The sequence below is a fragment of the Amborella trichopoda genome, chromosome 13 (assembly GCF_054954075.1).
Source record: "Amborella trichopoda isolate Santa Cruz 75 chromosome 13, AtrichopodaSantaCruz75HAP2 v2.0, whole genome shotgun sequence".
Taxonomy (NCBI): Eukaryota; Viridiplantae; Streptophyta; class Magnoliopsida; order Amborellales; family Amborellaceae; genus Amborella; species Amborella trichopoda.
This window is the reverse complement of record NC_142348.1, coordinates 14,668,331-14,740,419: the sequence shown is the minus strand read 5'-3', so window position 1 is coordinate 14,740,419 and position 72,089 is coordinate 14,668,331. Positions and strand designations below refer to the sequence as shown.

Genomic DNA, 72,089 nt, shown 5'->3' with positions numbered 1-72,089 from the left:
CATCAACCTTCGTAATGAATTTTGTAAGACATGTTTGATTCGTGAGTTCTTTAGTGGTGGTTTCTATGGGAGGTCATGGAAGCCAACACATCCATCACTTGATTCTGTTTTGGAAGTTGTGGCTACCAAAAAAGCATCGAACTACCATTTTTCACAGATGGAAAGTAGTATAGTTGACAGGGCGTTATAATGTAACGTCTTGAGTTTCATTCTTACTATAGATAAATAACTTTACTTTTCATCAAATCATCATTTTCGGAAAAAAGAAAAGAAAAAACAAAAAAAAAGAAACTTCTGCTGTTAAAGCCTCAACGTCCACTGCTCGGATGGGACTCTGATATAAAATAGACACATGGGAATGATCCGGTGTATTGAAAGTACATGATATTACGGTGTATAAGAGTTTTTCATTCTTTGTTTCTTTCAAAATTCCTTTTTACCCCTTTTTTCTCTCACCCTCTTGTATCTTCAGAGTACATCTAAATAACAAATCTCGTGCTCTCTCTCTCTCTCTCTCTTTTTTCTCGTAAAAACCCATATACCTCTCATCTCTCTTCTTTCTTTCTTTCTTTCTCATCAGATCTCTCTCGCCCCGCTGAATCTCTTGGATTCTCTTTTCCTGAAAACCCATGTCCCTTTCATCTTTACTCTTTCTCCCTCTCCTTCTTATCAGATCTATCTCTCCCCGCTGGTCCTCTCTCTCTCTAGAAAGCCAAATTCTCCTTCTTTATCTCGCACTACCCATAAAAACCTGTAAGTCCCACTCTTATCTCTTTCTTTCTGTCTCTATCATCAAACCTCTTTAGAAAGCCAAATTAAAGAAATTTAAACCATTGTTGTACTCTTTGAGAAGAGCCATGAATCATGTAAAAACCCAAGGAAACAATCACATAAAAGAATAAATTGTGTTTGAAACCCAAATTGGTAACAGATACATAAGTATCCGCTTCATCCTCTGGTATTTGCAGAGAATGAAACTACAGAGAGATTAGGCAATAAGATATGTATGGAACCCGTCCTTTTGTGGTGGTGACACATGATTCAAGACTTTGAAGTTCCAGTATGAGAGAGAGTAGTAAGAGAGAGAGTAGGTTGATGGAATGGCAAAATATAGAAAGAGAAGATATGAGATAGATGGAGAGAAGTGATGATGGAAAAGTGAAGAGTGAGGAATAGTGACATTTCAAAGAGAGGGGTTTGTGCTGCTGTCTTTTGTGTTATCCTTTGGGTTCTTCCACCATATTGGAGGGACTAACGAAAAGGACAGTGGGAGGTGAAAATTGACCGGGGAGATTTGAAAATACAAATGATCATTCCCTTGACCTATTTGGTATTTCTAGACTTGAATAGCAAGATTTAAGGAAAGTTAATAGGGAAAATTGTATAAACTTCAAAAATAGATTTTCTAGGCATTTTACCTATCTTAATTTTTCTGAACATATTTCTCAAAAATTAAGTTTTATAGCAAATGTCCCCAATACAAAAAGTTCATTTTTTTTTACGAAAATATCCTTCCCGTACGTAACAAATCATTTTCGGATCACAATAAAAGGGAATGTCGGACTGCAGTTGTATTATGCTGGACCAATCCATTCTGCCGGACCGGAACCGTACACTGTCGCGCCACCTATTCCAGACACAATTTTCAATTTTGCCGGACCGTAGCTTACAAATGCTGGACCGTATCTTCCAAACTCTAGACCGCCATGGTCAATGTGTGAGGTAAGGGAGGGGTATTTAGTCTGGTTTTTTTTTTTTTTTTTTGAATTGGGGGAAATATGGTTTTGGGTAAAAAGTTGCTAGAAAAAGTTAGGTCGAGGGTAAATTGCTTAGAAAGTCCATTTTTTTTTTTTTAGAGGTTTTATGCAATTTTCCCAAGTTAATATATTTGTAGAGATGCTTGTGATATATATAAGAACACAATGGTTGTGGGGTTTTGGCTACAAAAGCCGCCAAGATTCCAGCTCATTAATCACATTCCTATCATTTTCCCATTTTTTTGTGGTTACACGAATTAGGGTGAGGTTTATATAAGGCGTTCATGTTAAATAATTAAAATAAGGTGAACCTTTAAGCTGTCTGATGATGCAATTTTAGTGTAAAAAACATCATAATAACCGGCTTTAGTTATAAATTTAAATTTCTAAAAATGGTGCAAATCAACTTGAAAATGGATGGTCTAAATAATGTGTTACAATATTAACTATTTTTGAGACTTAAAACTTACGTTTTTCATATTCATATTCTCAACGTCAAGTTGATCAACTAGAGGGCCTTCCAGTGTTGAGGACCTTTTCTAGTGAATTTTTGTTTTTTGTTTTTTATCAAATTAAGGCCCCATTTGAATGTTGTCTCTGAGTGCCACCTTCGTTGTCTAATGCGTGGAAACTTTTATGAATTGTTTGATGTTGTGATTCTTGGAGCTTGGTGAATGAAAGAGCAACATGGGAAATCATTAACGATGGTCTAGATAATTTTGAAAATGGATGATTTAGACAATCTAAAAAATGGATGGTCTAAATAATATATTACAAGATGTATTATTTTTAGGACTTAAAATATTTGAAGGTGCAACTTCAGCATTGACAACTTATGTGAACCTCTTTTTTAAAATTAAGGCCCAATGGATTTAATTTTGATTAGGATTTCTTAAGACACAAGTTAGGTCTGAAGGTTATTGACAAAGTATAAGTGCCATGAGATAACCCTTATGATAAATGTCTTATGCTAGGAAGCATAGTGTACACGTTAGTTATATAGTTCTGTATGAGACATCAAACTTTAGCAATGAGACCAGCATTGTCTGCCATGGAGTATTGACTGAATGTGAGTAAAGAATGATACTCAAATGTTGTTCTGATACCGTTATACTGACCACTACGCAATGGGTCACCCATTGGTAGTGGATATTGATTTGTTCTGATATTGCTATACTGACCACTACGCAATGGGCCACCCATTAGTAGTGGGTACTATTCTGTTATGATACTGTGATACTGAGTACTGTGCAATGGGACACCTATTGGTAGTGCGACTGAAGTGATAGATGCTATGCGAATTCTTTGGCATGCTTTGTGCATATCGCATGGCCAAGATTGAGATTGAGGGACGCCTGCTTTGAGAGTATTACAGGGCCTGCTTGGGTTTCTATATATATATAACTATTGGACTATAAGAAAAACAGATAGAGAAGAGAAGAATTTATTTGAGTCTAGGATCTTTTTTGGGGTGGCTCACTTGCAAAGTGTGTACAATATCTAAGCCCTTTATTTTTATTTGTAGTTTCTTGATTTATTTGTTTTCTTTCATTTCTTCTCCCTACATCTTGTATCAAAGCCTTGAGGTGCATGTACCATGATTTAAGCGCAAACATCTACCACTAATATTCTAGAGCTTGTGGATCAAATAATTGAGGGAGTCAAAAAAGACTTGATAGAATGGCTTGATAAACTAATACAAACTAGTGCTACAAGATCTACTTAGTGGATTGCAACATGAAGAGCGAGAATATAAAAAACTGAAAGATAAAAAATCAACCACCAATCCAAACAGTAATCACACGCCATAGCTTATTTTAGAAGTTAATTTCATTGTAAGGCATAAATACAAGTTGTATGAGAAACCAACACCATATCCTAGAGACAAAAGGGCAATGCAAAAATAAATAAGTACTGGTTTCATTATCTTCCTTATACATAATGCATAAGTTTGGGAGAAAATTTTTTTTTTTGATCAAATTGTCAATAGTAAGGACTTTATTTTGCACCACCAACCAAATGAATACTTGAACTTTGTGAGGAATCGGTCATTTTCCAAGTTTTACTTAAAAAGTAGTAAGTAGTACTATACTAACCAAAACCTATTGAATTTGTATGGGATCCTTATAAGGTACGTAGTGTTTCGAAATCAAAAGGAATTCCAACAGGAAATTTACAAACTGGGACAAGCCATAAAAGTAGAGATTAGAGGAGAAAGAGTCCTCACCTACATGTGCTTGAGAAACATGTACTTAGGTTTTCCATCGTAGGTGAGATTTTGGGACTTGGTTTAATACCCGACTAACAAACTGCGCAATTGGAGTCGGTCACAATGTTGTTAGATTCGCTTTTGGAGGCGATTCAAGGGAAGATTTCGAAGTTCGAACTTTTTATTTTTTTAGTTTAATATAAATAAATTAGATATTTATATATAAAATATATACAAATAATAGAAAAATAAAAAATAAAAAAATAAATTTTTTTTGTGCTGGCCGAAGCAGATCCCAAAGCATACCTGAAGCATACCCAAATCTAACCGAAGTAAAATCTAACTGAAGTAAAGGGCGAATAGTTTTAGTGGCCCTTTACTTCCTTCGTATTTGATCTTCGATGCATGTCTTTATGTCCAGCTCTTACGTTTTTTTATTGTATATAGTATTTCTCTAGAACTTCTTGGTTTTGGTTTTGTTTTCAAAACTGTTGCTTGGGTTTTTTACCTTTTATTTTTCCTCGTTTTAATGGTTTTTCTCTTTTTTCATAGAATCAGCCAGTTTTGCATATTTGCCAATTCAAATTGGATTATTCAAATTGGATTGACGTGATAAACTGCTTCATCAGCTGATCTGGTGCTAATATCATTGAGTTTTCTCTATTGATCAAGATAAAGACCATCATTGGGTATTCTGGATGCTGGACCTACTCTACCTTCCATTAGCATAGTAAATGATTTATTTACAAGATTACTATTTTAAGGCCCAAGAAGTTGATATATTGATTTGTGATGAGTATCACTTATTTTTTTATTTTTTATGCTGTTAACTGATGAGTATCACTTATTAGCCTTTAGCAAGGCTGCTTGCAATTCTCTTTAACAATCTTTTGCAGTCAATAGAAACCATTATCTCTGCTAGAATTGCCCAGACTTATTTTCTCCTAGTCTATCTACAGTAGCTGAGGAGAGGCATCTCCTTGTCTAACTTAATTTATCAACCGAGTCTTGAAAATATTTTTACAAAACCCACACTTCGGGCAAAGTTCATAGCCTATTAAATACATAGTTTTGCATGGTTTCTCTTGTATGCCACAATGAGAATTTTGAGCCAATTTTCTGATCACCAATGTATCGGAATATTACTCTGGAAAGCAACAGTTCAAGAAGGTTTACCCCTTTTAGCTACGCCCAGTCAATCAGCATGCGACATTGTCTGCTGCTCTTGTACAGTCTTTGCAAGAGGGATAATTCATTTCTTATACCAACTAAAACTAAGTTGCTGGAAACATTATATTATGATTTTGTTTAAGAGTCCTTACCTTCTTTCATTTTAGTGGAGTCAACAATTTAGATCAAGCTGATAGCGAACAAAAAGGAAACTTTCAACTGAGCATAGAAGAAATATGGTTTTCTACACCTGAAATCAATTAATAAATTATATTCAACCCCAAATAGTTGGAAAAAGGCTCCGAGGATGATGATGATATGAAAGGTTACATTCGTCAGAAGCAACCTAGAATAATTAAAGGAGCTGAAATTTCTCTAAAATATACTTGTTGATATGTGAAGATGAATCTGACTTTGTAACTAAATCTAGAGTAGTCATAACAATTGATTAGGTAAATTTAAAACAAAAATAAAAAATTGATTAGGTAAAATGCTCTAAACTATGTGGCTATGTGCAATAGATATCTGGAATCTAGAATTCTTATATGAACGAGCCAACAAAGATATGGCATGTAGGATTTGTTGGAATGAGACAGTTAACTGATCCAAAATATCTTGAAGATGAGAATTACAAGTGAGAGCTTCAGGAACAAGACAAATGAAAAAGCAACTAGGAAGTTAAAGAGCTAGAAACATGACAGAAATTAAAGAAACAATAACTTGAGGAACAAGACAGGCATTAAAGAAGCAAGCTCATGTCCTAGAGCAACTAGAAGTTATCTTTAAGCTATTCATTTTTCTTTTCTTATGAAATTGTTATCTTTATGCTCTTTGTATTACAGTTGTTGGACATGTAAATTTTGTGTGCTTTGCCATAACAACCTAACCCGAGATATATTTGAAGCTGCATTAAGTATAGAAAACACCAAAAGGATTTTTGGTAAGTGAAGAACGATGAAATCTTCCTGAAGTTGCAATAATATGTTGTCGCAAAGAAAGAAATGGGACGTTCTTTGTGTCTCCCTCAACTAGAAACCAAATACCGTGAAGTTTTTAGGAAGAGTATTAATGAAAGAAAAAAAAATAGAGTTCCCAGGGCTTGTATTGGATTTGTATATTTAGGGTCTACCAGTTTCTAGTTTGCCTGCCGAAATGATGGATTAGGGTTTTCCAAAATAAAGGATTTTGTTTAGTCATGGCTTCCATTCTATGTCAGACTTGAGTGAGACAAGGAATAAGGACTTGAATAACAGAAAGAATATTTCTTTCTGGTAGGACAGCTAATCGAAAATAACTCTCCAGTGTTTTAAAACCTTGATTAGAAGGTTGGATAGATCACTCAGGACCAATCCAAGTTGCCGATCCGGGCTGGATCGGGCTGATTCTTTGGCGTGAGATTCGGTTCTCCAAAAAAAACATGATAAAACAAATTTTAAATTTAAAAAAACTTGAAATTGAAAAAATTAAAAAAATGAAATGGGTGTGAACCGGGCAATTTGGCCAATCTGAATCACCTGGTTCCCTTACAGACTTGCCCGGTTCCTTGATAGAACCAAGTGATTCTATCAAATTCGAACCAATTCTTGGTTCCAACTAGGAACCAGGTCGGACCCTACAGATTCCCAATCCGGATCAGTGATTCCCCGACTAGATCGATGATTTTTAAAACACCCGAATACTATTACGACACATTGACAGTCTCTCATGCACTCCAATTGGTTTGTATTTGCAGCTGGTAATAACACCTTTTTTATTCTATACTTTTCTCTTAGTTGATGGTTTGGTTACTATATTTAGATGAGAAGGGGATATGGCCCGCTTTTTTTTTGGTAGTCTTCCCCCCCTCCTTCCCCAAATATGTGATCCGTTATTTCCATCTTTCTAGAAGTCTCTCTTCCATTATGTGCTCACCTTTCTTCCCTGTTAGGAGATTTGGAACTTTTAGGCCCTTGGGTATGGCATAAAAGATTTCTCCAAATGAAAAATTTTGACAATTATTTCTGCAAGTTAAATGTTATTAATTTTAGATAAATATGATAATTGTTTGGGTAAATATAATGTGTATAATTTTTAGTCATGGAATTTTTATACTTTATATTTAATGTATAAAAGATCAGGAGCTTTATTCAACTGGAAGCCATCATTATCGTCCCTGTCTCTAATCATAAAAGGGATCTTTGCATTTCAAGATGTCAATGGTGCTTTTGAATCCATACTACATTTCACATAAAAGTAGAAGTTTGGCAGTTAATGCCTACCGATTCAAATCACAGGTTATGCACTTGCCTTGGACGTGACTGCAAGAGAAATCCAATCTTCTGCTAATGTATACATCTGAGCTCTTGCATTTTAAATGTTGATAATTTTTTTAAAGACGAAATATGTAAGTTAAGTTGCTACATTTAGCTTTTGTCTATGGAAGCTAACTTTCTTCAATCTTGTCGCATCATTTGAACTTCACTACTTAAGGGATGTGCACTAGATTTTGCTCCATTTCGCAGTCCGACTTAGATGGTTTTGTGATATCAACTGCTCAATCGACCTATGGAACATTGCTTTTTGTGATGTTGTTTTCATAATCAATGGAGTCCTTCCCTTTTAATGGAAGGACGTGGCTGGATCCCTATGCCTTTATATTAGGAAGATGAAGCTAATACAATAAGTATACTTAGGCCTTCATGAAGGTACGACAATTTTCTCCATACACACAAACAGGAGCATGTGTTTGTGTTCGTGTATGTGTGTGTGTGCGAGTGTGTGCATGTGCTTCTCAAAGATGATAATGGTCATATATTGCCTATTATGTACTCTCAACCTTTCACAGTCATTCATCTGCACTAGTAATTGTTGTCCTCTTGTGTACAGTACAATTCAATCAGTGGTCAGATCTTTGTGGAGGAAAATCGGTTTGTGCTTGTGTTCTATGCACTCCACAATCAGTAGTTTCAAACTTGGGTTAACCTATTCTAAGTTTCGATCTCTTCTTCACTTGAACTGAGAATTGTAGTAAGAATTGCAAAGATTAGATTGTCCGGCAACATTGGTGCAGAGAGGTGGCACAGACTAGGTTTATGAACCTATATTTTCTCAATAATTACTTTCTGTTGTCTACTGTTGAGAGAGATTCTTAGCATGTCTACTGGTTTCTCACACATTTTTCTATCTCTAGGGACAGTCACCAAAGGCCAAGACACCTTCACCCGTATTGGTTCAGTTGTAAGATCTTATAAACCATGGGGGCGCTTCTGCAACTGGATAACCAGCACCGAAAACCGTCAGTGTTTTGATGATCCCTACCTTATTGCCCGCAACTTCTGTATTTATTACCACCTTCGTTATGTCTATTTTGGCATTGGATTCTCCATTAAGCAGCATTGTACCTTGGTTTGAAATCTATGTGTGCTCAAGATGCAGCGAACTTGTAATATAATCACACACACAAACACATGAGAGTTTCCATAGAGATTATACTCTATTTTCTCATAGGTTGCATTGACAACCCTTAGCACCGTATTTTTACATAAATTTCTGTACACTCCCTTCTTTAAATTTTCTTTTAAGACTCTCGCAAGATGGCATCATGGCTTCAAAAGCACAACATTTGAAAATTTCTGTCCTATACTGAAGTAGGTGCCGAATCGCATTGAATCTTCTATTCCAAAGGAACAAATGTTTAGTGACTTGGATTTGAGTTGGTCAAAGTCTCTAAATTTGGAGTTTGTTCAGCTCATATCTATGGAATTTTTTTTTCAAATTTCAATTTTTAGATCATGATGCTTATTAAGTTTTACCTTCCTGAGATGAAGTTAAAAGAATACGTTCTATCTGCATATATGTAAAACATGGATCATTGGAGGGTTCTCATTATAACTTATAAGAAAACTGGGCATGTTGCCTATAAGAGACACAACCGCCACCCCAACCCTTGAAAACTACCATCCCCCCACCCCCAACGCACATATGTATAGAAAAGGATCTTGTTAGCCTCTGGGCTGATGGAATAGTGTAAGCCTAATAGCCCAGATTGAATCTGGGCCGATCTAATGGTTATGATTATATATCGTATTTGAATTTTAATAGTTTTATAAAAAATAAATTATATGAAATTTATATCATCCACTCTTCTTATTAGGGTGCACCTAATAAAACTATTAAAACAATAATTCGTAAAAAATAAATTGACCAAAATACCCCTGAAAGGTTTTAGAGGTATTTTGGACAATTTATTTTTTATGAATTATTTTTTAATATTTTATTAGATTCGCCTAATTTTTAGGAATAGATGCTCAAAATTTCAAGTAATTTAGATTTGTAAAAACAATATTAAAATTCAAATACGAAATTCAATCGTAACAATTAGATTAGCCCCGATTCAATCTGGGCCATTGAGCCTTTACTGTAGCTGTCAGCTAGTGGACTGACCTCATATTCTTTGAGAAATATTATTTTTTGGAACTTTGTATCTATTCAATGACACTCCTACAACCACCATTTTGAAATTTAAGGACAAGAGTGATTGTAACCTCTATGTATAAAGATAAATGGTCTCTTTGTGGAGTCCACATACAAGTTCTTAAAGCACAAGGTGTATGCTCTGCTTGAAGGGGAGTTAGAGACTGAGATTGCTTTTAGTAATACTGTGTAGGACATTCTTTCATTCTTTACCTTCAATTGTAATTTTGTTAACTGATATATATATATATATATATATATCATAGGAAAATACTGATATTAGCCCACTAGCTCATATAAACATATGAGCCCAACGGCATATTGAATCTGGGCCGAACCGACGGTCATGAACTCATTCTGGATTTGAATTTTAATTTTTTTTTCTACGAATCCAAATAACTTGAAAGTTTAGGTGTGTGTTTTTCAAAAATAGGAGAATCTAATAAAAACATCAAAACAATAATTTGCAAGAAAGAAATTGACCAAAATACATCTGAGACGTTTTGGAGCTAGTTTGGTAAATTTATTTTTTACAAATTATTTTGTAAATATTTTTATTAGGTGAGCTTCGATGAGAAGAATGGATGATTAAATTTTTAAGTTATTTGGATTTGTAGAAAAAAAATTAAAAAACACGAAATGAAGTCATGACCGTCAGATCGACTCAAATTCAATCTGGGCTGTTGGGCTCATTTGTTCATATGAGCTAGTGGGCTAATCTATCTCAGTATTTTTCATATATATATATATATATATATATATATATATATATACTTCATTATGTTTCTTTCTTAGTCTCTCTTTGACTTTTTCTGCAAATAAGTATGGTAGACCAGCAATAAATTTTTCTTTCCAATGGTCTAACTGACAATCTTCTCGTATTAGTAATCTTGAGAAAAAAACATCCTTATACCATTTATAATGGGATAATGTAGGACAGCGAAGGTTGGACAGCAGATCTTCAGATCTTGCTGCTAATAGGGTTGTACTTCCTACAAAATGTAATGTAATAGTATATATTAAGGTGTTTACTGCATCACTTTCAGTATAAATTATTTCTTGATTTTGTTCATTTCTGACGGTCTATTGTCTTGTATTGGTGAGGATTTTGTTTTTGGTTTCATCATCAACATAGAAATCTCACCAGCCTCTTAACCAGCCAGTAAATCCATTTACTATTGCTTTGGCAACCTCTTGGTCTGGATTGCCTGCCATTTTGTTTGCTGAAGCAAACATTGTCATGCGCCTCATGACATCTAATGTTTTTAATTCAGATAAACCATCTATTGTCCAGTTAACTATTGATCTTCCTGAATAGGAAACAACTTGTTGTATGGCATCTTCTTCAAGTTGTACATCAACAGGTGTAGGTCTCTTATAGTATGGTAAAGCTGTGATTGGTTTCCATGTTTTACCGTAAGCTATTCTATTTAAATCAATAAGTGAAGTATCCATAAAAGCAGATTCTTGGTTTTGGATAGTATCTTCTATAGCTGGTTCCTCTTCTTGGAGCATCATAGTTTCATGCTCCGGTATTTTTGTTTTCCCCCTATCTGAAGATTCTGGGATAGTTGGTAAAGGTACATGAATACTGGGTATTGGTATAGGAATACTGAGTTTAGGAGAAGGGATTCCTTTTATATCTAACTGGGCTAATTTAGATATTAACTGGCCCATTAGTGTTTTATTATTTTCTCCGATATGGAATTTATTTTTATTGAGTTCTGGAGGAGGTTTAAACAAAATTGCTTTAGGGATAGAAGAAGTTATTCCCTTCGTTTGAGGAGTAACTAATCTTTCTATACGTTCTGCTTATTTTCCTAAAGATTGCATATATAAATTGGTATAATTATTTTGTTCCACTATATGAGGTATTAGTTCTTGTTTTTTACCTATTCCTTTTGGTAGAACTTTATATGGTGTTGCAATAATATCATATAGGGATTGTGGTGGTTCTCCTTTACTTAACGGGGTTATTGCACCTTTTAGTATTATACTTTTTTCAGGTGGGTGTGTACTAGCAGTAGTAGTACCATCCGTACTAATGTATATTTTTTCTTCTATGGTTTGAAGAGTATTAAATTGAAGAATGTTTATTTTATATTGAGTACATATTTCTTGTAACCATATAAAAACTCCTTTTGTTTCTCTTTCTTTTTTCAAGAATTTATTATATTTTTTATGGAATAATTTTATTAACCTTGGTTGGAAGGTTTTAAGATACCATTCCCTAATACCCTGATTTTCTGGAGCAAGATAATCTTGTTTGATATAATTAATATCTATTTTTCTCTTTTTTCTTTCTAATTTAGCAGCTAAGTATGCTTCTAGATATGCATCATCACTATTTATATCATCTAGATATGCATTATCATCATCTTCTACTTGTAATGTAAGTATTTGAAATTCAGCTATGTAAGGTTCCGATGTATATGTGGGAATGACTACATGATCAACTATTCTTTTAACTCCTTGTAATTGGAAGTCTGAAGATGTTGTAGGTATTGATGGAGAAGAAACGCCCTTTGACAATAATACCATTTGAAGGTGAGAACCCGCCTTTAGCAACCCTTTCACCTTCCATCTCTTATGTTCACCAAATAACTTATCCAGACACTAATACATCCACTCCCGCCTATACTCCAGCTCAATCAAAACCAAACCAAAGGCCTAATGTTCCTCGCTCTGCATACATTGAACGAGCCTATCTTATGGATATTACAATAGATGACCACCATACTAGTATGGACCCCATCAAACTTGCTCCATTATATCTGATAAACCATTTGAATCCAACCAATAGAGTCAAAACTCGTGAGTATTATGAAGCCATGCTTATGGAAACAGGATCCATCTCTGTTGTCCATTACTACCAGCAAAATACCAGAGTAATTGCATAGTAAAAAATCTAGATAAAAAAATTGCTTTCTTATGATGAGTGGGGTTGCAATCCTGCTCAAGGCAAAAAATTACATAATCTTGATTTTTCGTACAAATATTACAAGTATGCCGAGTACATAGAAGCATGGCATAAAATGTTTTATTACCAAAATCCAAACAACACTCATAGTTGGTATATTCAGTTTCGTTTACCCATTTTCGAAAGATTCCTCAACTGGTTTAAAAATTGGTTTTTAGTTTGGGGATCAACTAATTTTACCTCCTGCTTTCCAAAAAGTGCAGGAACAATTCGTTATATTCAATAATAGTGATGATAATACAGACAATCACCTATACTTTGCTGCACTATACCAACTCTCATGGATTATGAAATGGGAATACTCAATCTCTGTCAATAATACAGCCGACCATACTTATATCCCACGCCTGGGAAAAACCATTTCAGTAAAATTGTAGGACATCTTCAATATGGATCCCACAACCACAGTTCCGAAATGCATACCTCCACAAAAACCTATATATAACCCCAGTCCAAATGGACATAATACAGCCAATACTTCCTTTGATTTCCCCACATATTTGAGAAATATGGTACAATTAAACCTTAATGCTTCCAAAGAAACTTTGGAATAACAAATGAAGGAAATCGTTGCAGAAGTAAGAAGAAAGCCGGTCTCATCAGATGAGACAGTACAATCATCACCAACTCACAACAATAGATACTTTCTCCTAGAAGAAACAGACCTTGAAGAAAAAGATGATCCAGATGAATTCAGTCAAAGACCATGACTCATTGCTACCACTCACTCAAATCACCATGTCAAAATACTCTCCTCCGACATACGACAAACCACAACTGTGTCAAGATACTCTCCACCAATATACGACGAACCAAGACTGTGCAAAGATGTTCTCCACCTACATAAAAAGACAAAATGACGACTATTCAAGGATACCATCACTGTAGCACCGACATAAGAGACAAAGTTGCGTACTATTCACTGATGCCTTTTTGTCCACAAGCGCCGACAAAGACAAAAGACTTTTTACTTTTTGCTTTTCCATTTTGTTTTCTTCCGCCGACAGCATCTTCTTTATGTCACATCCCTTTTGCTTTATGTTTTCCTTCGCAACGAAGGCACCCCTTTTTCCTCTATATAAGGGCCTCTCATTCCTCAGAAGAGGCAGGTCACTCAAGAGCCCTTCCTCAGACGCTCTTCTCTCCTCTCTCTCTGCACTTCTCCCATCTCTTCTCTGCACTTCTCTCTTCTTTGCATTTCTCTCATTTCTCTCTCTCTCAGAAGATACTCTTCTGCCCTCTACCTGCTCCATCTCCTGCAACAGCTATCTTGACCTCATAGCTCATGAATACCACGTCACATAATTCACCTTAATTTTTCAGGTTCTATCTTTTTCTCCTTTTCATATTCTTAGCATGTGTGATTGTAATCTTCGTTCTCTCCCTTCCTATTGCCCTCAACATTGGAAACTCTTTTCCAGTTATTGCATATGTAAACAAGAAGTTTTTTTTACAATTTGTTTACAGTTAGTTTGATTTTTAGTTTGTAACATTTTGTATACAATTTGTTATAGTTTACAGTTTGTTTTCCTTTTCGATGTATCTATACAAATTTTTATATAAGAATGTAATGTAATGTTATGCAATTCAAAATAGTGTTTAGTATCAAAATAGGTAATCTCAACCACACATAGTGGTTAGTCATAGATATATCAATCATACCTTTTATTTGCATAATTCTATTATGTCTAAACTTTTATAGAATTTTACAAGAAATACTACAATATACAGCTTAATATTCACATACTTATTGTAAACAATATAAAATGTTTTTACGTTTTGGTATCAGAGCCAAATAGTAAAAACAGTGAACTGTTAAGAGTTAAAAGTTACAATATTACTGAAGAAACCTATTTAAATTTACATCTAAAAAAGTTGGTCTGAGAGTTAAGGTAAGAGACGAAAGGACAAGTCTAGGCAAAGTACTTGCCAAGGCCAGAAAGAGCCGCTTAGAGGAACACGCTGGACCCTTGATGGTCCAGATTGTCATTCTCCGCAACCTACAGATGGCAAATTTAATTAGGAATCTTAAAGGTAATACTGCAACTCAATATCAAACTTTAAGAGTTAAAAATAAAGAAGAGATCATCATCAATGATATTGAACATCATATCCAAAATTGGAATATTATTAAAGTACCAATAAAAGATATTTATCAAAAAGGATCATTCAATTTCAAATTAGGTTATGCTATAAAAACAGTAGAGAAAAATCTATCAGTAACTCAAAACCAGGAAGACTTTCAACTATTATCAAGAAAAATTATTGAAAACATAAAGAAAATAATTATAAATATTTACACATTGGATTAATACAAATAGCCATTAAACCTTTAACCCGTCTAGAGTTAAACACTTCAGTGCTTGTATGCCTAAGAGATACAAGACACAATAAGTTCTCAGATTCACTCCTAGGCATGGTGGAATCCAGCCTATGTAGTGGACCCATATATTTTAATTGTTTTTTAAATTTTTCTGTTTCATTAACAGACCCAATTATATTAGATATATTAACCATAAATTTAAAAACTCATAGATTTAATATGACACATGGTTCTCAGAATTTAGCAATAGTATACAGAATTTATTATAAAGTAATGAATACTCTTTGTCCTAATATTATGCAAGTTGATAAGATGGATCAAACTATATTATTTCAAACTAATATAGAAAAATCAAATACGATTATCCCAAAAACCATTACAAACAGAGGCATTGGATAATTTATAATTAATAAGGAGTCTACTGCCATTTGCAGTATTTAGGATTTGAGTTGTTTGTCAAAATATTTTGTTGGTACTAATCCTTCATTGATGCAATTAAGGTCAACACCTGAGTCTATCTTTCTCTAGAAAATCAGGGTATTAGGGAATGGTATCTTAAAACCTTCCAACCTAGGTTTGGAGTCCCATTCCTTACATTACTCTATCCCTTATCAATAGATCAAACACGAATATCTTCTAATTATCAAAATGTACCAATGCATTTTGATTTTATTCATAAACCAAAATTAAAAGAAATCAATAATGTCAAAAGTCAATTACAAAATAAAGAAAAATTTCTTTGTACTTTAAAACAAGAAATTAAATATAAATATGTGGAAGAACAAATACAGAATCCTTTGATCCAACAAAAGATTCACTCCATTAAAAAACAAATAGAAAACTCTATATGTAGTGAGCATCCCAATGCTTTTTGGGAAAAAAAAAAACATAGTATTAGTCTACCATATGAACCTGGATTTGATGAAAAACAAATCCCTACTAAAGCTAGACCAATACAAATGAATACCACTTTATTAGACATGTGTAGAAAAGAAATTACTGACCTCCAAATAAAAAAGTTAATAAGATCAAGCGCATCACCATGGAGTTGTGCAGCTTTCTATGTCAATAAAAATGCTGAAAAGGAACGAGGAGTTCCAAGATTAGTCATTAATTATAAACCTCTAAATAAAGTGTTACAATGGATTAGATATCCTATTTCCAATAAAAATGATTTACTAGATAGAGTAGCCAATGCTTGTATCTTTTCCAAATTCGATGTGAAATCAGGATATTGGCAAATACAAATTCAAGAAAAAGATAAATATAAAACAACATTTAATGTACCTTTTGGACAATACGAATGGAATGTAATGCCATTTGGCCTAAAAAATGCTTCATCAGAATTTCAGAAAATAATGAATGATGTATTCAATGCTTACTATCAATTCATGATAGTCTACATCGATGACGTCTTGATCTTTTCTGAATCAATAGATGAACATATTAAACATATTAATACTTTTATTCATGCAGTCCAGAATGCTGGTTTAGTTGTATCTGCAAGAAAGATTACTTTATTCAAAACAAATATTAGATTTATAGGACATAATATCCATCATGGCACTATTATTTCTATAGATCGATCCATACAATTTGTTGATATATTATTATTAGCTGCAAAGAGCTGTAGTGCTAGTGATAGTGGTGAATCGTCGTTGGCGTCAGCGAGCAAATATTTGTTTAGCAACAAGGTTTTGAACATCTTTTTGCAGAATATCTTTGGCGGCTTTGCAATCAATTCGAATAAGAAACTGTTGATTGAGAATATCACTTTGAAATTTGGTAACGCAATGGACTATTGCAAGTAATTCTTCTTTGACCATAGAATAGTTTTGTTGGGTTGGATTCCAAGCTTTAGAGGTATACCTGGTAGTTGTTCATGACCATCGATGCATTGTTTGAGGATACCCCCTAATCCCAACTCTGAGGCGCCACATTCAATTATTTTGAAAGCAGTAGAATGAGGAAGAGAAAGGCAAACAAGGGTTTTGACTATTTGTTTGATGAGTTGGACTGCTTTAGTATGAATATCCGTCCAAGGTGGAGGATTCTTTTTTAATCTATTATTAAAAGGCTTAGCATCTATAGCAAGATTGGGATAAAAATCACTTACATAATTTAAACATCCTAAGAATTGTGCCAAGATACTCTCCACCAATATACGACAAACCAAGACTGTGCAAAGATGCTCTCCACCGACATAAAAAGACAAAATGACGACTATTCAAGGATACTTGTACATGGATACTATTCAAGGATACTATTCAAGGACACAATTCACCTTAATTTCCAAGTCACATAATTATTTATAATTATTTTCTAATATTTATAATTACTTTCTTTATGTTTTTCAATAATTTTTCTTGATAATAGTTGAAAGTCTTCTTGGTTTTGAGTTACTGATAGACTTTCCTCTACTGTTTTTATAGCATAACCTAATTTGAATTTGAATGATTCTTTTTGATAAATATCTTTTATTGGTACTTTAGGAATATTCCAATTTTGGATATGATGTTCATTATCATTGATGATGATCTCTTCTTTATTTTTGACTCTTAAAGTTTGAGATTGAGTTGCATTATTACCTTTAAGATTCCTAATTAAATTTGCCATCTTTAGGTTGCGGATAATGACAATCTGGACCATCAAGGGTCCAGCGTGTTCCTCTAAGCGGCTCTTCCTGGCCTTGGCGGGTACTTTGCCTAGACTTGTCCTTTCGTCTCTTGCCTTAACTCGGACCAACTTTCTTAGATGTAAATTTAAATAGGTTTCTTCAGTAATATTATAACTTTTAACTCTTAACAGTTCACTGTTTTTACTGTTTGGCTTTGATACCAAAACGCGCCGGGATCTACAGTAAAAACATTTTATATTGTTTACAATAAGTATGTGAATATTACGCTGTTATATTGTAGTATTTCTTGTAAAATTCTATAAAAGTTTAGACAGAATAGAATTATGCAAATAAAATGTATGATTGATATATCTTCTAATTATCAAAATGTACCAACACATTTTGATTTTATTCATAAACCAAAATTAAAAGAAATCAATAATGTCAAAAGTCAATTACAAAATAAAGAAAAATTCCTTTGTACTTTAAAACAGTATGAATATCCGTCCAAGGTGGAGGATTCTTTTTTAATCTATTATGTACAACAAAAAGTCAAAACCCTTGTTTGCCTTTCTCTTCCTCATCCTACTGCTTTCAAAATAATTGAATGTGGCGCCTTAGAATTGGGATTAGGGCGTATCCTCAAACAACGCATTGATGGTCATGAACAACTACTCAGGTATACCTCTAAAGCTTGAAATCCAACCCAACAAAACTATTCTATGGTCAAAAAAGAATTACTTGCAATAGTCCATTGCGTTACCAAATTGCAAAGTGATATTCTCAATCAACAGTTTCTTATTCGAACTGATTGCAAAGCCGCTAAAGATAGATATATATATATATATATATATATATATATATATATATATATATATATGGTGCGGTTTCTATAAGGATGCAACCTTAAACAATCCAATCAAGGCGCACCTTAAAATTTTATCATAACATGTAATTTTGTTATAAAAAATTATTAATATTATCTTAAAATCTATTTCATAGCTAATTAGAAAATTTAAATTCCAAAAATGGTTAAAATCAAGTAGATCTATAAATATTTGAAAATCTTGAAAATGGACGGTCTAGATAATTTGTTGCAAGATGCATTATTTTTGGGACACAAACTTTTTTTTTTTCATATTCATACATCTCAATGTCGAGATGATCGATTAGAAGGTTTTTTCAACATTAAAACAACATTTTCGATAGGTTTTTGAGGTGCATCTTTGATTGCAATATATATATATATATAAATATATATATATATATATATATCAATTTTATATACGTTCGAACCACTGTTGGTCATATTTCTTTTTATAGAGAAATAGAATAAGCTCTGTACAAGGGTTTTGTCAGACGTATTGATCTGGTGCCTGAGTAATTATGTGATACTCGTGAGATTACAGATATCTCTGGTTCAACATGTATCGCACTTCCAAAATTTGTACGTGAATCAAGATCGAGGAAAAAGAAATAAATCTTCAAATCACTGACTGAAACTCGTTGTCGAATTTTACTCACGGGAATATGGAGGTACTTGTGGCAGAACATGCTAATCTGGTCTTTCACAATAAAGCGATAGATGGAACTGCCATGAAACAACTTATTAGTAGATTAATAAATCATTTTGGAATGGCATATACATCACACATTCTGGATCAGGTAAAGACTCTTGGTTTCTGGCAAGCCACTTTGACGTCAATTTCATTATGAATTGATGATCTTCTAATGATGCCTTCTAAGGGATGGTTAGTACAAGATGTGGAACAACAAAGTTTGATTTTGGAAAAGCACCATCATTATGAAAATGTACATGTAGTAGAAAAATTACTCCAATCAATTGAGCTATGGTATGCTACAAGTGAATATTTGAGACAAGAAATGAACCCAAATTTCAGGATGATTGATCCTTTTAATCTAGTCTATATAAAGTCCTTTTCGAAAGTTAGAGGAAATGCATCTCAGGTCCACCAATTAGTAGGTATGAGAGGATTAATGTTGGATCCCCAAGGACAAATGATTGATTTGCCCATTCAAAGCAATTTATGTGAAGGGTTTTCTTTAACGGAATATACTATTTCCTGTTACAGAGCCCGCAAAGGAGTTGTGGATACTGCTGTATGAACATCAGATGCTGGATACCTCATGTGTAGACTTGTTGAAGTAGTTCAACACATTGTTGTACGTAGAACGGACTGTGGCACTATCCGAGGTACTTTCGTGAGTCCTCAAAATGGGGTTGGGGTGACGGAAAGGATTTTTATTCAAACACTAATTAGTCTTGTATTAGCGAACGATGTATATATGGGTTTGCGATGCATTGCGACTCGAAATCAAGATATTGTGATTGGACTCAATTCATAACCTCTCGGGCCCAACCAATATATATTTGAAGCCCCTTCACTTGCAGGAGTACATCTTGGATCTGTCAATTATGTTATGGTCAGAGGACCACTCACAGTAACCTGGTCGAATTAGGAGAAGCTGTAGGTATTATTGCGGTTCAATCAATTGGAGAACCGGGAACTCAATTAACATTAAGAACTTTTTATATCGGTGGAGTATTCACAGGCGATATCGCAGAACATGTATGAGCTCCTTCTAATGGAACAATCAAATTCAATGAGGATTTGGTTCATCCCACACATATACATCATGGACATCCCACTTTTCAATGCCATATAGACCTGCATGTAACTATTGAGAGTCAGGATATTATGCATAAAGTGAATATTCCACCAAAAATTTTTCTTTTAATTCAAAATGATCAATATGTAGAATCAGAACAAGTGATTGCTGAGATTCGCGCTAGAACATCCACTTTAAAGGAGAGGGTTCAAAAACATATTTATTCTGACTCAGAGCGAGAGATGCATTGGAGTACCGATGTGTACCATACACCCAAATATACACATGGTAATGTTCATCTCTTACCCAAAACAAGTCATTTATGGGTATTATTAGGAAGTCCATGCAGATCCAATATAGTACCATTTCCACTCCACAAGGATCAAGATCAAATGAATGTTCAATCTCTTTATGTCGAAGAGAGCTATATTTCTGACCTCTCGATGAAAAATGATCAAGTGAGACACAAATTGTTTGGGTGGGATCAAAAAAGGGGGAGGGTTTCTTATTATTTAGGTCTGATCGAATAATATCCAACAGGAATTGAGATTCCATGTATCCTCTTATTCTCCATGAGAATTCCGATTTATTGGCCAAGAGGCGAATAAATAGATTCATCATCCCATTCCAATATGATCAAGAACAGGCGAAGGAACTAAGGCCTCCTGGTATCGTGCTCGAAATGGCCATAAAAGGTATTTTATGTAGAAATAGTATTCTTGCCCATTTCGACAATCTCTGATACAGAAGAAGCAGTTCAGGAATTACCAAATATGGGATTATAGAAGTCGATTCAATAATAAAAAAAGAAAATTTAATTGACTATCAAAAGACAAGAGAGTTTGGACCAAAATACCAAATCCAAATCAAAGTAAATCGATTTTTTTTTCATTCCTGAAGAAGTACATGTCTTACCTAGAGATCTTCGTCCATAATGTTGCGGAATAATAGTATCATTAGCGTAGATACACGAGTCACTTTGAATATAAGAAGTCAAGTAGGCGGCTTGGTTCGAGTGGAGAAAAAAAAAGGATTGAATTGAAAAATATCTTTTGAAGATATCCATTTTCCTGGAGAGACGGATAATATATCCCAATACAGTGGCATCTTGATACCACCTGGAAGGGTAAAAAACGCGGAATCAAAATTCAAATATTGGATCTATGTCCAACGGATCACATCTATCAAGAAAAAGTATTTTGTTTCAGTCAGACACATAGTGACTTGAAATCGTCGATGGGATAAATCTAGCAACGTTTTTTTCCCTAGTATATGTTGCAGGAAAAGAATAATTTGCAACTACGAGTTATCAATTATATTCTTTATGGAGATGGAAAACCAATTCGAGGATTTTTCACACAAGCATTCAATTAGTTCGGACTTGTTTAGTATTGAATTGGGATCAAGACTGGGATGGTTCTATAGAAGAAGGAGAGGCTTATACTTCCCTCGTTGAAGTAAGGGTAAACGATCTAATTCGAAATTTTATAAGAATTGATTTGGTGAAGTCTCCTACTTCGTCTATTGGCAAAGATAATGATATGGCGGGTTCAGGATTGATTCCTAATAATGGATCAAATCGCATCTATACCAATCCTTTTTTTTCCAAGGCAAAGACTCAATCACTTAGCCAACATCAATGAACTATTCATACATTGCTGAATAGAAATAAGGAAGGCTAGGGCAAATCTCTTATGGTTTTGTCATCATCCATTTGTTCTCGAATTGGTCCATTGAGTGCTTTGAAATATCACATTGTGACAAAAGAATCAATTCAAGACGATCCCATGATTTCAATTAGGAATTCGTTGGGTCTATTAGGGACTGTGTTAGTAAAACTTGATAGAGCATGGATGAGACCAAACTCGAGATCAGAGAGGAGGGATGCTGATGATCGTAGAGCCCGAATTTTAGATCACTTTACTTTTAGAGAGAGAGAGAGAGGAGAATGATACACCTTTTTTCTTGTTGTGTCTTCCTCTATCTAGCTTCCCATTTTTATAGGGAGAAGAAGGGCTAACGATTATCTTTCTCCAATGGGTCTCTGAGAAAAAGTCTTCCCTGATCTCATGGATATTCATCCATATGAACGTTGAGCCATATGAACATTGAAGATAATTATGGATAATGAGATTTGTCCAAGCCCATAATTGTAGGCTAAATCATGTGATGCCTCATAGCTATATGTGTCAACGTCTCCCACTAGTTATGACGGCCGAACATAACAAGTCATATGCATACTACAACTTTTAAGTATGACCTTTAAAAAAATATCTTATCACGTGGTTTTTTCATGCTTTCATGGATATGCTTCTCACGACTAATGTCCATCATGAGGATTTTCAGGCTAATACGGATTTGTCACTTTGAAAACTGAATGACTTAAACATTTTTAAGTCTCATTAAGCTAGTGTGCTTAGATGGTAGTGCAACACTTAGACCATTTGTTAATGGATCAACGATAATATCTGATGAGGGCAAGTAACTAAAAGTTACTTCACCTTTCTCGACCACATCCTGAATGTAGTGATATTGGACATCTATATGTCTTCCTTTGGAGCTATTTGTTTCACTGTGAATTAATTTAATTGCAGCTTGATTATCACAAAACATTTGGATCGGTCCGTCGATTATTTGCAGCATCAAGTCATCTATGAAGCGCTTTATCTAGACGACAAAAGTACAAGCAGTGCTACATGCAATGTATTATACTTATTGTGTGTACCTAGCTACACACCCTTGTTTCTTGTTAGACCAAAAAAAAAATGCCCTTCCAAAGAAGAAAACATGTCCTGAGGTGGACTTACTATCGTCCTTATCTCCAGAAAAATTTGCATCTGAATATCTTATAACTTCAAGCTTATCTGCTTGAAAAGATAATTTTAAATGCTTTATTTCCTTAATGTACCTTAGAATTCTTTTTACTGCTTTTCAATGAGTTATGTCTGGATTACTTTGATATCTACTAACAAGTCCTACAACATAACTTAAATCTGGTATTATACATCTTACTGCATATACCAAGCTACCAATAAGTTGTGCATAGGGAACGTCAGGCTTTCTTGTCCTTCTACAGGACAATTCTTCTTCGACAAGTTTATTCCCTTTTCAACTGGAGTAGACAATGGTTTACGGTTTTCCATTTGAAATCTATTGATAACAGAGTTAAAATATCTCTCTTGGCTTAAACACAACATTTTTTATTTTGTCTCTAGTTATTTTTAGTCCTATGACATAAGATGCTTCACCCATATCTTTCATATCAAACTGAGAAGAAAGCCATGACTTAGTTTTATAAATTACTTTTAAGTCATTTATAGCTATTAAAATCTACATATAATGAGAGTATTGTGAATTTACTCTCACTCTTCAAGACATACGCCCAATTGTCCAATCTATTTACTTCATATCCCATATGTAGGATGACATAATGAAATGTTAAGTACCATTATCTTAAAGATTGTTTTAAACCATATAAAGACTTATTTAATTTGTATACGTTATTTTTTTGACCTTTAATTATAAAGCCCTTAAGTTGTTTCATGTAGATGGTTTCTTTTATTTCACCATTCATGAATGCAGTCTTTACATCCATTTGATAAAGTTCTAGGTCATAATATACAACGATTGCCAAAATTATTCTAATGGAAATAAATGTTGCAACTAGGGAATAAATGTCAATATAGTTGATTCCCTTTATTTGGGTAAAATCCTTTGCTACTAACCTAACTTTAAATTTATCAATTGATCTATTAGATTTTAACTTCTTTTTAAATACCCATTTAGAACCTATAGGTTTCCTATTTGATGACAAATCACATAGATCCCAAACCTTATTTTTTTCAATAGAATCTAATTATTCTCTCATGACATTAAGTCATTCTTGAGATTCTTGTGACTTCATAACATCATTGACATCAAAAGGGTCATGGATTTCATTTAGGTCAATAAAGTTGTCTATATCCTCATTCATATAGATATAAAAATCATCAAGGTTTGATGAATGAGCTCTAGACTTCTTTTGACCACTTAACATTGTGTGTGTGAGTACTTCAACATCATCATGTTGATCGGCGCTATCCATATCCACTGTAGGTAGTGGTTCTAAGTCATATTTGATATCAAGTGGATTATCATTATCCATTACAGATAGGTTTTTTTCAATAAAATCTTCTAGGAACTCAACATCTCTACTTTCAATGAGTCCCTTATATTTATGATATAATCGATATCTCTTTGATCCTTGGGGGTATCCTATAAAATTACAAATTAAAGTTTGATTTTCTAACTTATTTCTAGACTGATATGGAATTAGGACATGGGCAGTCTACCCCATTTTCTTTAAGTTGGATACATCAGATTTTCTATTTATCCACAATTCATAAGGGCTAGACTCTATTGCCTTACTTGGAATTATATTAAGAATATACATGGATGTACTTATTGTTTCTCTCCAAAAGGTCGTGGGTAAATTAACATGAGCCATCATGGATCTAGCCATTTCTAATAGGGTTCTATTACGCTTTTCAGCTATTTCATTTTGCTGTGGCGTATAAGCCATAGTGGTATGTCTTTTAATATCATATTCTTGACAATAAGCATTGAAAGCTTCGATGTATATTCACCTCCCCTATCAGTTCTAAGAACTTTGATGTTTCTACCCAATTAGTTTTTAACTTTGTTTTTATATATTTTAAATTTTTTTAAAGCTTTTGATTTATGGTGGATTAGATAAATATACCTAAATTTAAAAAAATCATCAATAAAAGTGATGAAGTATGACATCCCTCTATGAGTTTTAACATTGAGGGGTCCATAAATGCCTGAGTGAACCACATTCAATAACCATTAGCTCTCTTTCTTTTATTGAATGATTTCCTAGTTATTTTTCTATTTTTCCTGACAAGCAGTACTGACAGTTTGGAAATTATACATTATTTAGATTTGAAATAAGACATTTCTTTATTAACCTATTTATTTTGTCTTTTCCTATGTGGGCAAGCCTAAGATGCCAAGTATATGTATCAACAACCATTACAAAATCAATATAATTAGAATAAGTTGAAATTTTATTATTATCAGCTTTCTCATTTACATAAGAAGGAACAAGTTGTGGTCGTCAACCAAATGTCCTCAAGCATAAATTTGTCCACGTTTTCCGATTGATACTTTCAATGATAAAAAACGGACTTCAAAACGCTTTCTAATGAGTAAGGAGACAAATACAATATTTTGTCTCATACAAAGAACAAAATATACATCAGTTAATATAAAGTCGATTGTCCCTACATACAACCTACAAGTTCCTACACCTAATACATTAGAATAAGTGTTGTTTCCCATGTCGATGTGTTTCGCTCCAGCTTTTATTTCTTTGAAGTTTTCGAAGAGGCCTTTTGAGGTTCCACTATATTGTTACCCTCATTCATTTTAAATGAGTTATATTGTGTGTTTCAGAGGTTGAGTCAAATTTAGTTTTTATTGCCTCCAGCATTTTCTTAGATGTTTCATAATATTTGAAAACCTTAATAAGGTCATCTTGCATAAAAGTTAACATAGAAGTTTTTGCTATGAGGTCATATTCTAAAATTTTTTCTACCTTTTTCTTTTCTCCTTCAGTTGGTTTATCACTAACTGCTGGTGGATCATCTTTTAGTACATATATGATTCTATATTGGTTTAGGAGATATTCCATATTCCTCTTCCACATCATAAAATTGTTTTCATTCAATTTTTCGACTTTAGAAAGTTCAACCATTACAATTCTACTAGTCATTTGCAAAGTTTTGTGTGAGCAACCTAATACTTTCTAAGTTTTAAAGAAGCGAACATGCCACCAAAATTATTTATTATGTGGTCAATACATATACAGAGAGAGCTTCAATTATTTCATAAACAATATCAATAATTAAGGGATGCCAAATAATTATGAAATACGCAATCTCCAAATCTATAAGTAAGCACTACAATTATCAAAGATAATATAAAATTCTCCCTTATATTATTTATTTCGGCCGCATGAGCAATATGAGAGTGTGTGAGCCCTTATATTAAAAAAAAAGCAATATCAAGGGGGAGCAATAGCAGGTAAATAAATATATTTAATATTATTGATGAAAGAGGATCCAATGTTAGGGATCTAAACCTTTATATTAAAAGAAAATAGTAATTTAACTGACATTGGGCTTCCAGCCAAATCAGACTGATAAAAAGTAACTCAGAATAGAAAAAAACAAATACAAGATCAAATAAAATTAAGATGTCAAATGATTGCTCACAAATTCTAGCAGTGTTACCCACAAAATTAAAATATGCAGCGTCACTTTCGAAGGCAGAAAATTAAAGCAGCATGGCTCTTAGGCCATAATAATAGGGGCTAATTAAATCTAAAATTTAAATATAAGAGTCTTAAAGAGTGATCTCCCCTCTCTTTCTTAGTTAAAAAAAAAAACAGGTGAGAACAACTATGTTTCCACCTTTTTTTGCTGGGCTGTTCTTGTTGAAAAGTCAAAATTTTTTCATGAGTTATCAACTTAATAACTATATCTCTATCGTTATAAGACTTTTCCTCTATCGGTTTTTTTTTTATATTAGATTGAGAGAGTTAATAGCAATATCTCTCAGTGGATGTTGCACTCCTCTTCTACTTAAAATGTTTGAGGCTTTTGTACAAGATAAGCTCTACTAGTTGGGACTGAAATGGTAATTAATTTGCTCGGTGAATCACTGCATATACCGACGATATATATACAGAAGAACAAAAGAGGGAAGAACATAAAATTTTATCACGCATGAAAAAAAAAAAAAATTCTGATCACAAAAAAATTCTCCGATCTCAAACTTTTTATTTTTTATTTTTACAAATATCCAATCACAAATTTTCTTTAAACGGACTTTGACCTAACTGTAGGGCTTCAAAATAATTTTACAGCAAACTGTAGGCTACGCATACACAAGAAAATATCATGCGTAGATCATGACAAGCACGATAACATCAAATCACAGAAGCTCCACCATTAAAAAAAAAGTAGAACAAAAGGGAAGATGGAACCTGGATCGCTTTGATACCAATGTTAGTAAAAATTGATCGAGCATGGATGAGACCAAACTCGAGATCAGAGATGATGGATGCCTCGAGGATGGTGATCGTAGAGCCCGGATTTTAGATCCCTTTACTTTTAAAGAGAGAGAGAGAGGAGAACTGTACACCTTTTACTTGTGTCTTCCTCTCTCTAGTTTCCTATTTTTATAGGGAGAAGAAGGGCTAACGTTTATCTTTTCCAATGAGTCTCTGAGAAAAAGTCTTCCCTGTTCTCAAGGATATCCATCCAACGCATCCATATGAACGTTGAGCCATATGAACGTTAGAGATAGTTATGGATAATGAGATTCATCCAAGTCCACAATTGTAGGCTAAATCACGTGAGGCCAGCCATACGTGTCAATAGATTGTACCTACCATTTTGAATTTTCCTCATTTTATCATTCAATAACTCATAATGAGATCTTGTTAAATAAATATTTACTACCTGACAATTCAAGAGAGACTTTCTTGGTACCTAAATCTTATTTAATGGATGAAAATAGAAGGATTTATAATCTTGATCCATGCAGTAACATCATTTTGACTCCATTCAATTTCAATTAGTGATTTCTCCATCACGATTATTGGGAAGATACATCAACAATAATTAGCCTTGGAAAGTTTCTTTGTGAAAATATATGTATATCTAAATATGGACCACGCGTAAAATCTGGTCAAATTATAGTTCTTCATGTTGACTCTTTAGTAATACGATTAGCTAAGTACCATTTGGCTACCTGCGGAGCAACCGTTCATGGTCATTATGGAGAAATCCTTTTCTAGGATGATACATTAGTTACTTTTATATATGCAAAATCAATATCTGGTGATATAACTCAAGGTCTTCGAAAAGTTGAACAAGTGTTAGAAGTTCGTTCGATTGATTCAATATCGATGAACGTAGAAAAGACGATTGAAGGCTGGAACAAACACATAACAATATTTCTTGGAATTCCCTGGGAATTCTTTATCAGTGCTCAACTAACCATAGTGGAAAGTCATATCTCTTTGGTTAATAAGATCCAAAAGGTTTATCGATCCTAGGGGGTGCATATCCATAATAGGCATATAGAAACTATTGTACGACAAATAACATCAAAAGTCTTAGTTTCAGAAGATGGAATGTCTAATGTTTTTTCACCCAAAGAACTAATCGGATTGTTGCAAGCAGAAAAAATAGGTCGTGCTTTGGAAGAAGATATATGTTACCGAGCTATTCCATTGGGAATAACGAGGGCATCTTGAATACTCAAAGTTTCATATCAGAAGTGAGTTTCTAAGAAACCACTCGGATTTTAGTGAAAGCTGCTCTCCGAAGTCGTATTGATTGGTTTAAAGACCTGAAAGAGAATGTTGTTCTGTGGGGGGGGGGGGGGGGGGGGGGGGATGATGCCTGTTGGTACTGGATTCAAAGGATTCGTTCACCACTCCAGGGAACACAACAACATTTATTTGGAAATAAAAAAGAAGAATCTATTCGATGGGAAGATGAGAGATATTTTGTTCTACCACAGAGAATTTTGTGGTTTATGCATCCCAAAGAATTTTCTTGATACATCAAAACAATCATTCTATGGGATTTAATGATTCATAAGAGCAGATTCATTATTTTATCTATATTACATTATACAGTTACAGATTATACAGTCATTTGATAATGCATTTAATTTAATTTCAATTTAATAAGGAATAGAAAGGAGTGAATAGCTTGGACCATGTATCAACGGTCCATCCCCGATAGAAGGTTCCGTAGGAACAATTCTATAATTTAGATTTCAAGGTACCTCATTCCTGAAAAAAAGGAGGAAGTGTGGGTAGAAATGACAAGAAGATATTGGGACATTAATTTGGAAGAGATTATGGGAGCAAATGTTCATTTTGGTCGTGGTACTAGAAATTGGAATCCTAGAATAACACCTTATATCTCTGGAAAGCGTAAAGACATTCATATTACAAATCTTACTAGCACTGCTCGTTCTTTATCAGAAGCCTGCAATTTAGTTTTTGATGTAGCAAGTAGAGGAAAGCACTTCTTAATAGTAGGTACGAAAGATAAAGCAGCATATTCAGTAGCATCAGCTGCAATAAGGGCTCGGTTTCATTATGTCAATAAAAAATGGCTTGATGGTATGTCATCGAATTGGTCCACTATAGAAACAAGACTCCATAAGTTCAGGGACTTTAGAGCAGAACAAAAGATGGGTCAATTTAATCGTCTCCCTAAAAGAGATACGGCAATGTTGAAGTGACAACTATCTCACCTTCAAACATATCTGGGCAGGTTCAAATATATGACGGGGTTACTCGATATTGTAATCATCATTGATCACCAATAAGAATATATGGCTATTAGAGAATGCCTCACTTTGTGTAATTCGACGATTTGTTTAATCGATACAAATTGTGATCTAGATCTCACATATATTCTGATTCCAGCCAACGATGATGCTATAGCTTCAATCCAATTGATTCTTAACAAATTAGTATTGGCAATTCATGAGGGTCATTATAGCTATCTAGGAAGTCATTGATTAAAAATAAGATAAGTCAATTATTTCGGTAAATCAAGGATATATTGAATCGGTTACTATTCCTGAATCTGGAAAAAGAGATTCAAATCAATAGTCATGATATCTGATTACTTCTTACTGGGTATCAGGAATATACTATATGATTAAAGTAAAGTCAAAGCCAAAGTAAGAGAGTCGAGAAAGATATGATTGAATCAAAATAATTCCTTCTTAACTTAAGTTTCATTTATGTCAGTGGGTAATATGCATGTTCTACCATGTTCCATCAAAACACTAAAAGGGATATACGATCTATCCGGTGTGGAAGTAGGCCAACATTTCTATTGGCAAATCGGGGGTTTCCAAGTCCATGCCCAAGTACTTATAACTTATTGGGTCGTAATTGCTATCTTATGAGGTTCAACCACTATAGTTGTTCGGAATCCACAAACCATTCTGACCGACGGTCAGAATTTCTTCGAATATGTGCTTGAATTCATTTCAGACTTGACCAAAGCTCAGATTGGAGAAGAAGAATATGGTCCATGGGTTCCCTTTATTGGAACTATGTTCCTATTTATTTTTGTTTCTAATTGGTTAGACACTCTTTTACCTCTGAAAATCATAGAGTTACCTCAGGGGGAGTTAGCTGCACCTACAAATGATATAAATTCTACTGTTGCTTTAGCTTTACCCATGTCAGTGGCATATTTCTATGCAGGTATTAGCAAGAAAGGATTGGGCTATTTTGGTAAATATATTCAACCAACTCCCATACTTTTACCAATTAATTTCTTAGAAGATTTCACAAAACCTTTATCACTTAGTTTTCGACTTTTTGGGAATATATTGGCTGATGAATTAGTAGTTGTTCTTCTTGTCTCTTTAGTCCCTTCATTGGTTTCTATACCTGTCATGTTTCTCGGATTATTCACAAGCAGTATTCAACCTTTGATTTTTGCAACTTTAACCATGGCTTATATAGGCGAATCCATTGAGGGTCATCATTGAGTAACTTTCAAAATCAATCACAATCAAAATAGTCCTTTTTAAAATAAAAATGAAAAAGCCCATGAATCTTATTCCAATTCATGGGTGGCTTAAGATACCCCTTGGGGTTGGGGAACATAATAGATACGGCAATCTACGGTATATACAATATAGAATGTTCGAAAGAGATATATACGATATTACAAAATTATAAAAGCAAACAAAAAGGAAAAACCCTAAAAAATATTTTTCCTAAGATCCCCATTTGTCCCATTCATGTCATATAATTCGAATAACAATTGTTATTTGTTTGCGACTGCGACAAAAAAAGAATAGAACTTACTTCTACTTCCATCTATATGTAACCATTAACCATTCTCATTTCATATGGTTTCCTTCTATTCAATCAACTATTGATAAAAAATTGTAATTAATTGCAATCGGATCCATTGAATTTTGATGTGTGACGATTCAAGCTTATGGATCTGTCCGTTTGTATATCCGCGTGTTGAATAGATTCCGATATGAGCTATTCCTGTGACTATGGATTGAATGAATACAGATCAGATAAAATAAATCAAATCATATGTGTATAAAGGAGAAAGAGCGAAGAATTGAAAAAAAGATTCAAGAATAGAACATAGAAATAGAAGAACTAGAACCAAATGGATTTCCATCTGACAGTAATATCACTACTTCAATTAATAATTCTTAGTTACATCGATCATATGGATCTTAGTGATGGAATGATGAGCAATAAAATAATTAATTAGTTGATTGTATCATTAAGCATTTCTTAATTTTGGTACGAGGAGCTTACCATGAATCCCCTTATTTCTGTTGCTTCTGTTATTGCTGTTGGATTGGCCGTAGGACTGCTTCTATTGGATCTGGAGTCGGTCAAGGTATTGCTACGGGTCAAGCAGTAGAGGGTATCGCGAGACAACCAGAAGCAGAGGGTAAAATACGAGGTACTTTATTGCTTAGCCTGGCTTTTATGGAAGCTTTAACAATTTAAGGACAGGTCGTGGTATTAGCGCTTTTATTTGCGAATCCATTTGTTTAGTCCTAAAAAGACATAATATATCTATTACCATGGCCTTACTACTTCTTTGAATTATATCAACACTTCACTGCTACAATAAATTATTCATTTTGAGACAATCCCCCCCGGGGTAAGGACTGAATTGACGAATTAGCAGATCCGCCCGTTCTCTTCCTTCCCGCTCTTAGTCCAAAGGAAACAATTTTTCGGAGTGTTGCAACGAGTGAGGTATTTCCAAAATGATACGAGACCCGGGACCTGACCTAACCTAATGAAGTATCTTATCGGGAACTTAATAAAAATAAGATATGGGGTGAAGTGATACAAAAAGAACTCCGTTTGGTTTTCTTAGTCATATCTAGAAGAGGATAGTATATGAAAAATATAACTGACTCTTTCATTTCCTTAGGCCACTGGCCATCTACCGGAAGTTTCAGATTTAATACTGATATATTTGCAACAAATCTAAATCTAAGTGTGGTGCTTGGTGTGTTGATTTTTTTTCGAAAAGGGAGGGTGTACGAGTTGTTTATTTCAAGAAGAGGTTGGATCCTACCAGCTACACTTTACTCATTCTCATTTATATTAGAGTTATATATTTTATTTCTTTACTATGCTATAACTATAAAATAAAAAGAAAATCTATAAAATCTCATTATATATATATATATATATATATATATATATATATATATGAGTAATGTTCCTATGAGACCTTCCCACACCCATGTGTGTAGGACCACCCCAATGGATCACCATTAAATTTGACATACAACTAGTCTAGAGATCTGTGCCAAATTTAATGGTAATCCATTGGGGTCCTACACACATCGGTGTGGGAGGGTCTCATAGAATCATTACTATATATATATATATATATATATATATATATAGGACAATGTTGTTGTATGCCTACTAGCTTATAGCTATATATAAGCCCAACAGCCCAGCTTTAATTTGGGCCGATATGACGGACATGACCTTATTTCATATTTCAATTTTAATTTTTTTTCTATAAATCTAAATTGCTTGAAATTTTACGTGTCTATTCTTCTCATCATGGAACACCTAATAAAAATATTAAAAAAAATATTTTGCATAGTATAATACCATTAAAAAGTTTTGGATGTATTTTGATCAATTTATTTTTCACGAAATACGTTTTGATAATTTTTTTGGATTCTTCTATTTTTAAAGAACACACTCCCAAACTTTCAAGTGATTTGGGATTTATAGAAAAAATTAAAATTCAAATATGAAATGCAATCGTAATCATTGGATCTGGGCCATTGGACTCATATGTAGTTATAGGCTAGTGGGCATATGGCAGCATATATATATATATATATATATATATATATATATATATATATATATATAACACTACGCAATGCCTATAGGCAAAAATGAACAGCGATTTCGCCTACCCCCATCATCGTCCAAAGTTCATTACGCGGTCACGATCGTCCGGTAGTGTTTTATTTTTCATTTTTTTCTACAAATTGGAATGACCTAAAATTTGGAGCGTGTATTCATCAAAAATAGGGGAATCTTCTAAAAATATAAAAAAATATATTTACATGAAAAAATTGACCAAAATACCATCAAAATATTTCGAGGATATTTTGATCAATAATTTTTTGCAGATAATTTTTTTTATATTTTTATTAGATGCACCTCAGTAAGATGTATATACTTGCCAAATTTTATGTCATTTTGATTTATAGAAAAAAAATGGAAAATAAAGCACTACTGGACAATCATGATCGTGCGATGAAATTTAAACGGTGATGAGAGTAGACAAAATTACTATTTACTTACGCCTATAGGCGTTAGGAAAACTTTTCTTATATATACTTATATATATATATATATATATATATATATATATATATATATATATATATATATATATATATATATATATATATATATATATATATATGGAAAAAGTTTATATAAAGTTGCAACCTTAAAATGTAGAATTGCATATGCACTTCAAAAATCCATCGGAAAAGCTTGTTTTAATGTTAAAAAGTCCTCTAATTGATCATCTCAACATCGAGATATATGAATATGAAAAACAAAATATTTTGAGTCCAAAAAATAGTTCATCTTGCAACATCTTATCTAGACTGTCTATTTCTAATATTTTCATATGTCTATACATCTACTTGATTTTAACTATTATTTGGTGTTTACATGTTTATAGTTAGATATGAAAATAGATTTTAAAATAATCCCTACAATTTTTTACACCAAAATTACATGTTATGATAAAATTTGAAGGTGCGCCTTAATTGGATTGTTTAAGGTTGCAACCTTATAGAAACCACATCCTATATCCTTAATTGGATTGTTTAAGGTTGCAACCTTATAGAAACCACATCCTATATATATATATATATATATATATATATATATATATATATATATATATATTAGGAAAAGTCTTCCCAACACCTATAGGCAAAAATGAATAGTGATTTCGCCTACCTCATCACCGTTCAAATTTCATCTTGTGGTCACGATTGTTTGGTAGTATTTTATTTTTATTTTTATTTTTTACAAATTGGAATGACCTGGAATTTGGAGGGTAAGTATATCTTACTGAGACGCTTCTAATAAAAATATAAAAAAATTATTCATACAAAATAAATTGGCTAAAATACCCCCAAAACATTTAGGAGGTATTTTAGTCAAGTTTTTTCATGCAAAATATTTTCTTTTATATTTTTCAAAGGTTCCCCTATTTTTGATGAATACACGTTCCAAATTTCAGGTCATTCTGATTTATAGAAAAAAAATAAAACACGACAAGATAATCATGATCGTGCGATGAACTTTGGACGGTGATAAGGGTAGGCGAAATAACTGTTCATTTTTTGCCTATAGGCATTGCATAGTATTTTCCATATATATATATATATATATATAGGGATGATCTTGGTGTGATTTGGTATCAGAGCCAATCCCATAAAAGAAACTTCTGAAGTCTTTTTCCAAGGAGATTATTATTTTGAGAAATACTTTATTAGGCAGAAACCTAATTAAATTTTCCATTATAGGAAGTTGGTCCAAGAGTTGAGGCTAAGAACACCCAGTCTAAGTGACCGTTAAGGCCATGAGAGCCGCTGAGGTCAAGAAAGACGTAAGAGGTAGTTAAAAAGCACTCATCCGCAACCTAATAATGGAAAATTTCATTAGGAATCTATCTAACAAAGCGTTACCTCAGACTAATAATATTCTTAGAATAAAGAACAAAGAAGAAATTCTCATTGATGATATAGAAAATCAATTACAAAATTAGAATATACCAAAAGTACCCATATCAAATATTTACCAAGAAGGAACCTTTAATTTAAAAATAGGCTATGCCATTAAAACAATAGAACAATCTTTATCTGTAACAAGCACTCAAGAAAACTTTCAATTATTATCAAATAAAATAATTCAAGTACATAAAAATAAAAGTTATAACTATTTACATATAGGATTAATACAAGTAGCAATTAAATCTTTAACAAGATTAGGACTTCATAATTCAATCTTAGTATGTCTTAGAGATACTAGACATAATAAGTTTTCTGATTCATTATTAGGAATGGTAGAATCCAGTCTTTGTAGTTGACCCATGTATTTTAACTGTTTTCCTAATTATTCGGTCTCATTAAATGATCCCAATATTCTTAATGTCTTAACATTAAATGTAAAAACCCAAGGTTTTGATATGATTCCAAGATCACAAAATATAGCAATCATATATAGAATTTACTATAAAGTCATGAATACTTTATGCCCAAAAGTAGTACAAATGAATACACTAAGGGAAGAACCACTTTATTTCAAACTAATATAGAAAAATCTAATACTATAATACCAAAAACAATAAAATGGTCAGAAATCATACTACCTGAATCTTGGTCATTACAGAATGAAAACATTCATTACCAGACACCTTCCAAAAATATTCCTGATAAAATTATTGAACACATAGATGGTAATATAGAAATACAATTTGCAAATTCAAAGAAAAAATTAAGAAGTAAAGATGATTCTGAAATACAAAAGCCAAAAATAAAAATAGAACCATCAAGATATTCAATTTCCTCTACATTTAGTTCATCAATAAAACCCCAATTGCAAGGAGCAATAAGAACTAGAGAAAATATTGTAATACCCCAATATAAACAAATACATAATAATGAAGTCAAAGAAGACCCAGAATTTTCTGATTCAGATGGATTTTCATGTATTAACTTTAGAAGAACAAAAAATAGATAAATTATATTTAGAAACAGATTATTTATTTGAAGAAAATAAAGAAATAAGGAATTGGTACCGTAAAAGATTTGAACCAAGATTAGTAGAATTATTCCATAAAAAATATAATAAATTTCTTAAAAAAGAAAAACAAAGCAAACAATTTTTCATATGGTTACAAGAATTATTAAGAGAAAGGGGAATTCCAGTTCCTAACTTTGAAATGCATACATTAGAAAATCAATATAGGACTTATGATACATCAGAAGGAAGTAAAAGTACTAGTGTACATCCCCCAGAAAGAAGTTTAGTAATAAAAGGAAAATAAACAGATAATGCACCTACCTTAGAAACAAAAGCTACTCCATATTAAATGACTTCTGAAGAAATAGTACATAGGACAGAATTAATTCCTTACATAATAGAACAGAATAATTATACTAATCTAAATATACAATCTATAGGAAAACAAACCCTAAGAATATAAAATATGTTAAGACCTGCACCAATACAAAAAACACAAAAATCTGTATTGTTTAAACCACCTCCTTCTTTAAATAAAGAAAAATTTCATATAGGAGATAATAATTAAACTTTAATGGATCAATTAATATCAAAATTAGCTAAACTTGACATAAAATAAAATAATAAAAATAAAGCAGACATAAAAGGAAAAGGAAAATTAGTAATTCAAGAATCAGAACCTTTAACTCTTCAAGAAGAACCTATAATAAATGATACTATAGAAAATATGTAAATAACTTTCACCGAAAGTAATAATGAGCAATCCATACAAAGAATATCATATGGTAGAAATTGGAAACCTGCTACTACTAGACCTTATCATCATAGACCAACCCCAGTAGATATACAATTTGTAGAAGATCTTATATCACATACAACCTCCTATTCAGGTCGAACCATAATTAAATGGCATATAGATGGAATGTCTAAACATCAAATTTTAGATACTATGAAACATATGACCATGTATGCCTCTGCCTGTAAAATGGTTGGAAACCACGACCAAGAAGTTGCTAAAGCCATAGTTTGTGGATTCACTGGATGGCTTCGAGGTTGGTGGGACTTCCATCTCCTTGAAAATACCAAAAATCAAATTTTAAATACTATTAGATAATGGACTGTTACGAATGAACAGAATCAGGATGTCCTATATAGTGAAAGTGATGCCGTTAATACTTTAATGTATACCATCACTCTTCATTTTGTTGGGAGTACAGCTCTACTTGAAGCTAGATCTGAAGATTTATTATCCAATTTAAAATGTCAAACATTATCACACTATAAATGGTACAAAGATGTATTTTTCTCAAGATTATTAACCAAAAAATATAGCCAATTAGACCATTGGAAAGAAAAATTTATTGCTGGACTACCATATCTATTTGTTGAAAAAGTAAAAAATAGAGTAAAAAATAAACATGGAGGTATAATACCATATTCTGCTTATACCATAGGAGAACTATTTGTAGAAATATGTGCAGAAGGATTAGCCCTATGTACAGATATGAAACTTAAAAAACAATTAGATAAACAGAAAATGACTGGTAGGAAAGAGCTTGGAGATTTCTGTGAACAATTTGGTTATAATATTGAAAATTCTAAGGATAAGAGTTATAAAAAGAAAAAACATAAATATGACAAAAAAGAAAGAAAATCATATAAGAAGCATAAAAGAGAAAAATTTATGAAACGATTTTCACCAAAACAAAAATATAAAAAAGGAAAGAAAAAAATTACCTGTGTGTTATAAGTGTGGAAAAGTAGGCCATTATAAAAGTAGTTGTAGAGTTAAGAAGAAAATAGATTCATTAATGTTAGATGAAAATATCAGAAATAAAATATATGATATTATACAATTATATCATGAAGACAGTTCTGAAATTAGTTCTACATAAAGTTCTAGTGATACTTCATTAATAGGACAAATTGAAGATAAACTTATATGGACTAGTACAGAAGAATCTGACAAAGAAATGCAAGAATGTTCATGTAACATGTTGTCTAAAGAAGATAATTTAATACTAGATTTAATAGAAAAAATTATAGACCCAGATGAAAAAAGAGAAACTATAACTCAATTCATTAATATTACAAACGTAAAAAACAAACCTACTCCTTTGATAAAAACTCCTGATGAATATAATTTTGCTGAAATTATTAAAAGAATAAATAAGAAAGATATAATTCAGAAAGAACCAACAATAGGAGAATTATAACAAGAAATCAATGAAGTAAAATTAGAAGTACAACAATTAAAAAATAGAATTAAAATAATAGAACTGCAAAATGAAGTAACAGGAAGTATTACTGATACTGATGAGATAGAATTTGAACATCTAATAAGACAAACAGAAAACCCTGAATCATCAAGAACAAAATTAGAAGAATTAAACAATAATAAATCTGTAAATTTAATAAATAAAATTATTACTAAAAAATGGTTTGTATTAGTAAGAATCATAGTCAATGATGATTATAATATTCAATCTTTAGCATTAATAGATTTAAGAGCAGATTTAAATTGTATCAAAGAAGGATTAGTACCTACAAAATATTTTGACAAGACTACACAAATATTGAATATTGCTGATGGAAGTAGACTATTCATAAAATATAAATTATCCAATGCTGTTGTTTGCAATAATGGACATTGTTTCCCTACCCCATTTATCATGGTAAAATGACTAAGTCAAGCTGTGATACTTGGTGTTCCTTTTCTTACTCTTTTATATCCAATAACAATCAATAATACAGGGATAGAAACAACCACAGTAGGAGAAACAATAAAGTTTGAATTTGTAGATAAACCAAAATTGAAAGAAATAAATAGAGTTAAAGATAGTATGAAAAATAAAGAAAATTTTCTATGCTCATTAAAAGAAGAAATTAAATATAAATCAATAGAAGAAAAACTGCAAACCAATGAAATAAAAGAACAAATTAAAAATATAATACAACAAATAGCAAAAGAAATATGAGTGAATTACCTAATGCTTTTTGGCAAAGAAAAAAGCATATAGTAAGTTTACCATATGAATCTACTTTTCATGAATCTAAAATTCCTACAAAAGCAAGACCAATACAAATGAATACACAATTGTTAGACTTTTGTAAAAAAGAAATAGATGGACTATTAACCAAAGGATTAATTAGACCAAGCAGCTCTCCTTGGAGCTGTGCTGCATTTTATGTCGATAAGAATGCAGAACAAGAAAGAGGAGTTCCAAGACTTGTAATAAATTACAAACCATTAAATAAGGCACTCCAATGGATTAGATATCCAATACCTAACAAAAAAGATTTATTAGATAGAAATGCTTATATTTTTTCAAAATTCGATTTAAAATCTGGATATTGGCAAATCAAAATAAAAGAAGAAGATATATACAAAACAGCTTTTAATGTCCCTTTTAGACAATATGAATGGAACGTTATGCCTTTTGGATTAAAAAATGCTCCATCAGAATTCCAAAGGATCATGAATGATGTATTTAATCCTTATATGAAATTTATGATAGTTTATATAGATGATGTATTAATCGTTCCTGAAGATATACCACAACACATAAAACATATAAATTTATTTATAAATGCTGTTAAACATGCAGGATTAGTTGTTTCCTCAAAAAAAATGAGTCTATTTCAAAAAAAAAATAGATTCTTAGGACAAAATATAACCCAAAGAACAATCATACCGATATATAGATCTATCCAATTTGCTGATAAATTCCCAAACATTATATTAGATAAAAAAGAATTACAAAGTTTTTTAGGATGTCTTAATTATATAGTAGATTTTTTCAAAACTTAGCAATAGATGCAAAACCCTTATATGATAGATTGAAAAAGAATCCTCCCAAATGGACTAATATTCATACTGAAGCAGTTAAAAAGCTTAAACTCAAATGTAAAGAATTACCATGTCTTTCACTTCCATATCCAGAAGCTTTCAAAATAATTGAATGTGATGCTTCAGAATTAGGATTAGGAGGCATACTCAAACAAAGACATAATTCTCAAGAACAATTAGTAAGATATACATTTAAAGCATGGAATCCTACACAACAAAATTATTCTACAGTTAAAAATAAAATTTAGCCATAGTTCATTACGTTACTAAATTTCAAAGTGATATTCTCAATATTACTTTTTTAATTCGTACTGATTGTAAGGCTGCAAAAGATATTTTGCTTAAAGATGTGCAAAACTTAGTCTCCAAACAAATCTTTGCTCGAGCTGTATTTAATATAAAAGTTTATCAGTCTTCCTACGCTACTTGGTTATTGATAGATATATCTCCTTTCTCTTTATTTGTTATCATCATCATACTAATATACTTAGGATATTTAAGATTGTTAACATAGAACTGAAGTTTAAGATTGTTAGCAAAGAATTTAGGAGTATCCGAATAATAATTCAGGATAGGGATGATCTTGGCGTGATTTAATATCAGAGTAAATCCCATAAAAGAAACTTCTGAAGTCTTTTTCCAAAGAGGTTATTATTCTGAGAAATACTTTATTAGGCAGAAACCTAATTAAATTTCCCATTAGAGGAAGTAGGTCCGAGAGTTGAGGCTAAGAACACCCAGTCTAAGAGATCGTTAAGGCTAGGAGAGCCACTGAGGTCAAGAAAGACGTAAGAGGTAGTTAAAAAGCACTCATCCGCAACCTAATAATGAAAATTTTCATTAGGAATCTATCTAACAAAGCGTTACCTCAAACTAATAATATTCTTAGAATAAAGAACAAAGAAGAAATTCTTATTGATGATATATATATATATATATATATATAGGGTGTGGTTTCTATAAGTTTGGAAAATATGGGATTAGCCCACTAGCTCATATGAACATATGAGCCCTACGGCCCAGATTGAATCTGGGTCGATCTGACGATCACGGATGTCTGTTAGTGTTTGAAATTTTATTTTTATTTTTCTATAAATCCAAATCACTTGAAATATTAAGTGTGTATTCTTCTCATAAAGACGCACCTAATAAAAATATAAAAAAAAATTATTTACGAAAAAATGACCAAAATACCCCCTGAAGCTTTTTAGGGGTATTTTAGTCAATTTATTTAATGTAAAATATATTTTTTATATTTTTCGAAGATTCAACTATTTTTTATGCATACACACCTAAAATTTCAAGTGATTTAGATTTGAAAAAAAAAAAAAACTAAAATTCAAACACCACCAAACATCCGTGATCGTCATTTCAGCCCAGAATCAATCTGCGATGTTGGGCTCATATATTCATATAAGCTAGTGGGCTAATCCCATCTTTTTCATATATATATATATATATATATATATATATATATATATATTCTCATGTACTTTGTGAAGGGCATTTTTTGTCTTTTTAAAACTCTTCAAACCTCAATTTCAAATTCAAAAGATTTATTTGACGTTTGGAATAATGATTGAACTTTCAATGTAATTAAAAATTACAAAAATACCATTATCAAAACTTTCAAGTAAGCCATTGTTAATGTAATTTTTTGGATTTGTAAGGGCATTTGACTTAAAAAATTTTGGATACTAAGCTCTTAGTCCACTGTTAATATGGTGTATTCTAAAATAACCCTATATATATGGAAAAAGTTTATATAAGTGCAAGGCTCTAAACAATCAAATTACAGCGCACCTCAAAAAAATCACTATAAGAGGTTGATTTGATGTTCAAATATCTTCAAATTGATCATCTCAACCTCAAAATGCATGGATATGAGAAAAAAAATGAATTTCAAGTTTTGGAAATAATGCATTTTTGGACCGTCAATTTTCAAGATTTTCATGCTTTCATAGATATGCTCAATGTACACTATTTTTTAAGCTTTAAATTTTATAATTATAGATAAAAATATATTTTACGGCTGTCACAAAGATTTCCAGCATTGAAACCACAATTTTCAACGCTATTCGAACGTGTGTGCAACTTTGATCTCAGCCTTATACAAACCGCATATATATATATATATATATATATATATATATATATATATATATATATATATATATATATATATATATATATATATATATATATATATATATATGAAAATACTATGCAACGCCTATAGGCGAAAATGAACAGTGATTTCGTCTACCCCCATCACCGTCCAAAGTTCATAATGCGGTTACGATTGTCCGCTAGTATTTTATTTTTCATTTTTTTTCTACTGTTTTTATTTTTCATTTGAAGGTAGACTCTAATTTGATTGTTTAGAGCCTAGGCATCTATACAAACCACACCCTTTGAAAATTATGAATTCAATTCAAACAAAAATAGCTGCGAATAAAGACTTGATTCAAGGATACCTCGGATCCGACATGTATCATTGGGAAAAATAGGGATTTCATATGCCAAGGAAAAGTATGATTTCAAGGGAAAGAAAGAGAAATTGGACCAAAGATTTGGGTCGAATTCCAATATCTATAGTTGGGGATTACACAATTTGAAAAATTATGAATTTGATTCAAACAAAAATAGTTGTGAATAAAGGCTTGATTCAAGGACCATTACTAATTACTAGAATCTAGTTTTAAAGTTGTGAATAAAGGCTTGATTCAAGGACCATTACTAATTACCAGAATCTAGTTTTAATCAAGAAGATGGAAGTTTCTTTCATTTGGTTTGGTCAATAACAACATGATGGAGTTGTGAAAACTTTTGGAGAATTATCGTCCACCTGAACTGAACTATTCTGGTTTAAAGCATCTTTTTCTAGTTGCTTGTGAACAATTAGGAAATTCTCTGGAAGAAATACGTAATTTTGTTTTCTTGTTGCAACGTGTTCTTGGGTGGCGGTCCTACAAAAAGATTTGAATATCATTCTCATCAATATCATTAATCTCATAAGTATCATATACCCGATCCAATCACTCTTTTGATAAAAATAAGACATAAGTCGTACAATTAAAGAGATCTATTCATTGATAAAAAGCAAAACAACGTGAACAATGATTGGATTGATGGGAAAATAAAATCTTGGGTCGCAAACAATAATTTGATTGACAGTGAAGAAAAAGAATTCGTGGTTCAGTTCTCTACCTTAACCATAAGAAAAATGATTGATCAAATTCTATAAAGTCAGACTTGTAGTGATCATTATCAAAGAGTGACTCTGATTATTAATTTGTTCTTGTAGACATAAGGGTGCATCCCTAGTGTGAGGGTACACCCAAGTGGACCACACCCCTTCATGTTTGACTTATGTTACTATATAAAGAGAGGTGTGGAGAGGTTGCATCTCTTCGTAAAGAAGTTACCCTCCAATAAATGACATGCACGATGCACCATAAGGCTGCCCATTCATTATGAGGTTACTCCCACATGAATGAGATGACTTTTTCTCTCATTATAAAAAGAGGAGGGATGGAGGTCTCTATACACAACAACACACACACGACGAAATGTGTGAGAGGTGTGAGAGCTCCCATTGAGAGAGACAAAGTGTGTGAGTACAATCCATCTCCCATTCAAGTTTTAATGATAGAACCAGTCCTGAGAGATAGAGTTGTGCGTGAGAGTCGAGCACAGATTGCTCCTCAATTCCACCTCGCACGGGATTTGCGGTGTGGAATAGATTTCGGTAGCTCTAGTAGTTGTCGAACGTGCCTACGTGAGTTGATCATTCCTCTCCACATTCGTTCACCAAAAATATTTTGTGAGCACTCAGGTATTATGTTTGGCTCCCGATTGATTATTTTGCTTCTGTTTCTATCGTTGGACCGTATTTTCTCAACATTGGTATCAAAGCCATCATGGAACCGGGTTCCCAATTGTGCCTGCATTATCGTTCCAGCCTTACTTGTGAAGGCTTGGCTATAGTTGGCCTATGATGTTGCAAAGTGTACATGATGATTATATTAAGACCATAGGCATGTGCACTATGTAACCTTATGTACCGACCACATAGTCATGTTGGCCTTATGCATGGGCTATGCAAATTGAGGCATCCTAAACTATGAGCATCATAGCTAATTAATCTTGATAGGCCTCATATGCTAAGCCGTGCATGGTGGGCCCTACTCTCTTTTTTTTGGCATTTTAAGGCTGCATAAAAGAGCATTTGTTTTTGTGGGAGTGCATCTAGGAAGATGCACAGCTTGCAAATTGTGAGGTATTTGAGATGCTAGATCCAAGAAAGAAACTTGGTATTGATTACAAGCAAGAGTTCAATGTGGCCACGTGAAATTTTCTTACCAAGACTTTTAAGGGTCAAGTTTTTTTTTTTTCAAGTAGCTAGACAATTAACAGTGTAAAAATGATAATATAAGTGCAATCATGGATCAAACAAACCATGAAACATCCATATTAATTGGTGCAATTTTGTTGTTTTGACTTAAAATAGCTTCTAAAATGTGATCGTAGATCTCACTCTAGGTGAAAAGTTGAATGTGAATAATTTTCCTCTGTGGCATAGGAAAATACAATACTTCTAAATGAGCAAGGTACACTTGAACACCTAACTACCATTAAGCAAAAGCCTGAACAAAGTGCTGTTGAAGAACTTATTCGTGAGTATGAGGCATGGGACAATGCTAACCGTAGCACTCGCTTTACTTTGCTAATTGCTATAGTTGATGACTTCATTCGTGAATTTGAGGGATTCACCACAGCGAAGGTCATGTGGGATGCGCTTCAGCAGAAGTATGCTGACACTTCCGCTGCTTGGTTACGAGCTTTATCTATGGCTTTTGAGACATACAAAATTCCTTCAAATGTGTCAATCTTAGATCATGTCCGAAAAATGTTTCAAATGATACGTGACCTAGAGGCAGCTGGAAACAAACTTAGTCATGAGTAACATATGCTCAGCTTGCTTAGGTCTCTTAGAATATCTTGGGAAAACATAAAGTCATTGATGCTGCATAATGAAGTTGTAACAACTTTTTCCTAGCTTTTTCATCACCTTGAGATAGAGGATTGGTTCTGCTTATCTTCTGGAGCTGGACCGCTCTAGTTGCCCAATCAAGCAAGCCTCGAGGTAAGTTTAGGAATGAGGTACCTCAAAAAAAGGAGCAACCTAAACAAGAGGTTGAAGAAAAGAAAAAGGTCATGCATAGACGCAGGAGATGCACAAGAGACAAATCTAAAATAACTTACTACAATTGCGATAAGAATGGTCGATATGCACGCAAATGTCATGAACCTAGAAAGGTACGAACTAATTTCTCTAGCTATGTAAATATTTGCACATAGGTGCTTGTTGCTCATTCACAATTTACTAGGTGGATTATGGATTCAAGAACGACAAGGCATATAGCAAGGGATCGAAAATGATTCGTTGAGCTCCAAACTTTGCTAGTTGGAAGTCAGGAGATCTTTATGGGGAATTGTGCATCAAAGGATGTGCTAGGAGTTGGAACTTACTAACTCCATTTTTGAACTGGACGGACCCTTCTTCTCCATGACGTCCTCTATGCTTTCGGAATGAGAAAAAGTTTGCTTTCAGTTCTATGTCTAGTTAAAGATGATTGCTTTATCAGTTTTATGCTTAATTATGTTACATTTACATTTCCAAATGGTTTTCACTGTTATGGCCAGATTATGAATAACTCGTTTATTTTGGATAATGATGATGTTCATTTTTCACTTCCTTCTACCTATATGACATCGTCATTTTTTTCCACCTCTTTTAGTACAGACAACTCCATAATGCGGCATGCTAAGCTTACCCATATAGGAAAAGATAGGATAATCTGATTACCAAAGAAGGATTATTGCCTTTATCCAAAATAAGACTGCCTATCTGTGAACCATCTATAGCTGAAAAATCAACTACAAAGCCATTTTCTAAAGCAAAGAGAGCAACTGATCTTCAAGATGTAATACATTCCGACATTTGTGGTCCATTTAATGAGAGGGCCCATAACGGTTCCCTTTATTTTATCATACTTATCGATGATTATTCTCGCTACGGGTATGTATACCTAATCTCGCATTAATCGTAAGCAATAGATTGCTTTCATTGTTTTATGCTAGAGGTTGAAAATCAGTTGAACAGAAGAATTAAGGTTCTTCGCATTGATCGAGGGCGAGAATACTTATCTGATCCATTTAAGAAGCTTTATGAGAATAAGGGAATCTGAAGACAAAAGACGATGTCCTGCACTCCGCAGCAAAATAGTGTTACAGAAAGAAGGAATCGTACTTTATTGTACATGGTGAGGTCTATGATGGCTCACGCCAACCTCCTAATATCATTTTGAGAAGATGCACTTCTTATTGTTATGTATATCCTAAACAAAGTGTCATCAAAATTCATTCACAACACCCCTTATGAGTTATGGATAGGTAGAAAGCCAGATCTTTCTCATTTACATCCTTGGGGGTCAGCTACCCATGTTCACTTCCCTTCTCTATTGACAAGGAAACTAGATAGGCAGTCTCTCAAGTTCATTTTTGTTAGATATTCTAAGTACTTGAAGGAATATGTGTTCTTTCAAGAACGTGATGGTGGCGGGATGAAGGAAATAGAATCTCACGCTGTAGATTTTATAGAGATGAAATTCTCTAATAGGAAGCGGCCTCGTATGTTTGAAGAGCCTGAAGCTCCGACAGACATTTAGATACTTCCTTTACGTGACGATAATAGTGGGATTTTTCTCATGATTGTCAATGATAGTGGGAGTGAGCTACTGGTTGAGAATGAACATATGACTCATATTGAGTCACTAACCATGCTAAAGACACCTATTGATACTGAATCGTAGGTCGAACTTCGAAGAAGTCAATATGGGAAAGGTCCTCGTAGGCACTTCGAAGTAGAGGGTCTCACATGCATTTCACTTGATGCTGATGAGTCTAGCTCATTCAAAGATGTCTTGAATTCTCCTGCTATGAATCAATGGATGTCTGCTATGAAAGACGAGCTTAGTTTTATGGAGCACAATCAAGTCTGGGAACTTGTGAATCTGCCACCTCATAGAAGATCAATTGGAAACAAGTGGGTCTTGAAAATCAAGAGGAAGGTAGATGAAACTATAGATAAGTATAAAACCTGCTTAGTGACGAAATGGTTCATCCAAATTGAGGGAGTGGACTACGATAAGACATTGTCCCCGGTGGTGAGAATGACCTCGATTCACTTAATCTTAGCAATCTTCACACATATGGACCTGGAACTCTTCCAAATGGATATGAAGACTGCCTTTCTTAGTGGTAACTTGATATAAAAGATCTATATAGAGCAACCTAAAGGTTTGTAACATCTGACCTTGAGCGCAAAGTGTGCAAATTCAAGAAGTCCATATATGGTCTCAAACAGTCATCAAGACATTGATATATCAAATTCCATAAGACTATAATGACGTATGGTTTTGAAATGCTTCAAGAAGACCATTGTGTATACACTAAGAAGTATAAGAAAAACATTCAGATACTGTATTTGTATGTTGACGATATTTTATTAGCTGTGAATGATCTAGAGCAACTTGTTGCATTGAAAGAGTGATTGTCCTCCAAATTTGAGATGAATGATGGTGATGCGAGTTACATCCTTGGTGTTAAGATACATCGAAATCCCTCTCAATGGTTTCTTACTATGTCACAAGAAACATTTATCCAAAGGATTTTTGAGCAATTCGTATACAAGACTCGAAACCCGTAGATATCCAGTTGAGAAATGACATACTATAAGTCTTGACATGTGTCTTCATACAAAAGCTAAGAGGAACAAAATGTCACGCGTTCTATATGCAAGTGCAGTTGATAGTTTGATGTACGCGATGCTCTGCACACGTCCAGATATTGCCTATGTGATGGGTCTCATTAGTCGATACCAGAGTAATCCATGACAAGGTCATTGGCAAGAAGTGAAGAGGATTTTTCGATACCTTTGGGGAACCTCGAATCAGATGCTATGTTTCCAAGGAACCGTTTTGCAGTTACGGGGATATAGTGATGTTGATTGCTAGCAGACCTAGATAAACATAAATCGACTTTAGGTTATATCTTTTTGCTAGGAGGCGACACAGTCTCATGATGTAATAAGAAGCAGTTGTGTGTCGCTCTCTCCACTATGGAGTCTGAATACAATGCTTATAATGAAGCAGTATAAGAAGCCATATGGTTGAGAAGATTCCTAAGGAACTTGGGTGTTGTTGCGACTGGTAATGAGCCTGTCACTGTATTTTATGATAATACAGCGGCACTTGCTTTTGCAAAAGACCCAAAGTATCATGGAAAGTCAAAACATATTGATGTTAGATATTACTATATTCGAGGTATTGTTGCATATAGACAAATGATGTTAACTCATATTCGTACAACTAAAATGGTGACGGATTCCTTGACTAAGGTAATTGTCAGGGCCGTACATCTAACTCATGTAATAACTATGGGCCGCAGGACCCTATCAGTTTATGTTACACTATAGGATATTGATACTCTATTATAATTAAATATGAATGTTATTTTATATTATAATGGATGGTCTGTGCATTTTAATACACACGGGCGCACAATAGTGTGAGATTATCATTTAATTCATCGGCAGATCAAAAATCACTACTTGCATGAGCTACCCTCAATATTTAGGATATTGAAGGATTAAATATACACATGGTGTATATATCGCATAAACCAATGGTTCGAGATGAGATTCCATAAAGGAATTGACATGATCAATTCAAATTTACATCCCGAAGATCATGTATCCTGTAAGTAGCCAGGGATGAACATCAGGAATGTTCAAGTTGACGCATGGATGTGACTATGGGGCGCTAGGTGGCGACCTGTTGCATGGTTGCGAAAAGACTATAAATTGCATGGTGTGGATTCCGACGCACATTTGATGTGATCCACCATAACATGTGATTCATACCACACGTGTTACATTAGTGAACAAAACACCAACTCGTGTGGAAAATAGATGATCAAGTTCATTTTTGCCACTATGCGAAGCTAATAAGTAAGTGACCCATGATGCCCTCATAGACTTTAAACTGCATTAGGAAATTTTACTTCGATCATTCACTTTGGCATGTACTCCTCAGGTCAAGTATGAGACTCGTCTAGGACATTGCTGAGACAATAGTCGGGGTCAGAGTAGAATAATGTATATTGTAAAAGAATACAATTTATATCACGCTATGTTTTGATACCACAAGAAAACATTACACATTATGCATGCATTGAAAGTAATTATATACGAATGGGCTCATGAGGGATTATTTGAAAACTTAAACCGATGCGATCAAATCGGGTCTAGGGTAGGTGGAGTAGTTTTTGTTTTGCAGGTATTGGAGAGATGAGGTGTTTCGTGCCAGTTAGTTGGAAACTTGGTATGGTTCTCTCTAACAGAATGTTTGCTCCAGTAGGTCACTCACCATATTTTCCCTTTGTGTGAAAGAATATGTACGTTGCGATAACAAACGACAACTCTTATTTGGGCATGTATCCCTCCCACATAAGAGACGAGTGGGAAATGTAAACATGATGGTACATCCCTAGTGTGAGGGTATATCCAATTGGACCATACCCCTTCACGTTTAACTTATGTTACTACATAAAAGGAGGTAGGGAGATGTTGCATCTCTTCATGAGGGGGTCACCCTCTCATGAATGACATTCATTATGCACCATAAGGATGCCCATTCATGAGAAGGTTACTCCCACATGAATCAAATGACAATTTCTCTCATTATAAAAAGGGGAGGGGTAGAGGTCTCTACACACAACAACGCACACGAGAAAGGTGCGAGAGGTATGAGAGCTCTTATTGAGAGAGAGTGTGTGAGTACAATATATCTTTCATTCAAGTTCTAAAGATAAAAACAACCTTGAGAGATAGAGTTGTGCGTGAGAGTCGAGCTCGGATTGGTCCTTAGTCGCACTTGTTGGAATATTTGTGAACTTTCACTTTGTTCGGGATTTGCGGTTTGGAATAAATTTCGGTAGCTCTAGTAGTTGTCGGACGTGCCTATCTGAGTTGATCATTCGTTTCCATATTCGTTCACCAAAATTGTTTTGCAAGCATTCGAATATGATACTTAGTTCTCGATTGATTATTTTGCTTCCACTTCGTTCGTTGGACCATATTTTCCCAACAATTATATTTTTAACTTCTTTCCTATTAATTTTCATGACTTCATTCATAAAAGTTATCATCTATTGAATTAATTGATGTGAGTAGTAGTGATAGATGTGCGTGTAGGCTAATGTTTATCGCGTCCTAGGTCTATAAATAGAATATTGTTTAAGGCATTGGTACGAGGACAAGGTGGGGCATTCCAATGAGGTTTGTGAGAAGTAGAGAGCGAGAGTGCGAGGTAAATCCTAGAGAGAGAAGGATATTGTGTGTGGGGCATCATCTTTGCGAGAGAGGGCGTATTGTGCGATTGTGGAAAACGAGAGATAGGACCAGTTTAAGAAAAATTGAAAAAATCGGAATGGTTAACGGGGCATGGGTTAGAAGCGGTTCAACCGGTCCAATGGGCAAGTCCCAGACCATCAAATTAAAAAATGATAAAACGAAACACCTCCAAATAAAGTTGAAAATTAATTAAAAAATAGGTTTTAAAGAATCATGTCTACAGGTATTTTTTGAAAATTTTAGAAATAAAAAATACCAAAACATTTTTAAATCTAAGCCAAAATGATAAACAAAAAAAAAATTTAAAATACATTCCAAACAAAATCTTAATTTTTTTGAGACTTTATAAAAAAAATTAATATTTTTTCAAATACCCGGCCCATCCACCAAAACCCAAACCGGTAAGTGGGTGGATCCAATTTAACCAAGCGGTTAGTGATTTTTCCTGCACTGGATAGGACGATGCTTGAGTGAGAGTGGGATTTTGATTGCGTGCTTTGAAACCCCTCTCGCTCGCTCTTTCTTCGACTTTCTCTCTCATCAGACCGCAAAGCATGTGGTTGGAGCTTTCATCTAAAGCAGTTGCACCAACTGTTGCCTCTGCTCTTCCATTCTCTCCCAGACCCCAACCATGCCATCTGCTTAGCGTTCTACCTGTAGTGACCTCAGCTGAGAGGCCATGGCGCAGTTGCAGTGCGGTGAGGTGCGGTGAGGTCAACAATGGAGCAGTGGGTTTAAACCTAATGACTTGCAGGCAGTGTAAATCCCAATTTGATCCATCCCGCAACCACTCTCGTGCTTGCCGTTTTCACACTGCACATTTTGGAGGTAATACCTATGCCCCATCTCTCCCTTTTTATAGCTTGCCTGCATAATTAAAATTTGCAATTTGTGATTGTTTCTCTGTCAGTTTTCAGAGGACTTAGCATCTCCTGGTAGTTGGGGCAATAGTTTTATATGTTATAGCATTCTTAAGTAACTATGTTCAGTATTATCAGAAAAGAGTCTCCTTGTATGTTGGTTTATTAATTGTAATCCATCGGTAGTTTGCCTTGAATTTGAGTGGGACTTACCAGAAAATAAAAAAAAGCTTCGTTGCAAGTTATATGTCCATGGTATGTTATTCTGCAGTTTTACAGTCGTTCTAATGGTGTTCATGAAACAATTTGTGGTACATAATTTGTTGACTTTTTTTGGCTTATAGGGATTCGTTTCTCCTAATACATGTTTTTGTTCTGTCATTAGTGCAACTTTCGTTCATTTTTTTCCTCTTATGATGAATGGGCTGCTACCGTTGTTTTATTACACTCATTTTGGTTTTAAGTTCTCAATTTTGATTTTCTATTTTGTTGGAAGTTGTGATTATTTTAATGGTTGAAGAGTTTTAGTTGTCATTTTTTCATGGGTGAATACAGGAAATCTTTGTGATAGCCTTCAAATATATTTCCATCTTTAATTATGAAATTTAAAGCTTCAAAAATAGTGTAGATTGAGCAGATCTATGAAAACTTAAAAATCTTAAAAATTGACGGTCCAAAAAATAGTTACAATATGTACTATTTCTAAAACTTGAAATTCATTTTTTTCTCATGTCCATGCATATTGATGTTTAGATTATCAATTTGAGGATATTTAGGCATCAAAACAACCTCTTCTAGTGAAATTTTTGTAGTGGGCTCTAACTCGATTGTTTAGAGCCTCGGCTCTCAATAAACTTTTTCGTTTTTTCTTTAACAAATATTGGTTACACCATTTATCTATGAGTTGATTAACGGTTGTTAGGTGGATCAAATCCAGTACAAAAACAGGCCCTAGGTTTAGAGTTAAGACAGCCTTAGGAAAAACTGTGACAAATGCGAATGAATAAGAGGGTCTTCTCTTGTCACCCAAGTGACACCTTTCTTAAATCTAGTGCCCAAGCTTTTATAGTTGCAGTGTTGAAAATGAGCATCGGTAAAAGCGAACCATACGTGATGGATTTGGGTGAGTTGTGGAAATGTAGCCTTATCAAATCCAGGGGTGAACCACCCGAAACCCCCCCCCCACCACCACCAAACTTATTCATGTCTCCTTCACTCATTATAGCCAGGAATTAAAAGAATTGGATGCTACCACACACGATTAAAATCTTGTACCGGTGACTCAAAGCTATTCAGCTTGAAGTTTGGGGCTTTCTTTCTGCCATCGAGAAGGGAAGCTTTTATGTTTAATGGCTGAAAGCTTAAGAAGATATGCTTTTACAACTGAACTTCATTGCTAGCTAAGCGTCTTGGCAATTTCATTTGATCCTTTTGAGCCAGAATTCATGCAGTGGGTGACCACTAAAAGATGCATTGTTGATGAATTTAATGTTCTTACATTGAAGCCTTTGGGGTGCCTTTCGATGGAAGTTGTATTGGAGCAGTTCCACAAGAAGCCTGTTCCACCGACCGTGAAATATGGACCTCCAAAATGCATGTTTGAATGGTCAGCTGGCAATCAAAATCACCCATAAAAGCTCCATTTTTATGGTATACCTGGAATGAGGTGAATCAGGGCACTCAGAAGGAACCCTGCAAATTTGTATCATGTTCCACGCTTAAACAAGAAAAGAAGACAGACTGCATTTGCTAAGAGAGTATGAAATCCTTGCACTTTGGTGCTTCATATATGTTTGCAAACTCGCAGCCAATTTTATAACCCCATTTAAAAGGGACTCGTAGGGAACAAGATTTGACATTCCTGCGAGGTTATATCTGGTATGCAATCGGGAGAAGGATTTTCCAATGTGATGGTGCAACTTTTAGAGAAAGACCAGTGAGTCTCTTTCATCCATATATATTGTTTATCAAGGTAGAGGAACTTCTGTCCTAGACACCTTTGCGATTTCCTTTCAAGGTTTGAAATATTTTTGGGAAATCAAACTTATTAATCTCTCCTAAGAACATATGGTTGCAAATATGATTCTCATTTTATCCTTGGTTCTTTGCTCGATATGCGCATGTATACTATGCATGGTATTTGATCATCTCAACTTTGATTATTGAAATTCTTCACTACATTGATTTAAGGAAGCTTGGGTTGGTCAACCGTAGTCTCTCATTGAAATTCATAATTTACTGCTTTCACTTGTTCTTCAAATATCATGGTTTAAAAGAGGTCCTCCATCCTTGAGAGTCTTCTTGGGCAAGTTCAATCATTAGAATGACCATCCTGATTGGATGAGACTTCTTTTTTCAAACTCGAACTAGGGAATTGTTGGAAGGGATAGAAAATAATGTATTTGTAACTTATGTTACTACATGATCACTCCACATATGCTTTGGAAAATTTTATCCATTTCGCCAAATTGTGATTGTGTTATGTGTTCCAATATGTGCATGATGGCTTCTTAAAGCATCTTAATGTCTTCCTACATGACAAAATTAAGTATAAAAGAAAAGTTGTTTTTTGTCATTCTGTTTTTTTTCATTGTTTCCTTTCTCAATTGTGCGCTTGTCTCTAAGGGAACTGAAGCTAAGTATTCTCATTTGCTTTAACTTGGGATCATATTTCAGTATTCTGTAGCTAATAAATACATTCTCTGCACATGTTCCTCTTCTTCATCTCCTATTCATTTTTTGGAGTAGTTTTGCAATTCTATATATGTGTTAATTGGAGTATTTTTGTGATAAGATAGTGTTGCACTTTTATAGTCTCCATTAGGAGATTTATTGTTTCATAATAATATTTTGTTGTACTTTTCAGAAGAATAATAATGTATTATCATATATAACATGTGTAATCATCAGTGTTTCAAAAAGCAGACCGCCCAGTGCCTAGGCGGCAAAAGTAGGGGTGGTCCCTGGGCGGCCGCCTAGGTGGTACGGCACCCGCCTAGGAGGCTGCCTAGGCGGTACGGCACCCGCCTAGGTAGGCTCCCAGTGCCCACTCAGGGCCTGTGTCTTATCCAGAGGCAAAAATGGTTTTTTTTTTTTATTCTATTGAGTTTTTTTGAAAACTAAAAGCTTTTAAGGGTGGGTTTTAGGTTAATTTGAAACCTAAACCCACAAGAACCCATTTTAGGGAGAGAAAACCCTCAAATAAACTAGATTTTGTGATTTTCATTAGATCAAAGTGTTTTTCAAAGTTACGAAAAATGGATCCAAACATCCCCCAGGTAGATTAGATTTTGTTTTGGAGTTTTTTAATCCTATTAGAGGGTGTTTTTTAATGTTTTAGCACCAGAAAACATCTCAAAGGTGGAAGTTTGGAGTTCGAGCAATCAAAGTAAGTGCAAAACTTTATTTTTTAGATTGCTTGTTTTATTTTGAGATGTCTTTTTCAGGATCTAGTCAAAGTAGAGATCCGGGTTGGAAATATGGATATAACCCGAATCCCAATGACAAAAATTGCATTAGATGCAATTATTGTGAAAAAGATACAAAAGGGGGAATAAACCTTTTAAGAAACATCTTGCCGGTATTAAGGGGGATGATGCTCCTTGTAAAAATGTTCCTGAAGCTATCAGATAGGAGATTAAGCAATATATGAGTTCTGTAAAACAAAAAAAGAACGAAATCCTTGTCATTTGAATAGATCTATTTCTGGTTCTGCTAGAAGAAGGGATCCGAGTTGGAAGTATGGTCATAACTCAAAACCAAATGAAGAAAATTGTATAAGGTGTAATTGTTGTGAAAAAGATACCAATGGGGGTATTAACCGATTCAAGAAACACCTTACTGGTATTAAAGGGTGGCTTCTTGTAAAAAAGTTCATGAAGCTATTCGGGATGAGATTATACAACTTATGAATTTAGAAGAACCAGAAAAGGATGAAAATGAGCCTTGTTTTATGGAAATATCTTCTCCAGGTTCTTCTAGAAGTGGTGATTCGGGTTGGAAGTATAGTTATAACCCGAATCCGAATGACAAAAATCGTATTAAATGTAATTATTGTGAAAATGATACTAATGGGGGTATTTTTACCAATTCAAAAACACCTTGCCGGTATTAAGGGGTATGTTGTCCCGTGTAATAATGTTCCTGAGGCCACGAAGGAGGAGATTATACAATATTTACGTTCAGAGAAGCACAAAAAGATAGAAAAGGGTAGAGCAGCCAAGACACCTAGGGCCTCATCTATACATATTAAGAGGGAGGTAGAAGAAAAGGAGGAGGAAGATCCAGATTCAGAAGAAACAGAGGAGGACGAGTGTTATATTGAAGAGGGAGATGACTCTGACGATGATGGCCTCGAATCTGCTGCATATGATGATGTTTACCCTACTCTTTCTGATGATGATGATGATGACTGAAAAATGAAGAGTTGAAGACGCTTGAGTGCTTGACTCTTGGTGTTGACTGTTGAGTGTTGAGTGTTGACTATTGTGTCCTAAACTGTATATTTTTTGAATTTCTATATATTTTCTTTTTTTTATTTCTAGTTTCTACTATCTAACTTTGTATGTATCAGACTATCGCTGTATGCTTGTATGGTTTTACTGTTTTAGCATTGTATGAAAATATGGATTATGGTCTAATGGATTATCAAAATTCTCTTCTCGACTTCTCCTCAATTCCTCATTCATGGAAATATTAAATAAGGATTATGGGTAGATTATCAAATTTCTAATATTTGTGGTTATAATATCAAAATTCTCCACATTTGTATCAAAATTCTATCTTTTTTTTTCAACTGAGCGCCCGCCTAAGAGTTGGGCGGCCTGGACCCCCACGGCTGCTTGGGTGCCAGCTAGCGCTTTTTGAAACACTGGTAATCATCATCGTCAAAGCCTTTTTCGGAACTAATTGAGGTCAGCTACACAAATTCTGGTCCACCATTCTGCTTTATTAAGGGCCATACACAAATTCTGGTCCTCCATTCTGCTCTATCAAGGGCCATACCTTCAATGAGGCCATAAGTCCCCATGTCTTTTCTCACTACTTCCAACCATGTTCTTTTGAGCCTACCCCTTACCCTTTTTGAGCCTTCCATTTTTTATTTGAACTAGCTCGAACATCCTGGTAGGTGTTGTACTGGGACTGCGCCACACATGACCAACCCAGCTAAGTCTACTCTCTCATCTTATCACCTATTGGTGCCACACCTAAATTTTCCTGAATGTATTCGTTTCGAATTCTACTCCTTCTTGTCTTGCTACTAATCTATCTCAACATCCTCATCTTCGGTACACTCATTCTATGGATATATTGTTTTTTGACTGTCCAACATTTTGCCCCACAAAACAAAGCTGGTCTCACAGCTGTCCTATAGAACTTGCCCTTCAGTTTCATTGGCATGCGGCAATCACATAAAATTTCGGTTGCACTCCACATTGCCCACTTAGCTCTAATTTTATATGCGACATCTTCCTCAATCTCTCAATTTTTTTGGATTATCAACCCAAGATATTTTGATATTTTCTCGCCGTCAATCTTAACTACTTCCTCGTCATTCTCATATTATTACTAAACTTACATTACATATTCTCTGTCTTAGTCTGACTAATTTTAAAACCTTTAGATTAGTTATAGCTTTGTGTTGACGCCATTTAGGGTCTCATCGATCAAAACTATGTCCTCTGCGAACAACATGCACCACGGTATCTCATCTTTTAGGTGCCTAGTTAAGTCGTCCATTACTAAGACCAAAAGGTATACGCTCAACGTTGACCATTGATGTAGACCTAGTGACATTGAAAACTCACTTGTCTCTCTACTAGTTGTTCGTACATTAGTTAGTGCTCCATCGTACATATCTCTCACCAAGTCGATGTAGTGTGGAGATTCCTTTCTTTTTTAACACCTACCAAATCAAATCTCAAGGTAATCTATCATAAGCTTTGCATGTCTAAATCTTTTCCCTTCACTGTAAACTTCTCAATCGGTTTTCTAAGTAGGAAAATAGCCTCAATTGTTGACCTCCTTGGCATAAAACTGAATTGGTTTTCTGATACACCCGTTTCATGCCTTAGTTGTTGCTCAAGCACTCGCTCCCAGAGCTTCATAGGGTGGCTCATAAGTTTGATCCCTCAATAATTTGCACAATTATGTACGTCTCCTGTGTTCTTGTAAATATGTACCACAATACTTTTCCTTCATTCGTCTAGCATTTTCTTTGTTCTCAACACGTTGTTGCACAACTTGATCAGCTAGTCAATACCAATCTCCCCCATGCACTTCCAAACTTATATCAAGATACCATCTGATCCTAGAGCCTTTCCTACCTTCATTCTTTTCAAAGCTTCTTTCACTTTCGATATTCTTATCCTATGAATGTATCTATGACCTCCTCCCTCATCTATGCCAACGATTCCTTCTACCGCTATGTTCCCTTTGTGTTCGTCATTTAATAGTTTTTGAAAATAAACTCTTCACCTTTCATTGACCTCTTCATCCTTCACCAAGACTCTGTGATCATTATTCTTAATGCATTTAATATGGTCTAGATCCTTACACTTTTTCTCTCTCATTTTTGCTAATTTGAAGACATCTTTTTCACCTTTTTTGTTCCCAGTTTACTGTATAGATTATTATATGCCTTATGTTTAGCATTACTATTTGCATAACATTTTTCTTAGCATTTTGATATTCATCTAAAGTTTGATCATTTCTATTACACTGCCAAGTTTTATAACATAATCGTTTTTCACTAATGGCCTTCTGAACCTCATCACTCCACCACCAAGTTTCCTTATCAAAATTTCTTCTGATTCTTCTAAAACTTCTAGATTCTTCTAAAACTTCTTTTGCCATTTTCTTAATACAAACAACCATCTCATTCCACATAACATTGACCTCATGTTCAGAGTTCTATTTTTCTTCTTTAACTAATTTATCTATTTTGTCTATTTTGTCACTTTTTAAATTCCACCACCTAGTTCTTGGACACCTATTAATTTCATCTCTTCTCTTTTGTCTTTATGTAGACGTCCATAACCACGAGCCTATATTTGGTAGACAAACTCTCTCCTGGAATAACCTTGCAATCTTTACATGATGGTCGATCGACCTTCTTATCTAGGAACAAGTCTATCTGGCTTTATGTGATCCACTTTTATAGGTTATTAAATGTTCATCTCGCTTTTAAAATAAGTGTTTACTATTGCTAGGTCGTTGGCCATAGCAAAATCTAAAACAACCTCACCAATCTTATTTATTTCCCCAAACCCATATCACCCATGTACCCTTTCATATCCTCTACTATCCTTTCCTACATGACCATTTAAGTCTTTTCCTAAAAAGGTCCTTTCTCCATTTAGTATGTCTTGAACTATTCCATCCATTTCCTCCCAAAGTTGTCTCTTAATTCTATCCTCTAATCTTACTTGTAGTACTTTCGCACTAATTACGTTAATTATCTTTTCCCATATTACTAATTTAATTATTAGGAGCCTATCACCTATTCTCTTAACATTAACTACTTTATCTTTTAAATCTTTGTTTACTATTATGCTTATGCCATTTCTATTTTTATCTTTTTCTGTATACCAAAGTTTATACTTATCTATTTCTTTAGCTTTTTCTCTTTTTCATTTAGTTTTCTGTAGACAAGCTATATTTATTCTCATTCATCTCATTGTATTCACTAACTCCATACTTTTACCTGTAAGCATTCCTACATTCCACATTGGCCTCCTATCTAACACAACCTAGCCCTTTTACTTAGGCATGGGACAGGTTAAGGGAAAGTTTAAGGTCCTCGCCCTTCTTAGACCTAACATGTGTAATCCCTTCCTCTAAATTAATGAAATTCATGTTTGACTCAATTAACATAGTAATAGTGCCTTCCCATTCTCGATTTGGAACCTAGTTGACGAAATGAATTGGATTTATGTCTAGGTTTTCTTGTGATCCTTTTGAGACACTCAAGGTCCAAAAAGAACTGAAATATAATCTTTTTGTACGAATAGTGTTGTCAATAATGTTTATGACCAATATCTCATAAGACTTATATACCAAAATATATGATATATGTTTCACATCCTTCATTCCTTCATCTAATTTAAAATGTTCATAACGTGTGAAGTCATTGTGGTCCTGCTACCACTAATGACACTGTCACATCCATCTAAACACATGTATGCTTATCTTATTACTTGAGTCAAATGAACAGGGAGGAATCAATCATACACCATATACCCCCCTTCCTTCAATGCAAAGACACATCGCTCAACAAAGGAAGCAATGCTTGTTTAGTCTGTATGGTGCTTTCTTTGAGCTACATTTCGGGCATTAATCTAAATAAGTGTAAGTTCACAATAAAAAAAGTAAGAGGCTAAGTGAGAATTATTGTGTACGAGTCACTGTTCAGAATATATTCTTAGCTTCCATCTAATAGAGATTCTACCATTGAAAAACAATGGTTAGTAAAACACAGATGGCTGTAAGATCTGAAACTGTTTAACTAATTTCAAACTCCCAAATACAAGTACCTTGCACTTGAATAGCATTCTCAATCCCACAATGACCTGTTAGTGATTCTTCATGGTAATTATTTATTTTCTGTTTACTACTCCTGCTCCCAAATATGTTCCTTGGCCTTTTGGACAACCAAGATTAGAATCTATCTCATGGTCTTTGCCAACAAGTTGAGGATGATGGCAATATGTTGATAGTTCATAGTACAATACGCATTAATCCTCACCTTATAAATCTACTTGCAATTGGTAGGAGTCTTATTAATAGGAAGTTTAACTACTAGATGGCAGGTATGATTGTGTTGTATTGGTTTAAATTCTTCTTGTATAGTGTCCCTTGCAGTTTGGCAGCTTCTCTTTAGGTAGAACTGTTGGTATCTAGGATGAACCCAGAAAGGCAGCGGAAACATAAAAAGAAAAGACGGGATAGAAATCACATACGGACATACCTTTTCGGATCGTCCTGTGTGGCTTATACGTACTTTTTGGATTTTCTTCCTTTTCACGCTCGTCTCGTCCAATTTTGAGAGTTTGATGTCGCAACCCTAGGCCCACTTGCAATCACTAGAACTGAGAATATTGTATACACAGTTCAAGTCCCTGAGCCGTTTGATGGAGTGGCTTCAGAGATCTTACCATTTAGTATATGGTGAGGTCTATTTCAAACTGAATTTTTAAACAGAGAAAATACTCTGTGGGAGAAAAGAGAGAAAACAAAAGATAAGAGAGAGAGAGTCACATGAGGGGATCTCTACAACATCTCTCTCTACACCCCTTTTATAAAAGTGGTCCCCCCTTTCTAAGCAGTCAACAACAACTTCCTATGATATTTTGAGTTCCTTAGTAATCCAAAATATTTCTTCCCGTTTCTCTCTCTTTATCCATTTAGTTAACAACCCATATCCAAAAAGCCCTCCCACCAACAAAAGGGCAGGCCCCACCAAAATCCACTCTTCTACATATGAGAGCCATATTAAGTTTTCCATAAAAAACTAACATGGAACATCGTCCTCTCTCTAAAAAAAAAAATGCCAGCCTGCCCTACACCCCCTTTGAGTATCTCAACTAATCGATCATGAGCTCTCTAAGCTTAGGAACTATTCAACCCCTTGTACTCCCACTCCACTCATCTAACAAAACGTAGTTCTCATGCATCCCAAGAAATCCATTTGCAAAATATTATATTATATTATGGAAAAAGTTTATATAGGGTTGCAACCTTAAAATATAGAACTACTGATGCACCTCAAAAATCCATTGGAAAAGGTTGTTTTAATATTGAAAAGCCATCTAATTGATCATCTTGACATCAAGATGTATGACTATGAAAAAAAAGGATTTTGAGTTCTAGAAATAGTGCATCTTACACCACATTATCTAGACTGTCTATTTTCAAGATTTTCATATGTTTATAGATCTGCTTGATTTTAACCATTTTTGGAGTTCAAAATTTTAGAATTAGATGAAAATAGATTTGAGATAATCTTAAGAATATTTTACATCAAAATTATATATTATGATAAAATTTGAAGGTGCGCCTTAGTTGGATTATTTAAGGTTGCAACCATATGGAAACCACACCCTTATATTATTATAGTTTTCAAAAACATTTTGCAAAAGAACATTTAGGTAAAAACTTTAAGTCGCTGTACATCTGATGAACATTATAAAATACACGAATCTCTCTAGGTATTAATGGGAATGTGATGCCAATGGTCTTCCCCTAGCCCTACAATTATTCCATTTTAACTTGATTGCTTTTCTAGCTTTGCCCTTACCCAACAGAATCATACATGCTAAAGCCTCCTCTTCTTAATATAGTCACATGGTCAATAAAGGCACTCAGGGTCACTACATGATCGGCTTTATCTTGCACGGTGTAATAGGGAACATGTATCATCCTATACACCTCTACCTCTATTGGTATTAATGTTCTTGCTAAGCACGTGTGGTATGAGTCACATACCACAACGTAAATTGTATAAACTTCTACGATTTACATCAAATTCACACTATGTAGGATTTAGTTCAGTCATAAACATGCATCCCGTTGCATCCGATGCACCCCAGGGTCGTACCAAATAACTAATCGGAACATCCCCGATGCATGTTAGATGGGTGATGAGGGTTATTTGGATATTTGGGCTGTTGACTAAATGGATAAGGAGAGAGAAACATGGATAAATATTTTGAATAACGAAAGAATCCAACATATCATGGGAAGTGGTTGTTGATCCCTTGAAAAGGGGGACCAAAAGGGGGGGAAAGAGAGATGTTGTAGAGATCCCCTCACACGCCTCTTTCTCTCTCCTTTTTTTTTTTTTCTCCTTTCCCCCATAGAGCATTTTTTCTCTCTAAGTCAGTCCCAAATAGACCTCCGTAGATCAAACAGTGAGATCTCTCGAGCTACTCCATCAAATGGCTCGGGGACTTGAACTCTGTATGTTGTACTCTCAGTTCTAGTAATTGAGATTGGGCCTAGGGTTGCATCATCAAACTCTCAAATCGGAGGAGATGCTTACGAGGAGGAGGAAACTAAAAAAGGTCATATAAGCTGCACAGGAGTATCCAAAAAGCTACGTGATCTCTGTTCAGTCCTTTCCTTTTGTGTTTCCATGACCTATCTGGGTTCATCTCAATTTTCAACTTTGGTATCAGAGCTGTTATAGTAGAAATATGCCTTCGGATCTGATAAATAGTACGGTTGATACACGAAAACACAGAAAATGACACTTTCTAATTGTTTTCGGTTTTGTGTTTGTGCTTTTTTGGGATTTTTTGGATGTAGTTAGGCCTTTGCGGGTGTTGCCATTGTTTCTGGGGTGTTGTGCATGCATGGGCGCTATTTGGGTGTGCAGGGCTCGCGCAAGCAGCCTAAATAGGACGTTGTGCTTGCTTTGGACCGGTGGTGGTTCTGCGCAAGGGACCACCGCAGCAGTCCATGTGATAGCGTGTGGACCGTCGTGCATGTACACTTAGGGTGCCGCCAGGTCATGTGCCTGGCGTGCACCCGCGTAGTTCTTCCATAGTGGTTGTGCAATGGATTTGCGCAGTGCATGCAGGCAGCATGGGCTGGTGGCCACACATGCCCACGGGGGTGTAGCCATGTGACGTGCCTGGTGTGGACTTGGCAGGTCCTGCGTAATGGACCTGCGCGATGCACACCCAGCAGCATGGACTGCCGGCCGGGCTTGCTGCCAGGGAACACTGCGAACGTTCAGCCATGTGCGGGCTTGTGCATGTGTGGGCACTTGCATGTGCGAGGCCGCAATGCCTATACAACCATCTGAGGCTGCACGTTTTCTGGTGCGGTCGCAGGCGTACACTAGAAAGTGTGGCCTCAAAATGGGACCCAGCGTAGCCGCACAATCAATGTGCGCCTGTGGCCTTATATATTTATGTGAGACAGCAGGGGCACCATTATACTATGCGGCTTCTTTCCCCCTGACGCTGCACTGCTACATATGAGGTCGTAGCAGCACTACCAGACTGTGTGGCCGTGGCCTTACTATGATTGGTGATGCCGCTGCCTTGCCAAAAGACTGTGAGGCCTCTGTCCCTGCCTTTGAGGCCGTACTGTTGATGTGCACCCACAACCACACTCTTTTATTGTGCTGCCCTGGCTCACATGTTCTTGGTGCGCCCACTACTATGCACTGTTTCAGTGCATCCTCAAAACTTCCGAGGGCCATAACTTTGCGCTCGAATGTCTGTTTTTGGCAAACCTAGTATGGTTTTGGGCTAGCCTGCAAAGAGGAACGCAACCAAAAATATTCGTTTTTGGCCCTAGCTTTATTATATATTCGTTTTTGGGGTATCTTGTGGTTGTGATTGATGTCGATAATGCATACGTAATGTGATTGCATGTCTTTTTGGATATTGACTGCAATCTCTTTGCGGCTTTTCATGTGGGTTTTTACATCTAGGATGCAAACTCTTTCTTGATGACGAGAGTCAAAGGCCTTGATCTCTACATTTGACCCGATCCTGATTGCTAGCCTTGGCCCCATTATGGCTGCACGAAATTTTCGTTTGGGGTCCTTTTGGAAGAATGACTTGTTAATTCTTGAAGACTCAAGCAAGTGTTGAAAACAATGATACATGTATGTGAATGTGCGTGTGTGTGAATAGACCCTTATTCATGACATTTGTTGTGTTTTTCCTCCTTTCTTCACGTGTTGTGACTGTTATGGCCTCTAAAAATGTGATTGCGAACCTCTTTAGAGGCTTTAGAGGGGAAAAATTAGATGGTAATAATTATGCCATGTGATATAGGAAGATCCAGTGGCTACATGATGAGAAAGCGTTACTGGAACATTGGACCACTAGTATGAACCCCCCTGAAGATGGCACGAATGGCCAGGCACGTCGTGACATGGAAGCTTATCAGAATTGGTTCAAAAGGGATCATGCTTTACCATGCCAAGTAGTATGCACAAACCTGATTGGGCAGTTTAAGAGTTATTCGACGGCAAGGGAAATGTGGAATGCTTTGGAACTTCAGTTTGCTAGTGCCTCAGCTATTAGGAAGTGAGCATTCATGATGCCATTTGAAACATATAAAATGCCGCCAAATGTCTCCATGCCGGAGCATTTGAGGAAAATGTCAATTGATTCGTGACCCGAGCGCTGATGGTAATGTTTCGAGTGAAGAGCAACAGATTTTGGCTGTGCTTCGTTCACTCCCTACTTCTTGGGAGCAGATGAAGGTAATGATGACGCATGATGAGAATGTTAAAGACATTTGCAATCTATCTCACCATCTGGAGCTTGAGGTGGAACGCCGCTCTGCTAGTGATAGCGGTGTTGCCATTCTCGCTTTTCAAGGAAAGCCTAATCGTAGTAAGAAATCTTTAGGCAAGCCGAAGGGGAAAGCTCCTCTCGAGAAAGAGGAAGTGGCAGCTGAGGATACTAAGCGCAAGTGCAAGCATGGCAAGAGCGCTCAAGGGACAAATCAGCCTTGACGTGGTTCAACTGCGGGAAAACCAACAATTTCGCTCATGAGTCGAAAAAGGTATGAACCGATCATTCCATTGTTTTTGTTAATATGTGCACATAGGTGCTAGTTGATCATGCATTGTCTAATGGTTGGATGGTGGATTCAAGAGCAACGTAATGCATAGTGAGGGATGAAGGCGAGTTCGTGCAGCTTCACTAAGTTCTAGTGGGAGGTGTGAAGATATCCATGGGAAACAACGCCTCAGAAGCTGTGGTGGGGGTGGGGACTTATCGTTTGGAGTTTCAATCTGGTTAAACCATGTTTCTTCATGATGTACTCTACATTCTTGGGATGAGGTGGAGACTACTCTCAGTAGCCAAGCTCTCTTTAGAAGGACACTTGATTTCTTGTTTAGATAATAGGGTTCAAAATTAAACTCAAGAATGGATACGTTTTTGGTAGTTTTCTTCATGATGGATTATTTACTTTGGATTTGGATTATTCCTTTAGTTATTCATTTATTCTTATTTATGATTCATTCCTGCCCTCTTTTTCTTATTCCACTTTGCATGATGATGATTTTATGTTATGGAATGCAAAATTAGGTCACATTAGTAAATATAGGATGACAAGATAAGTCAAAGAAGGGCTTTTGGGGTAATTAACCAAAGTAAACCTACCTTGTCTAATGGAAAATCTACTAGGAAACCATTCCTTAAAGCTCAAATATCAAAAGAACCCTTAGAAATCATGTACTCTGATATATGTGGTCTCTTTAATGTGAAGGCCAGTACTTCATCAATTTTATTGATGATTACTCGCGCTATGGTTATTTGTACTTGATCTCACATAAATCTTAAGCAGATTTAAGTGGGATGTTGAGAACCAGTTAGGGAAGATGATTAAGGTTCTCAGAGCTAACAGGGTGTGCGAGTACACTTTTGAGCTGTTTAGAAAACTTTGTGAAGATCATGGGATTCACAAGCAGGAAATGATATCCTATATTCTGCTGCAAAATGGTGTTGCAGAGAGAAAGAATCGTACCCTAATGGACATGCTGAGGTCCATGATGGCACAAGAGAATCTCCCAGTGACTTTTTGGGGAAATGCTTTGTTGACCATTGTGTACATCCTAAATGGGATGCCTTCGAAGTCAGTACTCAAAACCCCTTATGAGTTGTGGACCGATAGAAAGCCTGACCTATCACACTTGTGCTCATGGGAGTCAACTGGGTTGGTGCATATACCAGCTCAGTTGACCAATAAAACAGATAAGCGGTTCACTAAGTGTATTTTCATTAGATATCCTAACAACTCAAAAGGGTATGTCCTATGTTACGAATCTGAAGAGGGTGGCTTGAAAAAGGTCGAATCCTGCGATGTGGACTTTATTGAGACAAGTTCCTTAGCAAGAAAAGGTCTAGGTTGACACTAAACCTATATGAGATGGCTGGTGCTCATACGAAGAGTGGTGAGGAAATTCCTCCACTACTAGATGACAATAGAAGTATTCCCATGGACATTGAGGATAGTGGGAGTGAACCACCACTCATTCCTAAACCACGTAGAAGTGCATGTGGTAGAGTTCCCCAGAGACATTTTGAGATCAAAGGGGAAGGTCTAACCTACATCTCCATTGATGAGGATGAATCAGGAAGCATTGAGTTCGTTTAATGTAAGCAAGTGGGTTGCCACAATGGATGAAGAGATTGGATCTATAGAGAAGAACTGAGTCTGGGAACTTGTGGATCTTCCTCCTGGTAGAAAGGCCATCAGGGACAAGTGGGTTCTAAAAATTAAGAGAAAGGCCGATGGAACTATAGACAAGTACAAAGCCCAATTAGTGGCAAAAGGGTTCACCTAGGCTAAGGGTGTGGACTACCGGTCGTGAGAATAGCATCAATCACCTCATACTTGCCATTGTAGAGCATTTGGACTTGAAACTTTACCAAATGGACGTTAAGACATTGTTCCTTAATGAGAATATGGAGGAAGAGATATACATGGAACAGCCAAAGGGCTATGAGATATGGAGGTGATTTATGCGATAGTAGATATTTAATTTATTCATTAACTCCAAAAGTATCAACTGTCAGAGATTATGTATCTACTATCGCTGATAGATCATAGAAGACAGTAGAAAATAGAAACTAAAAACTTGAACTAACTTCATAAACATTCAGCAACTATAATCACAAATTTGCAACTACAAACTTTAAAGTTACAAACTAAAAGTCTATGAAGAATTAAAGAGATTAATAGTCCAGACAAATCATCATCATTTCTCAAGTCTTGTGACTCTAAATCTCATATCTTAATCATGCAAATTATCTAGAGAATCTCCATATGCATCATCATCATCACTATCATCCTCAGCCTCCACATATTGTTCTTCCTCGATCTCCTCTGAGTTAGCCTCCTCCTCCTCGATCTCTGGTGCGGATGTGTGATTGGACCCAGTTCTATCTCTTATGCTCAAGTGTTACGATGTACTTCTTCATTAACCCTTGTGGCTAGTTCGGCATCAAGCCAAGTAAGATCCTCATCCTCATCCTCAAACACATGTTCTACTTGTGGATCCATGGTTCACTCACTTGTGCAATCAACATCAGGTTCATACAATCGAATTGAGTTGAGGTCCATGCGTTTTTGATACCTCTCCCTAAGCCCGCTCGTTATATCACACATAAACAAATCATTCAACTTTTTCTGCTCCAACCTATTTCTTTTTTTGGTATGGATTTGTGGTACAAAACAAGGAAACAAGCAAAAATAATAGGTGTTATTTTTCTGTTTTTACTTTTACACTTTAGATAAGTTAGATTTTAGAAAATTGAAAATTAAAATCCAAGAAATAAAGATTAAGGACTTACATGCTCAAATGTACTCCAATTGTATTCGCAACCATATGAGCTACATATAAGACTCAACACTCGAATAGCGAGACGTTGTAGCTTTGGTGTCTCACTTTCATATAATACTCACCATGCAGCTGTATAATATTTTATAATTTAGATAAATATTTAATTATTTATAAATGGAACTATATAGGTAAAAAACTGTAAAGAAAAAAGAATAGAAAGTGCACTTTGGGCCTTTACCTGGATCTGTAGTGTCCTTGCTTGGAGTAGCAATCTCTCTCTCAAAGTTTCCCAATGCTAAAGAGAATAGAGAGAAAAAGTCACGTGGGGATCCCTACAACATCTCTCTCCCCTTCCCATGATATTTTGAATTCTTCAGTAATCCAATATATTCCTCCCCATTTCTCTCTCTTTATCCATTTAGTCAACAACCCAAATATCCAAAGAGCCCCCATACCTACAAAGGGGTGGGGCCCACCAAATTCCAACAAGAACAATAATGAAATATAATTAATGGAAGAAAGAAAAGCAGAGCAGTGACATCTAAAAGATGTATCAAGAGGTTCAAAATAAACTGAATAGTAGAAACAAGCGTATGAGAGGTGCGATGAAGTGACCTAAATGAAGTGGAGGGCATATAAGTTTTCTGATGCTGCTGTCCAAGACTTTTAACTGGTTTCACTGAGTGTAGGAAACTTTAAAGCATATAAAACACTCTAGTCGATGCGCAATTTATCGATACCTTCTACTACAGGTCTCCAACAGATCTGCCTCAATTTCCTGAAAGAATGGGTATGAGATAGGTTCATTAATAGCAGGAGCTAAGTCAGTTATAGTACTCTTAATAGAAGTCATTATTCTGAGCAACTTCAAGTTTTCTTGCATGAGGATCATAGAGAATCTAACCATTTTGATCTGAAATATGGTCCAAAAATCTGCATTCAGCAACTTTTAAAGGAAACTCACATTCACACGTTGAAGCACAAAGCAAACAAAAAACCAGATATATGAAATTGTTTAATAAGGCCACTGTTCACCAAGAGATTTAACATGAGAAATGAATATCAAAGATGTTTATAATCAGGTTCCCATTGATTTCTTGCAACACCTATAGTAGTAGTATTAAGAAAGACACCTGTAGGGAGTATCTTTTGCCTTTTTGCTATTCTTGTTCATTACCTTTTTATAAAAGAAACACTGAGGCCTCAAGTTGTAAAATATGACCCTTAGCCATGACAATAATACATTTTTTATTAAGATTGAGGTTGTGATATCTTCCTTTTTTAATTAGTTTTAAGTTGGCATGTCCATCACCTGCCAACAAGTTCCAAATCTTAAAACTTCCATACACTTTAGGGGCACAATGGTTGTGCTAGAAGGAAGTTCGGGAACTTCGTATGTCTTCAAAATATTGGGGAACTTGTGGTTGGCTTTTCATGCCATTCTCACCTTTATCAAGATTCAATGTAGACACTAGTGGTTCTCGTCAAATTTTAGAAATAACCGCAACTGCAAAATAATGTCACATGTCAAGAGCTCAAACCTGTGAACTCTCTCTCTCTCTCTCTCTCAAAGTTGTGGATTGGAAGCTGAACCCAAAGTCTAGCTTGAGGGACTAGGAGCTTCAAATCCCAAGGCTACAGGGGTTTATACCATTAGAGAGGTTTCTATCTGTTCTGTTTGTGTGGTGCTAATACGTTACATGTTTTCATACAGGAAATCCACGAAGTTGGACTCTGCTTCCAAAAATCCTTATGGACTCATCTTTTCTTTTCTCTTTTTGGTTGTTTATTCAAATTAAAGAGAAATGACTATGCTAAAAGCTGGCAGTTTTGCGGCAGACCTGTTAAATAAATTGTAGCAGCGAATATGCATTAAGCATTCTCCCATCTTAGCTCTCTCTCTCTCACACACATATGTAAACCCACCCACCTGCCAAGGAGTGCTTTAAACACTAAACTTATTGAAACTCATAAGGTTGTATTGGCTTTTCATGTTAACTCGCGCCTCCAATAACTCAGGAGAAACAAAGAGAAAATTTGAAAGTGTACACAAGGGGGGGACCATGAGCACCCCTGATTCAGGCCGTGTTTTACAATACTGGCATTGTTGTGGTTCTGAAGACCCATTTGATCCAGGGTGCACAGCCGCTCCACACCAATCTTATGATGATTAATATGCCGTAACCCTGTTATTTTCACCACAAGCATAAAGCTGTGATTTTTTGCATCAATGTATGTAATGTATCACATTGTGGATTGGGGAGTAATGATGGATGTGTTTTCACCAATGTGGTGCTCTTCTCCTGTATATGATTTAGAACCCCAGCTTCCTCTTTTTCATCTGCCATATGTTTCCAAAGATATTGTGTGTAGATGAGGCATAGTACATACATTATGTGTATGCTTTGGCATATATAAGGACTTCCAAGAGTTCTCTGAAAGAAAATTTTCAGTACAAGTGATGTGTATACAGTGTATCCGTACACCATCTGTCCCAACACGGATGGTGGAGATGAGCAGTGGAATGTTGATGAAGGAGCTTTTATTGATGCCACAATTTATCTCTGTTGACAATGGTAACTGATGGTGGATGCTCTGCGTGTGAATGCTACAGCAGACACATTATGTCTAGTTGATTACATTCTATTTCAAATAACTCTTTGCAAAATCTCAGTTCCTATTGTCTAGTTGATTACAATCTCATTTCAAAGAATTCACTAAAGCGAAAATGTGAATGAATTCGAGAATAATAACCACCTGTTTAGTCTAGGAAATTGCTTGTAAAACATTGTAGTTTAAGTTGAGAAAACGCCTCTAATACTGAAGAATAAATTTGATTACCGATCAAGATTCCGCCTTCTATTGCCATGTGCAAGTTCTTGGGATGTAAACTACTTAACTGCACTCACTTAAAACTGGATGTGAGCATGCACTGCACAAGCAAGTGGTGCTACACCATAAGGTACACAGGTGGTAGTTCTAATAAAGAGAGTATAAGACGAAACTATTTACTTTTAAGTCAAGGAGTTCACACTTATTCCTAGCCATTAAATGTGAAATCAAATGGTTAAGGATGTGCTATTGATTGTGTAAAAATGCTCAATAAATTTTTTTTCAAACTTTGTGCATTGTTTTTAGTGTCTGAATTTCGAAACTAATGTCTTGAAATGATTGTGACCTTCCAGTACAAAAAATAAATGGTCTCACATAATACATTCCCTTCTCAAAATCCCCCGCATTGTCACAGTCAGTTATGTCCAATAGATTCTTTGAACTTTTATTTTATCACAATAAAGTCTTTTATCAATAAGAACTTCAATAGTGATCCAGTCAAATCAATGTCACAACAAATTAAGGTTTCTATTACTTTTTTGAGAAACGACTTTCCCTGACAATATCAGAAATGAAATTGGAAAGCACAATTGACAATGTGAGTTTTAAACGAAGGTGTATCCAAAGAACTGATAGCGGATATGTACATTAATCCACTTGAGTGGTGAAAGATTTATATTATTTTCTAGTGTCAAGTGTTCAGGGACTCGGCAAAGTGTACTTGGTACTCGGTTGCGTAACTCAACCTTGGCAGCTTGCCACGGTGTCTTTATTTCACCGAATCGGCCTTCATGAAATCCCTTAAAAACTCACAACTTTTTTTTAAAAAAAAACAACTCTAATTTATGATTTAGAAATCTGTTTCAATGCGATTTTTAGGTTTTTATGATAATTTGTGAACTTTTTTTATTACATGATTAAATATTTCAGTCAACATATTCAAAATAAAAATTTAGTTTTTCTTTTTTCTTTTTAATTTCTTTTTAATTTTTATGTAGTATTTTAAGTCAAGTAAACATTATATAGAGTCGAGGCTCAAAACAATCAAATTAGAACTCACCTCAAAAAATTCACTAGAAGAAGTTGTTTTGATGCCCAAATATTCTCAAATTGATCATCTCGACATCAAGAAGCACACACATGAGAAAAAAATGGATTTCAAGTTTTGGAAATAGTATATTTTGTAATGCATTTTGGACCGTCAATTTTCAAGTTTTCAAATATCTGTTCAATCTATACTATTTTTTAAGCTTTTAATTTTATAATTAAAGATGAAAATACATTTTAGGGCTATCTCTAAGATTTCCAGTATTGAAACCACATTTCTCGATACTATTTGAAGGTGCGCTCTACTTTGATTGTTTAGCGCCTCGGCTCTATACAAACTGCACCCTTTAAGTAAAACTCAATTTTTTAATAATCCATCTTTTATATAATTTTTATCCTGTATATCTATAGCATATTTAGTTTTTTCTTATAAGTATTTTAACAAATTTCCTCTTTTTTGTTGGCCTATTTTTGTGTTGTGTAGGACTTGGCCAAGTCCACTCAGACTCGACTAAGTAACTCCATTCGAGCCGAGTCTAAGGCCTAAGCCGAGTGTCAGAACATTGCGAGTATTTCAATTTTAATATAAATCATTATCATCATCATCTGAGCTTTATCCTTATTATTTAGGGTCGACTACAATA

At 34.7% G+C, this 72,089-nt stretch overlaps 1 protein-coding gene across 1 annotated transcript; it reads left to right on the top strand.

Annotated features, from left to right (window-relative positions):
• The first annotated feature begins 50,834 nt into the window (after positions 1–50,834).
• Positions 50,835–70,012, top strand: LOC18428080 (carboxypeptidase). Its single transcript, XM_006837121.4, has 2 exons — positions 50,835–51,213; positions 69,586–70,012. Exons 1-2 carry the CDS (start codon positions 50,940–50,942, stop codon positions 69,738–69,740), a joined length of 429 nt encoding a protein of 142 aa, XP_006837184.1. The 5' UTR covers positions 50,835–50,939; the 3' UTR covers positions 69,741–70,012.
• The last annotated feature ends 2,077 nt before the right edge of the window (positions 70,013–72,089 follow it).

Excerpts from the sequence above, each read along its gene's own strand:
- LOC18428080 (XM_006837121.4), top strand. The coding sequence starts at position 50,940 with ATGTGGTTGGAGCTTTCATCTAAAGCAGTTGCACCAACTGTTGCCTCT. Across the intron at positions 51,214-69,585 it reads TCACACTGCACATTTTGGAG|GAGAAACAAAGAGAAAATTT; the intron begins GTAATACCTATG and ends CCAATAACTCAG.